Source organism: Dendrobates tinctorius, unplaced genomic scaffold (genome assembly GCF_039654945.1).
Source record: "Dendrobates tinctorius isolate UK_male_01 unplaced genomic scaffold, ASM3965494v1 ptg000028l, whole genome shotgun sequence".
NCBI classification, from domain to species: domain Eukaryota; kingdom Metazoa; phylum Chordata; class Amphibia; order Anura; family Dendrobatidae; genus Dendrobates; species Dendrobates tinctorius.
Genome location: NW_027361696.1, coordinates 59,794,276 through 59,866,364, shown reverse-complemented (window position 1 = coordinate 59,866,364; position 72,089 = coordinate 59,794,276). Strand labels below are relative to the sequence as shown.

Sequence of the window (72,089 nt, the reverse complement as noted above, 5' to 3'; positions counted from 1 at the left end):
CTGCTTATCCATCTGGATCTTAAGGTCCCATAGGATTGTAGCACTTTCATCTACCACTTTCTCTGGGGTCTCCCACCTTGACTTAGAGGGACTTAACCCATATGCTGTGCAGATGTTCCTGTATACAATTTCCGCTACTTGGTTGTGGCATTCGGTATACGCTGTTGCTGATTGCATTTTGCATCCTGCCACTATGTGTTGGACTGTTTCTGAGGTTTCTTTGCATAGTCTTCGCTTTGGGTCTTGTCTTGTGTGGTGATTCCTGTTTTTATGGATCTGGTAGTCCAGCTTTCTCCAGGCATTGGTAGGATTTCTCCATGTCAGCCACCTCCATTATCTGTTGATGGTACATCCCAAGCAGCGGCTTGTCTTGCCATGGCATTTCATGTTCCTATTCTTCCTTCCAGATCTGTTGTTGTTGCTGCCTTAGGCTTTCTCTTAGCATTTCATCTTTTGGTGCCATTTTTGTGATGTATTCCTGGATACTCCTTGTTTCATCCGTGATGGTGGCTTGGATGCTTACCAAGCCTCGACCAACCACCTTTCAGTTGGTATATAATCTTTGCGTGTTAGACTTACGGTGGAGATCTCCATGCATTGTGAGCGGCATTTGTGTTTTTACATCTGCAGCTTCCATCTCTTCTTTTGGCCAGCACACTTTGCCAGCAGGGTATCTGATAACTGGCAGGGCATATGTATTACTGGCATGGATTTTATTCTTCCCATTGAGCTGGCTCTTCAGGATCTGTCTAATCCTTTGATGGTATTTGGATGTTGCTGGTTTCCTTACCTCCTCATCATGGTTCCTGTATCCCTTTGGGATGCCGAGGTACTTTTAGCATGTCTGTATATCTGCTCTGTGCCCTGCTGGTAATTTCACTCCATCAGTCTTGACTATCTTGCCTCTCTTTATTACCAACTGGTTGCACTTCTCCAGTCCGAAGGACTTCCCGATGTCTTCACTGTAGATTTTTGTCAGGTGGATCAGTGAATTTATATTGTATCTTGTTCATTTTTCGCATACAGCTTGATGTCATCCATGTAGAGGAGGCGGCCGATGGTGCTTCCCCTCTAGAACTTGTATCCATAGCTCTGTAATTATCTGACTGAGGGGTTTCAAGCTTATGCAGAACAGCAATGGGGACAGTGCATCACATTGGTATATGCCGTATTTGATGGCCACTTGTACTAGTTGTCTTGAGTTGACTTCCAATATTATTCTCCATAGCCCCATTTAGTTTCTGAGGAAGGTTCTTAATTTCCTGTTGACATTGTAGAGAGCCAAGCATTCACAGATCCATGTGTGTGGCATTGAGTCGAAGGCTTTCCTGTAGTCAATCCAGGCTGTACTGAGATTGGTCTGTCTGGATCTTAAGCGACTGCTCTATCTACTTGGAGATTCTATCTACTGGTGCTTAGAGCCTCTGGTGTCGGTCCCAATGCCTTTCTGATCTGGATTCATGTATTGGTTCATATGGTTCTGTAGCTTGGTGGCTATGATGCCTGACAGGAGTGTTCATGTTGTTGTAAGGCAGGTTATTGGGCGGTAGTTGGATGGAACTGTTCCTTTGTGAGGATACTTCATGATCAGCACTGTTCTTCCTTAGTTGGCTGACTTCCCGATGTTACCTTGATCTTTGTCTCTAGTCTTCTTTGCCAAGGGGGGCACGTACTTCTATTGTTCTTGCTGGTTGTATAGCAAAGCATTTCCATGATAGCTGAGGTAGTAGCATAGATCAGTTTATTAGTTTAAGTTATGGTAGTGGTAGCTATTGATGCAATTGCTCTATTGGCATCTTATAGCATACTGTTTTGTGGTGTTTCTTTGCTGAGCCTTGGCAGTCGATCTCTGGTATTGGTGGTATTTAGTTTATCTAAGATATTCTGTTTCAGATCATCTGTAGTGCTCTCTAGTTGTAGGATTGGATCAGGATTTTCAGGGAGTTGCTCATGTTGTTCTTCCAGGTCTTCATGTGGGGTGAATCTGCAGTGCAGTTGATCCATCTCAAGTTGTGATAATAGCTTTCTCTTTATGACATTGAAACATTGGGTGACTAGTTGTTTCTCAGTCAATAGACATGCAGGTCTTGTAACCATCCAGAGTTTCCTTATACGCTTCATGTATCCTCTCTCATTTGGGCTGCTGTTATAGTAGCATTTCATCAGATCCAGGTTCTCTTGTCTTGTTCATGTATGGTTTGTTCCAGTAGCCCATTTATCATCACATTGTCCAGGTTCCTCGACATCTGACGCGGGCCTTGTTAATCCGGGCGATGTCCCATCTGTCATGATTCTCTTTGTTCATGACACTCTCAAGTTTATTGTGGTAGGCACTATAGTGTTAGTAATCTTACACAAGGACCACAACTGGTATATTATTTCCAACAGCACACAGCCGTGATTTGAACCCCAGTCACCCGCGTTGGTGGTTGTGCACTTTTACCATTATTCTGTAACAGCCATTTGCTATAACAGCCATATATATATATACTAGCTGAAGAGCCTGGCGTTGCCCTGCCATAGTAACTAAATGTGGTTAGTTATAACAAATTATAATGATTATATTGCACATAAAAACATTTCACATCATATATTCAACACTACAGATTTGCAACACAAATTAACTAAACAATTACCAAAGTATTGATAGTATTTTATTTTCAACTCATTCAAGAGCCTTTTGATAAACAACATTTTTGGTTTTTCCTTTCGGTGCAAAGATGGACAGATTTTTGGCAGTTCCATTTTTTGAACAGGCCATGTAAAGTTGACCATGAGAAAAGCATGGAGATTGCAAATCGATCCCTACTACTTCAAAGGACTGTGCCTGAGCATTGTTAATGGACATTGCAAATGCCAGTCCTGTGTGATACTGTCTGCTGAGCTGTGTATCTAATTCTGTCCTGCGTGTTATTGTCTGCCGAGCCGTGTATCTAATTCTGTCCTGCGTGTTATTGTCTGCCGAGCCGTGTATCTAATCCTGTCCTGTGTGATACTGTCTGCTGAGCCATGTATCTAATCTTGTCCTGTGTGATACAGTCTGCTGAGCCGTGTATCTAATCCTATCCTATGTTATACAGTCTGCTGAGCCGTGTATCTAATCCTATCCTATGTTATACAGTCTGCTGAGCCGTGTATCCAATCCTATCCTGTGTGATACAGTCTCCTGAACTGTGTATCTAATCCTATCCTGTGTGATGCTGACTGCTGAGCCGTGTATCTAATCCTTTCCTGTGTGATACTGACTGCTGAGCTGTGTATCTAATCCTATCCTATGTGATACTAACTGCTCAGCTGTGTATCTAATCCTGTCCTGTGTTATTGTCTGCTGAGCCGTGTATCTAATCCTATCCTGTGTGATACAGTCTGCTGAGCCGTGTATCTAATCCTATCCTGTGTTATTCTGTCTGCTGAGCCATGTATCTAATCCTATCCTGTGTTATACTGTCTGCTGAGCCATGTATCTAATCCTGCCCTGTGTGATACTATCTGCTGAGCCATGTATCTAATCCTGTCCTGTGTGATACTGTCTGCTGAGCTGCGTATCTAATCCTATCCTGTGTGATACTGTCTGCTGAGCCTCTTTCTAATCCTATCCTGTGTGATACTGACTGCTGAGCCGTGTATCTAATCTTATCCTGTGTGTTACTGTCTGCTGAGCTGTGTATCTAATCCTATCCTGTGTGATAGTCAGCTGAGCCATGTATCTAATCTTATCCTGTGTGATACTGATTGCTGAGCCTGTATCTAATAATCACCTGTGTGATACAGTCTTCTGAGCCATGTATCTAATCCTCTCCTGTGTGATACTGTCTGCTGAGCCGTGTATCTAATCCTACCTTGGGTGATACTGTCTGCTGAGCCATGTATGTAATCCTCTCCTGTGTGATACTGTCTGCTGAGCTGTGTATCTTATGCTCTCCTGTGTGATACCGACTGCTGAGCTGTGTATCTAATCCTATCCTGTGTGATACTGACTGCTGAGCCGTGTATCTAATCCTCTTCTGTGTGATACTGACTGCTGAGCCGTGTATCTAATCCTCTCCTGTGTGATACTGACTGCTGAGCTGTGTATCTAATCCTATCCTGTGTGATACTGACTGCTGAGCCATATATCTAATCCTCTTCTGTGTGATACTGACTGCTGAGTTGTGTATCTAATCCTATTCTGTGTGATACTGTCTGTTGAGCTGTGTATCAAATCCTGTCCTGTGTGATACTGTTTGCTGATCTGTGTATCTCATCCTATCCTTGTGATACTGTCTTCTGAACCATGTATCTAATCCTATCCTGTGTGATACTGTCTGCTGAACCATGTATCTAATTCTATCCTGTGTGATACTGTCTGCTGACCTGTGTATCTAATCCTGTCCTGTGTGATATTGACTGTTGAACCATGTATCTAAACCTATCCTGTGTGATACTGTCTGCTGAGCCGTGTATCTAATCCTATCCTGTGTGATACTGTCTGCTGACCTGTGTATCTAATCCTATCCTGTGTGATACTGACTGCTGAACCGTGTAGCCAAACCTATCCTGTGTGATACTGTCTGCTGAGCCATGTATCTAATCCTATCCTGTGCGATACTGTGTGCTGAGCTGTGAATCTAATCCTATCCTGTGTGATACTGTCTGCTGAGCCATGTATCTATTTCTATCCTGTGTGATACTGTCTGCTGAGCCGTGTATCTAATCCTGTCCTGTGTGTTACTGTCTGCTGAGCTGTGTATCTAATCCTATCCTTGTGATACAGGCTGCTGAGCTCTGTATCTAATCCTATCCTGTGTGATACTGTCTGCTGAGCTGTGTATCTAATCCTATTCTGTGTGATACTGTCTTCTGAGCCATGTATCTAATCCTATCCTGTGTGATACTATCTCCTGAGCCGTGTATCTATTCCTATCCTGTGTGATACTGACTGCTGAGCCATGTATCTAATCCTCTCCTGTGTTATACTGTTTGCTGAGCCGTTAATCTAATCCTCTCCTGTGTGTTGTCTATTGAACCATGTATGTATTCCTATCCTGTGTGATACTGTCTGCTGAACCGTGTATCTAATCCTATCCTGTGTGATACTGTCTGCTGAACCGTGTATCTAATCCTGTCCTGTGTGATACTGTCTGCTGAACCGTATATCTAATCCTATCCTGTGTGATACTGTCTGCTGAACCATGTATCTAATCCTATCCTGTGTGATAATCTCTGCTGAGCCGTGTATCTAATCCTATCCTGTATGATACAGTCTGCTGAGCTATGTAACCAATCCTATCCTGTGTGATAGTCTGCTGAGCCGTGTATCTAATCCTATCCTGTGTGTTACTGTCTGCTGAGCTGTGTATCTAATCCTGTCCTTGTGATACAGGCTGCTGAGCTGTGTATCTAATCCTATCCTGTGTGATACTGTTTGCTGATCTGTGTATCTCATCCTATCCTTGTGATACTGTCTTCTGAAACATGTATCTAATGCTATCCTGTGTGATACTGTCTGCTGAACCATGTATCTTATCCTATCCTGTGTGATACTGTCAGCTGAACAGTGTATCTAATCCTATCCTGTGTGATACTGTCTGCTGAGCCGTGTATCTAATCCTATCCTGTGTGATACTGTCTGCTGAGCTGTGTATCTAATCCTATTCTTGTGATACAGGCTGCTGAGTTGTGTATCTAATTCTATCCTGTGTGATACTGTCTGCTGAACCCTGTATCTAATCCTATCCTGTGTGATACTGACTGCTGAGCCGTGTATCTAATGCTATCTTGTGTTACTGTCTGCTGAGCCATGTATCTAATATTATCCTGTGTGATACTGACTGCTGAGGCATGTACTGTATCTAATCCTATCCTGCTTGATACTGTCTGCTGAGCCATGTATCTAATCCTATCCTGTGTGATACTGGGCTCCCCCTGCAGTCTGTGTCAGAAGGTTGTCTGTGTCAACACAGTAATCAATTGTGTTATTTCCAGCTTTACAGAAGGGTGATAACACCATAGAAATAAAAAGAATAGGCCTCAGTCACCACAACTGTCTACAAGGAAAACTGTTACTCATAGCAACCAATCACAGCTCAGCTTTAATCTTTTAAACAGCTCTGGTGAAATGAAAGATGCTTAGTGATTGGTTGCTATGTGGAGTGGGCGTGGCTTGATACACACACATACACTCATATATAATTTTATTATTATACATTTATATAGAGCTATTTATTCCATGGCGCTTTACATGTAGACAAGTACAATAAACACGTGCAAGACAAGGAACACACAAGTACATAAGGAGAAAGGACCCTCCCCACGAGGACTCACAGTCTACAGGGATGGGTGAGGATACAGTAGGAGAGGGTAGAGCAGGTCATGCGGTGGTTCAGTAGACCAAGGATCATTGCAGGCTGTAGACTTGTTAGAACAGGTGGGTCTTCAGGTTCTTCTTGAAGGTTTCCGCTGTTGGTGAGTGTCTGATGTGTTGCGGTAGAGAGTTTCAGAGTATGGGGGAAGCACGGGAGAAGTCTTGTATGCGGTTGCGGGAAGAAGAGATAAGGGGGGAGTAGAGAAGGAGATCTTGAGAGTAGAGTTGAGCGAAACTGGTCGGTCAAATTCAAAAGTCGCCGACTTTAGCTAAAGTCGGGTTTCGCCGACCGAAACCCGACCATAGCATGAGGTCGGCCATGAGGTCGCCGATCCGAGCGCCAAAGTTGCGTTTCAAATAATGCTTCCAGCGCCTTTTCTCAGCCAATGATGGAGGACGCACACTGTGGGCAACGCGATGACACGGGCAGCGACCACCACCATCTTAGAGAAGGGCATTGAAGTGATTGGCTGGCTTTGTGTGGTGTCACAGTGGCTATAAAAGGCCGTGACCGCCGACCGCCATCTTACTTCTGCTGATCTTAGAATAGGGAGAGGTGCTGCTGCTGATTCTGAATAGGGAGAGCGTTAGGCAGGGAAGAAGAAAAAAAAATAGCTTCTGCTGACAGCGCTTTTCACTGTACAGTTAGTGTGCAGTGAAAGGGGAGGATTTTTGTTGTGTGCAGCAGCGCTGGTGGTGATTAGGCTGCCTTTTAAGGCTACCTGATAGCTGCATTGCTGTGTGCACACTGCTGTTCAAACTGCTTTTTTCAAAGCTCTCCAACTTTTATTATTTTGTTCTGGTCAGTTACCGAGCGTTCATTTTTTCACACACCACACACTACCATGTACCAGCTGGTATCACGGACAAATACAAGCTATCTGTGTGTGACTCTGGAAAAACAAACCAAGGAGATTTTCCATTTTTCCAGACCTACACAGTATAGAGCTGTCCGCTTTTCAAACAGTTTCGTATATCTGCTGTTTAATTACGGTCAAAACTATACAGAGACAGTTTGTGTCACTCCGTATAAAAATAGACAGAGATTTAAAATTTTCCATACAGGCACCATATAGCAGTGTACGCTCCTCACACACTACCGTGTACTGGCTGGTATCATGGACAAATACAAGCTATCTGTGTGTGACTCTGCAAAAACAAACCAAGGAGATTTTCCATTTTTCCAGACCTACATCGTATAGAGCTGTCCGCTTTCAACAGTTTTGTATATCTGCTGTTTGATCACGGTCAAAACTATACAGAGACAGTGTGTCACTCCGTATAAAAATAGACGGAGATTTAAAATTTTCCATGCAGACACCGTATAGCGGTGTATGCTCCTCACACACTACCGTGTACTGGCTGGTATCATGGACAAATACAAGCTATCTGTGTGTGACTCTGGAAATCAAGCCGAGGAGATTTTCCATTTTTCCAGATCTACACCGTATAGAGCTGTCCGCTTTTCAAACAGTTTCGCATATCTGCTGTTTGATGACGGTCAAAACTATACAGAGACAGCATGTGTCACTCCGTATAAAAGTAGACAGAGATTTACAATTTTCCACACAGACACCGTATAGAGCTGTCCGATTCTCAAAAAGTATTGTATATCTGCCATTCGCATTACGGTCACATCTATACAGAGTCAGCGTTTGTGTGTGACACTCCGTAAATACATATACAGACATTTCCATTTCTCCATACACCGTATTGAGCTGTCCAATTCTCAAACAGTTTTGTATATCTGCTGTTCGCATTACAGTCACATCTATACAGAGTCAGCGTGTGTGTGTGTGAGACACTCCGTAAATACATATACGGACATTTCCATTTCTCTATACACTGTATTGAGCTGTCCGATTCTAAAGCAGTATTTTATATCTGCTGTTCGCATTACAGTCACATCTATACAGAGTCAGCGTGTGTGACACTCCGTAAATACATATACAGAGATTGTTAGTTACACAAAAAAAGCATACAGCTGTACACTTCTGATACAGTACCGTATATCTGCTTGTTGGATTACGGTCAAATACATACTGGGAGAGCGTCTGTGACTAACAAAATATATACGTAGATTTAGATTTTTTAATACACCTTACACAGCTGGACGCTCCTCATACAGTACCATCACTCTGCTGGTCTTTTTGGTACATTTTCCCAAACATGAGGAAGTATGGTGAAAGAGGCAGCGGACGTGGGCAGGGGGGCGTGGCTGGTACTGATGGTGGTGGTGCAACGGCTGGTTTTGGCAAAAGCACAATAGCAGCTAAGATGTGTTGAGCCTGCATCATCGTCTGGCCCAAGAAGGCCTTTAAGGTTCCCTTTTCTCGGAGTAGGAAAACCGCTTTTAAAGCCGGAGCATCAGGAACAGGTTTTGGCGTACATTGCCGAAACAGCCACCAGCTCTATTGCCTCCTCGTTTGAAGGGTCGAAACCTGCAAGTATGGAGTTGTCAGTGCAGGGTTCTGGTCAGGAAAAACACCTTTCCTTATGTCCTTCACCCCACCAAAAGTTAAGGATGCGGCAGCCCACACTTCAGATTACTCTATGGAGCTCTTTTCACATACCATGCCTGGGTTATCCAGTCAAATCCTGAATTCCCCAGTCCAAGATGAATCTGACATGGAGTGCACTGATGCAGAGTCACTGCTAGATGATTCTGCTGGTACATTGACCCAGAGCACTACATTTCCCTCGCAGTCTACTGAGCTAGAATCTGACCCCAATGAAACTCAGGTGCCCCTTCCCACTTACTATACCACCTTACACGGTGACACAGAGGAAGGTAAAGAGGAAGGTGCAGATGACTTTGAAGAGGAGGTGATGGATGACCCAGTTCTTGACCTGGATTGGCATCCATTGGGGGGGAGGGTGGCACTGGCAATAGTTCAGATAAGGAGAAGGATCCGCAGCAGGCATGGACATCGCAGCAGCGGTTATCTGGCAGGCCCGTAGCTGTCCAAAAACGTGGACCAAAAACTAAAAGAGTTGCAGGACAGTTTGGCCAGATGGTCAACTTAGCAAAGCGTGCAAGGCCAGAAAATGTATACCATAGTAGGAAGAGTGCAGTGTGGCACCTCTTTGTCCAAAATCCTACTGATGAGGCAAAGGTTACCTGTAAGAAGTGCGAAAGGACCTTTAGCCAAGGTAAACAATTCATAAATTTGAATACCAGTTGCATGCTTAGACATTTAATCAACATGCACTTGCAAGCGTGGACGAACTACAAAACCTCAGGTAGAACATGTGCACCTGCTCCGACTGAAGGTAGCCGGCAACGCTCCATCGCTTCCACCACTGTAAGACCACCGCCACTGTTAAACACTCCACCAGCACTAAATGTTGAGGTGTCGTCGCAAGGCCAAAGCACTCGGAATCACAATGGTTTTGCAACACAACACTGAATCTAGGCCATCACCACCAATACCATCACCAACCCCCTCTCACTCCGTCCAGTCCACCACTACTTCCCCCATATGCAGCTCTCCAGTCCAGCTCACCCTACCAGACACTCTGAGTAGGACAAGAAAGTACTCATCCTCTCATCCACGTACACTGTGTTTGAAAGCCTACATTGCCAAACTAATCTCATTAGAGATGATACCCTACCGTTTGGTTGAAAGCAAAGCTTTCCGCGAGCTCATGGCCTACGCAGTCCCACGCTATGACCTACCCAGTTGGCACTTCTTTTCTCAAAAAGCCATCCCAGCCCTCCACCTGTGAAAGACCGCATTGTCCATGCACTCAAGCAATCAGTGAGTGGAAAGGTGCACCTCACAACAGATGCATGGTCCAGTAGGCATGGCCAGGGCCGTTACGTGTCCATCACTGCGCACTGGGTTAATGTGGTGGATGCAGGCTCCACAGGGGACAGCGGCGGTGGAACAGTGCTGCCTAGCCCACGGTGTAGGAAACAGTTGGCTGTAGGCTTTCGACCCTCCTCCTCCTTAAGCGAAAGCTGGTCCACATAGCGCAGTCGTACAAGCACTCCATCCGCAGCTGGCAGAGTTGCACACGAGGTATCCCACTATTGAACAGCTAGTGGTAAGCGTCAGCAGGCTGTGTTAAAGATGATGTCTTTGGGCGACAACAGACACACCGCGGAGGTACTGGCCGACTACTTGCAGCGACAAACTGAGTCATGGCTGGGCAGTCTACATCTTGAGCAAGGCAAGGTAGTCAGTGATAACGGCCATAATTTTGTGGCAGCCATAGCCCTTGCAAAACTCACACACATACAGTACCTTGCCTGGCTCACACTTTGAAACTGGTGGTGCAATGCTTCCTTAATAATTATCCGGAGTTAACATCCCTGCTCCATAAGGTGCGAAGACTGTGCTCGCACATCCACCGCTCACCCGTACACTCCAGTCATATGCAGAAGCTGCAGCGATTGCTCCACCTCCCCAAGCACTGCATAATCATAGACGTTGCAACAAGGTGGAACTCCACCCTGCACATGGTTGAGAGTAGAGTTGAGCGAAACGGGTCGAAAAATTTCAAAAGTCGCCGACTTTTGGCAAAGTCGGGTTTCATGAAACGAAACCCGACCCTAGGATGAGGTCGGCCACGAGGTCGGCGACTTACGCGCCAAAGTCGCGTTTCAAAAGTTTGTTTTGCGCTCTTTTTCAGCCAATCAGGATCCACGGACACTGTGGGCAACGTGATGATATAGGCACGGGTCACCACCATCTTTCAGAAGGGCATGCAAGTGATTGGCTTGCTTTGGTGGGCGTCACAAGGGGTATAAAAGGGCGTGCACGCCGACCGCCATCTTACTTCTGCCGATCTTAGCATAGGGAGAGGTTGCTGCTGATTCTGTAGGGAGAGTGTTAGGCAGGGAAGAAGAAAAAAAAACTGCTTCTGCTGCTAGCGATTGTGCCTGTACAACACACCAGTCACTGTGTGTGCAGTGCAAGGGGAGGCTATATTGTGGTGTATCAGTGGTGTTGGTTGTTGGGCTGCCTTCTAAGGCTTCCTGACAGCTGCATTGCTGTTTACCCACTGCTCTGCAAACTGCTTTTTTAAAAGCAATCCCAATTTTTTTTTTTTGTCCTGCTGAGGTATTGAGCTGCAAACTGCTTTTTTAAAAGCAATCCCAATTTTTTTTTTTTGTCCTGCTGAGGTACTGAGCGTGCATTTTTTCACACCATACAGCGGTGTACGCTCCTCACACAGTACCGTGTAACGGCTGTTATCACAGCCTCAGTGAAGCTATCTGTGTCACTCTGTGAGAATAAGTCGAGGACATGTTCCGTTCTTACAGACCTGCACTCTAGGGAGATTCCTACTCTGCCCAATTCTACATACACCTTGTAGTTTGTGATACACTAGCCAATTTCTGCCTGTGACATAGCGCTGTGATATTCAGTGGGCCTCACACAATCCAAAAGTGTCCAGTGTCCACAAGTGTCTGCAGAAATTCAAAATCTCCCTTATCTTCTAGTCACTTTGGTCACAGCTGTGCCATCGAGCCTGTGACATAGCGCTCAGATATTCAGTGGGCCTCACACAATCCAAAAGTGTCCAGTGTCTGCAGAAATTCAAAATCTCACTTATCCTCTAGTCACTTTGGTCACAGCTGTGCCATCGAGCCTGTGACATAGCGCTCAGATATTCAGTGGGCCTCACACAATCCAAAAGTGTCCAGTGTCCACTAGTGTGAGCAGAAATTCAAAATCTCACTTATCCTCTAGTCACTTTGGTCACAGCTGTGCCATCGAGCCTGTGACATAGTGCTCAGATATTCAGTGGGCCTCACACAATCCAAAAGTGTCCAGTGTCCACAAGTGTCTGCAGAAATTCAAAATCTCACTTATCCTCTAGTCACTTTGGTCACAGCTGTGCCATCGAGCCTGTGACATAGCGCTCAGATATTCAGTGGGCCTCACACAATCCAAAAGTGTCCAGTGTCCACAAGTGTCTGCAGAAATTCAAAATCTCACTTATCCTCTAGTCACTTTGGTCACAGCTGTGCCATCGAGCCTGTGACATAGCGCTCAGATATTCAGTGGGCCTCACACAATCCAAAAGTGTCCAGTGTCCACAAGTGTCTGCAGAAATTCAAAATCTCACTTATCCTCTAGTCACTTTGGTCACAGCTGTGCCATCGAGCCTGTGACATAGCGCTCAGATATTCAGTGGGCCTCACACAATCCAAAAGTGTCCAGTGTCCACAAGTGTCTGCAGAAATTCAAAATCTCACTTATCCTCTAGTCACTTTGGTCACAGCTGTGCCATCGAGCCTGTGACATAGCGCTCAGATATTCAGTGGGCCTCACACAATCCAAAAGTGTCCAGTGTCCACAAGTGTCTGCAGAAATTCAAAATCTCACTTATCCTCTAGTCACTTTGGTCACAGCTGTGCCATCGAGCCTGTGACATAGCGCTCAGATATTCAGTGGGCCTCACACAATCCAAAAGTGTCCAGTGTCCACAAGTGTCTGCAGAAATTCAAAATCTCACTTATCCTCTAGTCACTTTGGTCACAGCTGTGCCATCGAGCCTGTGACATAGCGCTCAGATATTCAGTGGGCCTCACACAATCCAAAAGTGTCCAGTGTCCACAAGTGTCTGCAGAAATTCAAAATCTCACTTATCCTCTAGTCACTTTGGTCACAGCTGTGCCATCGAGCCTGTGACATAGCGCTCAGATATTCAGTGGGCCTCACACAATCCAAAAGTGTCCAGTGTCCACAAATGTCTGCAGAAATTCAAAATCTCACTTATCCTCTAGTCACTTTGGTCACAGCTGTGCCATCGAGCCTGTGACATAGCGCTCAGATATTCAGTGGGCCTCACACAATCCAAAAGTGTCCAGTGTCCACTAGTGTGAGCAGAAATTCAAAATCTCACTTATTCTCTAGTCACTTTGGTCACAGCTGTGCCATCGAGCCTGTGACATAGCGCTCAGGTATTCAGTGGGCCTCACACAATCCAAAAGTGTCCAGTGTCCACAAGTGTCTGAGGAAATTCAAAATTTCACTTATCCTCTAGTCACTTTGGTCACAGCTGTGCCATCGAGCCTGTGACATAGCGCTCAGATATTCAGTGGGCCTCACACAATCCAAAAGTGTCCAGTGTCCACAAGTGTCTGCAGAAATTCAAAATCTCACTTATCCTCTAGTCACTTTGGTCACAGCTGTGCCATCGAGCCTGTGACATAGCGCTCAGATATTCAGTGGGCCTCACACAATCCAAAAGTGTCCAGTGTCCACAAGTGTCTGCAGAAATTCAAAATCTCACTTATCCTCTAGTCACTTTGGTCACAGCTGTGCCATCGAGCCTGTGACATAGCGCTCAGATATTCAGTGGGCCTCACACAATCCAAAAGTGTCCAGTGTCCACAAGTGTCTGCAGAAATTCAAAATCTCACTTATCCTCTAGTCACTTTGGTCACAGCTGTGCCATCGAGCCTGTGACATAGCGCTCAGATATTCAGTGGGCCTCACACAATCCAAAAGTGTCCAGTGTCCACAAGTGTCTGCAGAAATTCAAAATCTCACTTATCCTCTAGTCACTTTGGTCACAGCTGTGCCATCGAGCCTGTGACATAGCGCTCAGATATTCAGTGGGCCTCACACAATCCAAAAGTGTCCAGTGTCCACAAGTGTCTGCAGAAATTCAAAATCTCACTTATCCTCTAGTCACTTTGGTCACAGCTGTGCCATCGAGCCTGTGACATAGCGCTCAGATATTCAGTGGGCCTCACACAATCCAAAAGTGTCCAGTGTCCACAAGTGTCTGCAGAAATTCAAAATCTCACTTATCCTCTAGTCACTTTGGTCACAGCTGTGCCATCGAGCCTGTGACATAGCGCTCAGATATTCAGTGGGCCTCACACAATCCAAAAGTGTCCAGTGTCCACAAGTGTCTGCAGAAATTCAAAATCTCACTTATCCTCTAGTCACTTTGGTCACAGCTGTGCCATCGAGCCTGTGACATAGCGCTCAGATATTCAGTGGGCCTCACACAATCCAAAAGTGTCCAGTGTCCACAAGTGTCTGCAGAAATTCAAAATCTCACTTATCCTCTAGTCACTTTGGTCACAGCTGTGCCATCGAGCCTGTCACATAGCGCTCAGATATTCAGTGGGCCTCACACAATCCAAAAGTGTCCAGTGTCCACAAATGTCTGCAGAAATTCAAAATCTCACTTATCCTCTAGTCACTTTGGTCACAGCTGTGCCATCGAGCCTGTGACATAGCGCTCAGATATTCAGTGGGCCTCACACAATCCAAAAGTGTCCAGTGTCCACTAGTGTGAGCAGAAATTCAAAATCTCACTTATTCTCTAGTCACTTTCGTCACAGCTGTGCCATCGAGCCTGTGACATAGCGCTCAGGTATTCAGTGGGCCTCACACAATCCAAAAGTGTCCAGTGTCCACAAGTGTCTGAGGAAATTCAAAATTTCACTTATCCTCTAGTCACTTTGGTCACAGCTGTGCCATCGAGCCTGTGACATAGCGCTCAGATATTCAGTGGGCCTCACACAATCCAAAAGTGTCCAGTGTCCACAAGTGTCTGCAGAAATTCAAAATCTCACTTATCCTCTAGTCACTTTGGTCACAGCTGTGCCATCGAGCCTGTGACATAGCGCTCAGATATTCAGTGGGCCTCACACAATCCAAAAGTGTCCAGTGTCCACAAGTGTCTGCAGAAATTCAAAATCTCACTTATCCTCTAGTCACTTTGGTCACAGCTGTGCCATCGAGCCTGTGACATAGCGCTCAGATATTCAGTGGGCCTCACACAATCCAAAAGTGTCCAGTGTCCACAAGTGTCTGCAGAAATTCAAAATCTCACTTATCCTCTAGTCACTTTGGTCACAGCTGTGCCATCGAGCCTGTGACATAGCGCTCAGATATTCAGTGGGCCTCACACAATCCAAAAGTGTCCAGTGTCCACAAGTGTCTGCAGAAATTCAAAATCTCACTTATCCTCTAGTCACTTTGGTCACAGCTGTGCCATCGAGCCTGTGACATAGCGCTCAGATATTCAGTGGGCCTCACACAATCCAAAAGTGTCCAGTGTCCACAAGTGTCTGCAGAAATTCAAAATCTCACTTATCCTCTAGTCACTTTGGTCACAGCTGTGCCATCGAGCCTGTGACATAGCGCTCAGATATTCAGTGGGCCTCACACAATCCAAAAGTGTCCAGTGTCCACTAGTGTGAGCAGAAATTCAAAATCTCACTTATTCTCTAGTCACTTTCGTCACAGCTGTGCCATCGAGCCTGTGACATAGCGCTCAGGTATTCAGTGGGCCTCACACAATCCAAAAGTGTCCAGTGTCCACAAGTGTCTGAGGAAATTCAAAATTTCACTTATCCTCTAGTCACTTTGGTCACAGCTGTGCCATCGAGCCTGTGACATAGCGCTCAGATATTCAGTGGGCCTCACACAATCCAAAAGTGTCCAGTGTCCACAAGTGTCTGCAGAAATTCAAAATCTCACTTATCCTCTAGTCACTTTGGTCACAGCTGTGCCATCGAGCCTGTGACATAGCGCTCAGATATTCAGTGGGCCTCACACAATCCAAAAGTGTCCAGTGTCCACAAGTGTCTGCAGAAATTCAAAATCTCACTTATCCTCTAGTCACTTTGGTCACAGCTGTGCCATCGAGCCTGTGACATAGCGCTCAGATATTCAGTGGGCCTCACACAATCCAAAAGTGTCCAGTGTCCACAAGTGTCTGCAGAAATTCAAAATCTCACTTATCCTCTAGTCACTTTGGTCACAGCTGTGCCATCGAGCCTGTGACATAGCGCTCAGATATTCAGTGGGCCTCACACAATCCAAAAGTGTCCAGTGTCCACAAGTGTCTGCAGAAATTCAAAATCTCACTTATCCTCTAGTCACTTTGGTCACAGCTGTGCCATCGAGCCTGTGACATAGCGCTCAGATATTCAGTGGGCCTCACACAATCCAAAAGTGTCCAGTGTCCACAAGTGTCTGCAGAAATTCAAAATCTCACTTATCCTCTAGTCACTTTGGTCACAGCTGTGCCATCGAGCCTGTGACATAGCGCTCAGATATTCAGTGGGCCTCACACAATCCAAAAGTGTCCAGTGTCCACAAGTGTCTGCAGAAATTCAAAATCTCACTTATCCTCTAGTCACTTTGGTCACAGCTGTGCCATCGAGCCTGTGACATAGCGCTCAGATATTCAGTGGGCCTCACACAATCCAAAAGTGTCCAGTGTCCACAAGTGTCTGCAGAAATTCAAAATCTCACTTATCCTCTAGTCACTTTGGTCACAGCTGTGCCATCGAGCCTGTGACATAGCGCTCAGATATTCAGTGGGCCTCACACAATCCAAAAGTGTCCAGTGTCCACAAGTGTCTGCAGAAATTCAAAATCTCACTTATCCTCTAGTCACTTTGGTCACAGCTGTGCCATCGAGCCTGTGACATAGCGCTCAGATATTCAGTGGGCCTCACACAATCCAAAAGTGTCCAGTGTCCACAAATGTCTGCAGAAATTCAAAATCTCACTTATCCTCTAGTCACTTTGGTCACAGCTGTGCCATCGAGCCTGTGACATAGCGCTCAGATATTCAGTGGGCCTCACACAATCCAAAAGTGTCCAGTGTCCACTAGTGTGAGCAGAAATTCAAAATCTCACTTATTCTCTAGTCACTTTGGTCACAGCTGTGCCATCGAGCCTGTGACATAGCGCTCAGGTATTCAGTGGGCCTCACACAATCCAAAAGTGTCCAGTGTCCACAAGTGTCTGAGGAAATTCAAAATTTCACTTATCCTCTAGTCACTTTGGTCACAGCTGTGCCATCGAGCCTGTGACATAGCGCTCAGATATTCAGTGGGCCTCACACAATCCAAAAGTGTCCAGTGTCCACAAGTGTCTGCAGAAATTCAAAATCTCACTTATCCTCTAGTCACTTTGGTCACAGCTGTGCCATCGAGCCTGTGACATAGCGCTCAGATATTCAGTGGGCCTCACACAATCCAAAAGTGTCCAGTGTCCACAAGTGTCTGCAGAAATTCAAAATCTCACTTTTCCTCTAGTCACTTTGGTCACAGCTGTGCCATCGAGCCTGTGACATAGCGCTCAGATATTCAGTGGGCCTCACACAATCCAAAAGTGTCCAGTGTCCACAAGTGTCTGCAGAAATTCAAAATCTCACTTATCCTCTAGTCACTTTGGTCACAGCTGTGCCATCGAGCCTGTGACATAGCGCTCACATATTCAGTGGGCCTCACACAATCCAAAAGTGTCCAATGTCCACAAGTGTCTGCAGAAATTCAAAATCTCACTTATCCTCTAGTCACTTTGGTCACAGCTGTGCCATCGAGCCTGTGACATAGCGCTCAGATATTCAGTGGGCCTCACACAATCCAAAAGTGTCCAGTGTCCACAAGTGTCTGCAGAAATTCAAAATCTCACTTATCCTCTAGTCACTTTGGTCACAGCTGTGCCATCGAACCTGTGACATAGCGCTCAGATATTCAGTGGGCCTCACACAATCCAAAAGTGTCCAGTGTCCACAAGTGTCTGCAGAAATTCAAAATCTCACTCATCCTCTAGTCACTTTGGTCACAGCTGTGCCATCGAGCCTGTGACATAGCGCTCAGATATTCAGTGGGCCTCACACAATCCAAAAGTGTCCAGTGTCCACAAGTGTCTGCAGAAATTCAAAATCTCACTTATCCTCTAGTCACTTTGGTCACAGCTGTGCCATCGAGCCTGTGACATAGCGCTCAGATATTCAGTGGGCCTCACACAATCCAAAAGTGTCCAGTGTCCACAAGTGTCTGCAGAAATTCAAAATCTCACTTATCCTCTAGTCACTTTGGTCACAGCTGTGCCATCGAGCCTGTGACATAGCGCTCAGGTATTCAGTGGGCCTCACACAATCCAAAAGTGTCCAGTGTCCACAAGTGTCTGCAGAAATTCAAAATCTCACTTATCCTCTAGTCACTTTGGTCACAGCTGTGCCATCGAGCCTGTGACATAGCGCTCAGATATTCAGTGGGCCTCACACAATCCAAAAGTGTCCAGTGTCCACAAGTGTCTGCAGAAATTCAAAATCTCACTTATCCTCTAGTCACTTTGGTCACAGCTGTGCCATCGAGCCTGTGACATAGCGCTCAGGTATTCAGTGGGCCTCACACAATCCAAAAGTGTCCAGTGTCCACAAGTGTCTGCAGAAATTCAAAATCTCACTTATCCTCTAGTCACTTTGGTCACAGCTGTGCCATCGAGCCTGTGACATAGCGCTCAGATATTCAGTGGGCCTCACACAATCCAAAAGTGTCCAGTGTCCACAAGTGTCAGCAGAAATTCAAAATCTCACTTATCCTCTAGTCACTTTGGTCACAGCTGTGCCATCGAGCCTGTGACATAGCGCTCAGATATTCAGTGGGCCTCACACAATCCAAAAGTGTCCAGTGTCCACAAATGTCTGCAGAAATTCAAAATCTCACTTATCCTCTAGTCACTTTGGTCACAGCTGTGCCATCGAGCCTGTGACATAGCGCTCAGATATTCAGTGGGCCTCACACAATCCAAAAGTGTCCAGTGTCCACTAGTGTGAGCAGAAATTCAAAATCTCACTTATTCTCTAGTCACTTTGGTCACAGCTGTGCCATCGAGCCTGTGACATAGCGCTCAGGTATTCAGTGGGCCTCACACAATCCAAAAGTGTCCAGTGTCCACAAGTGTCTGAGGAAATTCAAAATTTCACTTATCCTCTAGTCACTTTGGTCACAGCTGTGCCATCGAGCCTGTGACATAGCGCTCAGATATTCAGTGGGCCTCACACAATCCAAAAGTGTCCAGTGTCCACAAGTGTCTGCAGAAATTCAAAATCTCACTTATCCTCTAGTCACTTTGGTCACAGCTGTGCCATCGAGCCTGTGACATAGCGCTCAGATAATCAGTGGGACTCACACAATCCAAAAGTGTCCAGTGTCCACAAGTGTCTGCAGAAATTCAAAATCTCACTTATCCTCTAGTCACTTTGGTCACAGCTGTGCCATCGAGCCTGTGACATAGCGCTCAGATATTCAGTGGGCCTCACACAATCCAAAAGTGTCCAGTGTCCACAAGTGTCTGCAGAAATTCAAAATCTCACTTATCCTCTAGTCACTTTGGTCACAGCTGTGCCATCGAGCCTGTGACATAGCGCTCAGATATTCAGTGGGCCTCACACAATCCAAAAGTGTCCAGTGTCCACAAGTGTCTGCAGAAATTCAAAATCTCACTTATCCTCTAGTCACTTTGGTCACAGCTGTGCCATCGAGCCTGTGACATAGCGCTCAGATATTCAGTGGGCCTCACACAATCCAAAAGTGTCCAGTGTCCACAAGTGTCTGCAGAAATTCAAAATCTCACTTATCCTCTAGTCACTTTGGTCACAGCTGTGCCATCGAGCCTGTGACATAGCGCTCAGATATTCAGTGGGCCTCACACAATCCAAAAGTGTCCAGTGTCCACAAGTGTCTGCAGAAATTCAAAATCTCACTTATCCTCTAGTCACTTTGGTCACAGCTGTGCCATCGAGCCTGTGACATAGCGCTCAGATATTCAGTGGGCCTCACACAATCCAAAAGTGTCCAGTGTCCACAAGTGTCTGCAGAAATTCAAAATCTCACTTATCCTCTAGTCACTTTGGTCACAGCTGTGCCATCGAGCCTGTCACATAGCGCTCAGATATTCAGTGGGCCTCACACAATCCAAAAGTGTCCAGTGTCCACAAATGTCTGCAGAAATTCAAAATCTCACTTATCCTCTAGTCACTTTGGTCACAGCTGTGCCATCGAGCCTGTGACATAGCGCTCAGATATTCAGTGGGCCTCACACAATCCAAAAGTTTCCAGTGTCCACTAGTGTGAGCAGAAATTCAAAATCTCACTTATTCTCTAGTCACTTTGGTCACAGCTGTGCCATCGAGCCTGTGACATAGCGCTCAGGTATTCAGTGGGCCTCACACAATCCAAAAGTGTCCAGTGTCCACAAGTGTCTGAGGAAATTCAAAATTTCACTTATCCTCTAGTCACTTTGGTCACAGCTGTGCCATCGAGCCTGTGACATAGCGCTCAGATATTCAGTGGGCCTCACACAATCCAAAAGTGTCCAGTGTCCACAAGTGTCTGCAGAAATTCAAAATCTCACTTATCCTCTAGTCACTTTGGTCACAGCTGTGCCATCGAGCCTGTGACATAGCGCTCAGATATTCAGTGGGCCTCACACAATCCAAAAGTGTCCAGTGTCCACAAGTGTCTGCAGAAATTCAAAATCTCACTTATCCTCTAGTCACTTTGGTCACAGCTGTGCCATCGAGCCTGTGACATAGCGCTCAGATATTCAGTGGGCCTCACACAATCCAAAAGTGTCCAGTGTCCACAAGTGTCTGCAGAAATTCAAAATCTCACTTATCCTCTAGTCACTTTGGTCACAGCTGTGCCATCGAGCCTGTGACATAGCGCTCAGATATTCAGTGGGCCTCACACAATCCAAAAGTGTCCAGTGTCCACAAGTGTCTGCAGAAATTCAAAATCTCACTTATCCTCTAGTCACTTTGGTCACAGCTGTGCCATCGAGCCTGTGACATAGCGCTCAGATATTCAGTGGGCCTCACACAATCCAAAAGTGTCCAGTGTCCACAAGTGTCTGCAGAAATTCAAAATCTCACTTATCCTCTAGTCACTTTGGTCACAGCTGTGCCATCGAGCCTGTGACATAGCGCTCAGATATTCAGTGGGCCTCACACAATCCAAAAGTGTCCAGTGTCCACAAGTGTCTGCAGAAATTCAAAATCTCACTTATCCTCTAGTCACTTTGGTCACAGCTGTGCCATCGAGCCTGTCACATAGCGCTCAGATATTCAGTGGGCCTCACACAATCCAAAAGTGTCCAGTGTCCACTAGTGTGAGCAGAAATTCAAAATCTCCCCTGTCCTATAGACACCTTGTACCTTGTTTTACATTACTATATAGTTTGTTGGATTTTGTCTACATTTCTACCAAAAATGAGGAAGGCTGGTGGAAGAGGCCGTGGAATTGGGCGGGGGTTGGCAGCTGGTAATGATGGTGTTGGTGGTGGATCTGATGGTAGTGGCAAGAGCAAAATAGGACCGAATGCAGGAGGTGTTGAGCCTGCATCATTTTCTGGCTCCATAAGGCTTCGAAGGCTTAGTTTTCTAGGAGTTGGCAAACCGCTTTTAAAGCCAGAGCATCAGGAAAAAGTTTTGTCTTACATTGCTGACTCAGCCTCCAGCTCTATCGCCTCCTCTTCTTCAGTTGTAAAAAGTAAAAGCACTGAGTCGTCATTGGAGGCTCATGTTCATGAACCACACCTTTCCTTGTGTCCTTCACCCCAACCAAGATTGAAGGATGACGCAGGCCATACTACTGATTACTCCATGGAGCTGTTTTCACATACCATGCCTGGATTATCAAGTCAAATGGTGAATTACCCAGGCCAAGATGAATCTGACATGGAGTGCACTGATGCACAGCCGCTGATGGATGATTCTGCTGGTACATTCACTCAGAGCACTACATTGTCCTCGCAGTGTACAGAGCCAGATTCTGACCCTGATGAGACTCAGGTGCCCCTTCCCGCACACTATACCACCATACACGGTGACACAGAGGAAGGTGCACATGACATTGAAGAGGAGGTGATGGATGACCCAGTTGTTGACCCAGATTGGCATCCATTGGGGGAAGAGGGTGCTGCTTCCAATAGCTCAGATGAGGAGCATCCACAGCAGACATCGACATCGCAACAGCTGTTATCTGGCAGGCCCGGAGCACTCCAAAGACAGGTTCCAAAAATCAAAAGAGTTGCTGGACAGCTTGTCCAGAGGGTCAAAAGATCACAGCGTGCTAGGCCGCAAAATGTCTGCCAAAGTAGGAAGAGTGCAGTGTGGCACTTTTTTGAACAAAATCCTCATGATCAGGCCAAGGTTATCTGTAAGAAGTGCGCAAAGACCTTTAGCTGAGGGAAAAATCTGAAAAATTTGAATACCAGCTGCATGCTTAGACATTTAAACACCATGCACTTGCAAGCGTGGACACAACACCAAACCTCAAGTGCCACATGTGCAACTGATCACAACGAAAGTAGTCAGCAACGCTACATTGTTTCCCCCACTGTAAGCCCACCGGTTAGCACAGCAGCAAATGTTGAGGTGTCGTTGCAAGGCCACAGCAGTCAGGGAATCCCACTGTTATATCAACGAAAGACTGATTCTAGGCCATCAGAAAGAACAACAACTCCATCACCATCATCAACCCTCTCTCAGTCCGCCCTGTCCACCGCTACTTCCACCATATGCAGCTCTCAAGTCCAGCTCACCCTCCCAGACACTATGAGTAGGTCAAGAAAGTACTCAGTCTCTCATCCGCGTACACTGGGTTTGAACGCCCACATTGCCAAACTAATCTCGTTTGAGATGATGCCCTTTCGGTTGGTGGAAAGCGCAGCTTTCCGCGAACTCATGGCCTATGCAGTACCACGCTATGACCTACCCAGTCGCCACTTCTTCTCTCGCAAAGCCATCCCAGCCCTCCACCATCATGTGAAAGACCGCATTGTCCATGCACTCAAGCAGTCAGTGAGCGGAAAGGTGCACCTCACAACTGATGCATGGTCCAGTCGGCATGGCCAGGGCTGTTACGTGTCCATCACTGCGCACTGGGTTAATGTGGTGGATGCAGGGTCCACAGGGAACAGCGGTGGTGGGACAGTGCTGCCTAGCCCACGGTATAGGAAACAGTTGGCTGTAGGCGTTCGACCCTCCTCCTCCTCCTCCTCCTCCTCCAGAAGCGAAAGCTCGTCCACAGAGCGCAGTCGTACGAGCACTCCATCTGCAGCTGCCACTGTTGCACACGAGGTGTCCCCCTATCGAGCAGCTAGTGGAAAGCGTCAGCAGGCTGTGTTGCAGATGATGTGTTTGGGCGACAGACACACCGCCGAGGTGCTGGCCGAGTACTTGAAGCGACAAACTGAGTCATGGCTGGGCAGTGTACATCTTGAGGCAGGCAAGGTAGTTAGTGATAACGGCCGTAATTTTGTGGCAGCCATAGCCCTTTCAAAACTCAGCCACATATCTTGCTTGGCTCACACCTTGAACCTGGTGGTGCAGTGCTTCCTCAAAAATTATCCGGAGTTAACAGCCCTGCTCCAGAAGGTGCGAAGACTGTGCGCGCACATCCAACGGTCGCCTGTACACTCCGTTCGTATGCAGAAGCTGCAGCGATTGCTCCACCTTCCCAACCACCGCCTCATTATCGACATTGCAACAAGGTGGAACTCCACCCTGCACATGGTGGAGCGGCTGTGCGAGCAGAGGCAGGCCATAATGCATTTGTGGGAGGATACACGGCCAGGCACTTTGAGAGCAGACATGGAGTTGACAGGTGTGCAGTGGTCGAAGCTGAAAGACCTCTGTAAAGTCCTTCAGTGTTTTGAGGAATGCACACGGCTGGTAAGCGCAGACGACGCCATCCTAAGCATGAGCATCCCACTTATGCGTCTGCTCATGCAAACTTTGACGCACCTTAAGGAGCAGGCTTCTGCAGCCAATGTTGATGAGGAGGAAGAGGAGGAGGGAATCCTTGATGACATTCAGCCATTGTCTGCTCAGGGACCTCTCCTGGATGAGGTGGAGGAAGAAGAGGAGGAGGAGGATGATGGGGATGATTACTTAGGGGAGGAGGATGCATCTCGTGGGGCAAGTGAAAATGTTGGCGTGGCAAGGTCTGGTACAGGGTTTGTGCGTGACTGGAGGGATGTGGATTTGCCAGAAAGTGCTCCTCCAACCAGCACTCGCAGTGCATCATTGACACCGGGAACATTGGCCCACATGTCAGATTATGCTTTGCAGATCCTAAAAAGGGACCCCCGCATTGCCAAAATGATGAACGATGACGACTACTGGTTGGCCAGCTTCCTGGATCCACGCTATAAAGGCAAATTACAAAACATCATGCAACAGGAGAACCTTGACCTAATATTGGCTAATAAACAAGCAACTCTGGTAAATCGGTTGCTTGAGGCATTCCCAGCACACAGCAGCGGTGATGGTTCTCACACGAGCCGTACGGGCCGGGGTCAGCTTGGCAGAGGTGTTCATGGTGCACACAGCAGAAGTGGCGTTGGAGACAGGGGTTTCATGACAATGTTGTGGACTGATTTTTCAAGTACCGCTCACACAACTGGTAATACTGCATCGATGGAAAGTGACAGGAGACAGCAGTTGTCAACTATGGTTACAAACTACTTTTCCTCCCATATCGATGTTCTCCCACACAGGTCATTCCCCTTTGACTATTGGGCCGCTAAACTGGACACCTGGCCTGAATTGGCACAATATGCCTTACAGGAGCTCGCTTGCCCAGCTGCAAGTGTGCTATTGGAAAGAGTCTTCAGTGCAGCTGGATCAATCCTGACAGAAAAAAGGACCCGTCTGTCAACCCAAAATGTGGATGATCTAACCTTCATTAAAATGAACCACGCATGGGTTTCCAAGGATTTTGTCCCACCTTCCCCTGATGACACATAGGGTGACAGAAAAATGGCTTGCTTTGGTCCACCTCTTCCTGGGACTTGACCTATTTCACCTTTTGCATCAGCTGAATGTCCAACATCAACATATGCCACTTTCTAAAACTCCCTAACTGTGCTGCCTCCCCCCCATGGCCGGGGTCACCACCTAGCGCACGACACCGTGCGAGTGCCGTTGCTCTGGACAGGTGGGTAGGCCGACTCTTGGGCGCGGGCACTGGCACAGAGTCCCTCATAGTGCAATCAAGTGTCTCTGACGGTGGTGGTGCACACCCGCCATCAGACACACCGCCGTACTATGAGGGGCCCAGTGCCAGTACCGACGCCCACGAGTGGGCCCCCCTTGCTTGGGCAGGGCCCCAGCATTTGCAATCTTTACCTCTCCCTGCTCCTCCGCTGTGTAGTCTGGGCCGTCAAATCCATACTGTGCCTGACACCGTTTGAGCCTGCCTCCTGATGTATAGACATATATTTTGAATGTGCACGCTAACCATACATGTTATCTGGGGATACGGTACCCTTTCTAACCTTTGTGCAATCACGTGCAATCCATACTGGGCCTAACACCGTCTGAGCCTGCCTCCTGATGTATAGACATATATTTTGAATGTGTACGCTATCCATACATGTTATCTGGGGATACGGTACCCTTTCTAACCTTTGTGCAATCACGTGCAATCCATACTGGGCCTAACACCGTCTGAGCCTGCCTCCTGATGTATAGACATATATTTTGAATGTGTACGCTATCCATACATGTTATCTGGGGATATGGTACCCTTTCTCACCTTTGTGCAATCACGTGTAATCCATACTGGGCGTGAGAACGGCTGGAGAGCTGTTAAGCAAGCTACAGCACCTGTGGTTTGCATACGTAAGTTTTTCATTTTTTCAGGAATGACGGTTAGGCCTAATTCCGGAACTGCGGTTGACCTGCACTTACTGGGAAATCATTGTTCGCGGGTAATAATTGTAATCAGTGATCCCCATCACTAACGTTGTTCAGCGGGTTATCTGCACCTGTAAGTGACAAACGCTGGCCTTTTCAGTGTAGCGCACATGCAGCCACGGACATGTAAGGGCATGACACACCAGTTATTGGCCAATCTCATGTGCCAGAGCCTCACATGTCCCTCTAGTAAGCCGGACTCGGACCGCGGGGCATGACGGAGTCTCGTTCGTTAACGGAATTAAGCTTGCAATGTGTGCATCTGTTCTGTAGCTGGCATGGATGAGGTTTCCCAGGTGGAGTCGAATTTAACCGTAGGCTCCACTCCTGGTGGTGCCCTTCTGGACATTCCTTTAAGGTTCAGCTTTGCAACCATACTGCCCACGTAAAACAAACACTTTGCCTTCATGAACGCTGTTTGGAGGGTTATGACTCGTGGGAATAACGCCGCCCAATCAGTTAACCTGCTAGAGAGATCGTTCGTTGCTCCCAAGCATGACATCACACTCCCTAGGAAGAAGGTAATGCCACTGTGGCGACCGTACTCCTGGGGGCGACACAAGTGCACTGATGCCCAGCCACTGCTCGATGAATCTGCTGGTACATTGACCCAGACCACTACATTCCCCTCGCACGCTACACGGCCTGAATCTGACCCTGATGAAACTCAGGTTACCCTTCCCATATACAGTTCCATCTTACACGGTGACAAAGAGGAAGCTGCAGATAAAAGTGCAGGTCCGGCCCACCCGCCATCAGACACACCACCGTACTATCAGGGGCCCTGTGTCAGTGCCGTCGCCAACGAGTGGGCCCCCCCTGCTTGCTCAGGATCACAGCACTTGCGAAGTTGAAATACTGTGCAGTGAGATGGAAGATGGGGACGACGAGGAGTCCAGACAAGTACAGGGATTCCCTAGCGAGGAGACTTATTTGATTGTTTTCAATGTTGGGACAGCAATTTTTGGGGAGCACTATACTCTGGAGAATGATAGATGGGGCCCACCATACACTGGAACATTCCAAAGGTGGACATCAGACACTGGAGCAGCATTTACAGGGCCCATTATACACTAGAGCATTAGAAATGGGGCCCATTATGTTTGGAGCATTATTTGGGCCCATAAGACAGTGGAACTTCCTCCATGGGGACCAACATATACTGTAGCATTATGTGGAGCTCATCATATACTGTTTCAAACATTATATGGGACCAATGATTCTGTATGGAGAAATAGATGGGCCTCGTCATGAGATGTAAAAAGTGAAGTATTTTTCATTGTACTATACCGCTATTTCTCTGCCGTATCGGAGCATGATGAGTTGTGGTATGTGTTAAAGGGGCGCTCTTTCGCCCAGAGCACATGAAAACCTGGAGCCAGCCCTCCCCCCCCCACAACTGTAGCCAAATAACCCAAATTTTTCAGTGCGTAACTTGTATTATGAAGTTAATTAAGGTTGACAAGCTTAAGTAAGAAGAATTGATGCTTTTGGCATTCAAATGGGCACTGTTGGTGTGTTTCCTGTCCTCTCACTGCCGACTTTTATTCCCCATTGACTTACATTGGGTTTCGTGTTTCGGTACGACCCCGACTTTTCCCTATAATCGGACGATCTTGCTCGACCCGACTTTTGGAAAAGTCGGGTTTCACGAAACGAAAAGCGACCCTAAAAAACCAAAAGTCGCTCAACTCTAGTTGAGAGGCTTTGTGAACAGAGGCAGGCTGTAATGCATTTGTGGGAGGATACACGGGCAGGCAGTTTGAGGGAAGACATGGATACTGTACCCTTTTTCAACTTTTTATTTTATTGTGTAATCCATATTGAGCCTGTGAGCGTCTGTGTATGACTCATGCAATATATATGGAGATTTACTGCTATCCCTAGACTGTATAGAGCTCTACGCTTCTGATACAGGACCATATATCTACTGGTATTTTGGGCCCATTTTCCAAAACATGAGGAAGTATGGTGGAAGAGAACACGGACATGGGTGTGGGGGGCCATCTGGTACTGATGGTGGTGGTGGTGCATCTGCCGGTAGTGCCAAAAACACAATAGCAGCTAAGGCAGGAGGTGTTGAGCCTGCGTCATGGTGTAGCTCCGGAAGGCCTGTAAGGCTTCCTTTTCTGGGAGAAGTTAGACTGCTTTTAAAACCAGAGCATCAGGAACTAATTTTGGCTTACATTGCTGAAACAGCCTCCAGCTCTATCGCCTCCTCTTCTGAAGTTTCAAAAAATGCAAGCACTGAGTCGTCAGTGCAGGCTTCTGGTCAGGAGCAACCCCTTTCCTTGTGTCCTTCACCCACACCAAAAGTGAAGGATGCGGCAGCACACACTTCAGATTACTCCATGGAGCTCTTTTCACATACCATGCCTGGTTTCATTAAAAATGGGGCCCATCATATACTGGAGCATTCCCAATGGGGACATCAGACACTGGAGCAGCAAATATGGGGCCCATTATACACTGGAGCATTAGAAATGGAGCCCATTATATATGGAGGATTATTAGGGCCCATCATACACTGGAGCATCATCCATGAGGCCCATCGTATACTGGAGCAATCCAAATGGGGGACATCAGACACTGGAGCAGCATTTACGGGGCCCATTATACACTGGACCATTAGAAATGGAGCCCTATATATGGAGCATTATTTGGGCCCATAAGACACTGGAGCATCATCCATGGGGCCCATCATATACTGGAGCATTCTAAATGGGGGACATCAGACACTGGAGCAGCATTTACGGGGCCCATTAAACACTGGACCATTAGAAATAGAGCCCATTATATATGGAGCATTATTTGGGCCCATAACACACTGGAGCATCATCCATGGGGACCATCATATACTGTAGCATTATGTGGAGCTCATCATATACTGTATGGAACATTATATGTGACCAATTATTCTGTATTGAGAAATATATGGGGCTCATTATTCTGTATGGCACACAATGTGGTGGCCATACTGTATGGAGTAATATACTGTCCTTTTTTTGAGCTATTGTACAATTTATAATAGATCAGTCATGTCATGTAAGCAGTGAAGTATTTGTCATTGTACTATACCAATATTTCTGTGCCGTATCGGAGCATCATGAGTTGTGGTATGTGTTAAAGGGGCGCACTGACACTATTTGGCCAAGGACACACGAAAACCTAGAGCCAGCCCTACCCCCCACAACTTTAGCCAAATAACCCCCAGTTTTCAATGCGTAACTATTATTATGAAGTAAATTAAGGTTGACAAGCTTCTGTAATAGGAATTGATGTTTTTGGCATTGAAATGGGCACTGTAGGTGTGTTTACTGTCCTCCACTCCCTGCCGACTTTTTTTTCCCCATTGACTTGCATTGGGTTTCGTGTTTCAGTCGGCCTCCGACTTTTCCCTATAGTCGGCCGATTTCGTTTTTGCGGAAGTCTGGTTTCATGAAACCCGACTCGACCCTAAAAAAGGCAAAGTCGCTCATCTCTACTTGAGAGGATCGAAAGTTGCGTGCGGGTAGGTACCGGGAGACCATGTTACAGATGTATGGAGGAGAGAGGTTGTGGATGTCATGGTTAGGGTTTTGAAATATATAATTATATTTTTCCCCCAATATATATTGTAACGAATGGAAGCAGAGGCAGAGATGGTGAAGTTCACATTCGTTTTTATTTTTTAAGTGGAACCTCGGGACCACGGTCCGGGGGGCTCCGAAGGGGGCATGACGAGTGAGCCCCAGGTACCCGTAGTAAGGCCCCTCAGGCAGGGCCAGAATGGAATACCCAGAGGACTCAGGTGCCACCTCCAGTTAGACCCCAAACACGTGGCAGCTGTCCCAGCGGGACCAAAAAGGATAACAAAAGTTACAGCAGAGTCCCTAAAGCGCTGGGTCCTGGATCCTGTTAGTTGGTAAGGAGTCGGTTCCAGTGACCTTCACACAGTCCTTGGACTCGGATGGCTGTAGGCGGAACAGGATGGCTTAGGCCCAGATGGTTGCTGATATAACCAGGTAACACAGGATACTGATATGCTGTGGAAACAGAGAGCATTAGACAATGCACAGAGACTGCATATGCAGCACAGACAGGTTAGCATGAGAATCGGATGTAGCAATGATAGATACTCGTTGCACCGACGCTCTCCCTATGGAGGAGAGGCCAGAAATAGCAGCCAGTGCGCTGCCATTGGTTGATTGCATTTTTTGAATAATGCACGCCACCCCTTTAAGAAGGCAAGAGAGCGGGCAGGCGTGCCTTAATAGTCTTAGCTACAGATCTCCTCACAGGATGCCAGGAGGAGGCAGGAGGGAGGACAGAACGCTGAGCAGCAGCATGAGAGGCTCGAGGTGAGTGCCCAGAACTGAGAGCAGCGGCAGACCTGGATGCAGCACCAGGACGGGGGCCAGATGTAATAGTATCCACCTCTTTACACACCCTCTTCTTCAAACCTGCGTAGAACTGTTTAAGGAGAAGAGGAGCCTGGATGTTCTCCCTAGGCTCCCAAGATCTCTGCTCAGGACCAAAACCCTTCCAGTCCACCAGGTAGTAGGTCTTACCCTTTACTTTTTTTTTTACGGCCAGGATATGTTTTACCTCAAAAACATCATCCTTCAAGACAGGGTCAGGAGTGGTACCCGGATCCTTAAAGAAGGGACTCAAAACAACTGGCTTGAGAAGATAAACATGAAAGGAGTTAGGCACACGTAGGGAACTGGGCAACTTCAGCTTGTACGAGACTGGATTGATCTGTCTCAAGATCTCAAATGGTCCAATGAACCGGGGACCAAATTTGTAGGATGGCATCTTTAACCGGATGTACTTAGAAGAGAGCCATACCTTGTCTCCGGGGCGAAAGATAGGTGCATCCAAACGTCTCTTGTCCGCATGCCTTTTCATACACTGGGAGGCTTTCTCCAGAGCAGTTTTGGTATCCCTCTAGACCTTAGAAAAATGTTCGGAGAAAGTATCGGCAGCTGGAACGCCAGATGATCCGGAGATGGGAAGAGGTATTCCGGGTTGCAATCTGAAGACAATCTGAAAGGGAGACTTTCCAGAAGATTCACTTACTTGATTGTTGTAAGAAAATTCGGCCCAGGACAGTAAGTCTACCCAGTAATCATGATGGGCATTGACAAAGTGACGCAGGAATCCAGCCAGGATTTGATTTGTCCTCTCCACTTGTCCATTGGAGTAGGGATGGTATGCTGAGGAGAAATCCAGTTCAGTTCTTACCAGTTTACAAACTGCTCTCCAGAATCTTGAAGTGAACTGGACTCCTCTGTCGGACATGATGTGGAGAGGGAAACCATGGAGACGGAAGATGTGCTGGATGAACAGGTCCGCCAACTCAGTAGCAGTTGGAAGACCGGGTAGTGGAACAAAGTGAGCCATTTTAGAGAAGCGATCCACCACTACCCACACCACAGAACAGCCAGATGAGATCGGGAGATCTGTGAGGAAGTCCATCGCAATATGTTGCCAGGGAGCAGACGGAATTGGAAGAGGCTGAAGCCTACCTGCGGGTAGATGTTTGGCTGTCTTGTTACGAGCACAGGAAGAACAGGCTGTGACGTCCAGAATGTCCTTAGCCATGGCAGGCCACCAGTAGTACCGGGAGATGAGTTGCAGAGTCTCTCTGGCCGGCGTGACCTGCCAACTTGGACGAGTGACCCCACCGAAGGACACGAGTATGCTCAGAAGCTGACACAAAAGTCTTCCCGGGAGGCAGCCGGGCAAGATCAGTAGAAGCAACCGCGACTAACCTTGAGGGTTCAATGATGTGCTGCGGTTCTTCTTCTTGATCAGGAGGTAGAACGGCTCTGGAAAGTGCGTCTGCTTTGACATTTTTGTCAGCTGGGCGAAAATGAAGAACAAAACGAGCAAAATACAAAGCCCAACGGGCTTGACGAGGATTCAGCCTTTGTGCAGTTTGGAGGCAAGCAAGGTTTTTGTGATCGGTGTATGCGACAACCTGATGAAGAGCTCCTTCTAGAAGATGCCTCTACTCCTGCAGAGCCAATTTGATAGCCAACAATTCCCGATCTCCAACAGAATAATTCCTCTCTGCGGAAGAAAAAACCTTGGAAAAAAAAACACAGGAATGCATTCGCCCGGAGGACAATTTCTGGGTTAGTACAGCTCCCGCACCTACTGAAGAGGCATCAACCTCATGAAAAAAATTGTTCATTGGAGTTAGGACGATGAAGAACAGGTGCGACAGCAAAGGCCTTTTTGAGAGAAACAAAGGCCTCCTCAGCCTCAGGAGGCCAATCCTTCGGATTTGTACCTTTCCAGGTTAGAGCTGAGATGGGCGCCACTCGGGTGGAGAAGTTAGGAATGAATTGCCTGTAGTAGTTGGCGAAGCCCAGGAATCGCTGTATGGCCTTCAACCCAGACGGACGAGGCCACTTGAGTACAGCCGATAACTTCTCTGGATCCATCTTTAATCCTGTGGAGGAAACAATGTAACCGAGGAAAGGCAAAGAGGATTGTTCAAAGAGGCACTTTTCAAACTTGGCGTACAGTCTGTTCTTCCTGAGCCTCTGTAAGACCAGGCGCACTTGTCTGCGATGCGAGACCAAGTCAGTAGAAAAAAATAAGAATGTCGTCCAGGTAGACAACAACAAAGGAGTAAAACAGATCCCTGAAAATGCCATTGACGAACTCTAGGAAAACAGCGGGAGCATTGCTTAGACCAAACGGCATTACCAGGTACTCGTAGTTACCATCACGGGTGTTGAAGGCTGTTTTCCATTCGTCTCCATCTCTGATTCGGATCAAATTGTAAGCCCCTATGAGATCCAGCTTGGTGAAGATCCTGGCCCCTCGGAGACGGTCAAACAGTTCTGAAATTAGAGGCAAAGGGTACCTGTTTTTTACCGTGATCTGGTTCAGTCCTCAGTAGTCAATACAGGGCCGCAGGGATCCGTCCTTTTTCTTTACAAAGAAGAAGCCTGCTCCTGCTGGTGACGATGATTTTCGGATAAACCCTCTGGCCAAGTTCTCCTGGATGTAGTCCGACATAGCCTGAGTCTCTACCTGGGAAAGAGGGTAAACTCTCCCGCGGGGAGGAGATGTTCCAGGAAGAAGGTCTATTGGACAGTCATACGACCTGTGGGGAGGAAGTTTTTCAGCCTCCTTTTTCCTAAAGACATCCGAGAAGGACCAATAAGCGGATGGTAATCCAGGCAGGGTAGCAGGTTGGACTGGGGGTGAAGCTGGTTCAATCCAGGTTAAGCAACGGTCAGAGCAGGAATCGCCCCAACGTAGAATTTCGCCTGTTCTCCAATTAAGGACTGGTTCATGTTTCTGAAACCAAGGCAAACCTAGAAGCAAGGGGTGAGACAAACCAGGGTACACATAAAAATGGATTCTTTCAGAATGCATAAGACCTACCTGGAGTTCCACTGGCTCAGTCTGGAATTGGACGGGTTTGGTCAGAGGCTGGCCATCGACAGCAGTTACCCGCAGCGTGTTGGGAAGAGCCTGAACTGGTAGTGATCCACAAGCGTCTGCTGGATAAAACTTCCGGCGGCTCCGGAGTCCAACAGACAGAGTCCAGAAAATTTTATTGCTCCGCAGGTCACGGTGACTGAGATCTGTAACAAAGGAGAGGAACGTTCTCTATCTAGGGTGGCCTCTCCTACCGAGCCTAGGCACAGGAGTTTTCCGACTTCTTTGGACAGGAGCGGATCAGGTGTTCGGAACTACAACAGTACAGACAGCTTCCGTTTTTGCGACGCGCCTCCTGGCGGCGGCTGGCCAGACTTACTCGATCTACCTCCATAGCTTCGGGAGAAGAGGATGAGGTAGATGTCTTGGAAGAATTAGAGTCCAGGTGGTAGGACCTCCTGTCACGCTTAATCTCCATGAACGCTCCTGAAAACGCAGGTCAATCCGGGTCGCCAAGGAAATCAGGTCATCAAAGATGGTAGGCCTGTCCTGTCCCGCCAGCTCATCCTTAATTTTTCCAGATAGGCCCTCCCAGAAGGTAGCCAGTAAGGCCTCATTGTTCCAGGATAACTCAGACGAGAGGGTGCGGAACTGAACAGCATACTGAGCCACCATGAGGGTTCCTTGGCGCAAGCGAAGCAGGGCAGAAGCGGTCGACGTGACCCGGCCAGGTTCATCAAAAGTCCTGCGAAAAGTTTCTAGGAAAGATTGAAGATCATTAACCAGCGGGTCTCCTCTCCCATAACGGATTCAGCCAGGCGAGAGCCTCTCCTGCTAGATGTGACATAATGAAGCACTTTGGCACGGTCAGAAGCAAACATATGCCCCAAGATTTCGAAGTGTAGGGTACACTGATTGAGAAAACCCCGACACTGAGTGGGATCACCATGGAAGCAGGTAGGAGCCGCCAGGCGGGGGCCCTTGCTTGTCATGACGGCAGGTACCTGGGTGTTGCTAGGTGAATCAGGAGCAGCCGGGTTCTGCAGAGAATCCATGCAGGTGGACAGGTTACGTAGATACGTTGTGATCTTATCCTGTTGATCTCTTAAACAGGTCCATGGCAGGAGCAATCTGTAACGAATGGCAGCGGAGGCAGAGATGGTGAAGTTCACATTCGGTTTTATTTTTTAAGTGGAACCTCAGGACCACGGTCCGGGGGGCGTGACTAGTGAGCCCCGGGTAACCGTAGTAAAGCCCCTCAGGCAGGGCCAGGATGGAATACCCGGAGGACACAGGTGCCATCTCCAGTTAGACCCCAAACACGTGGCAGCTGTCCCAGCGGGAGCAAAAGGGATAACAAAAGTTACAGCAGAGTCCGTAATGTGCTGGGTCCTGGATCCTGTTAGTTGGTAAGGAGTCGGTTCCAGTGACCGTCACACAAGTCCTTGGACTCGGATAACTGTAGGCGGAACGGTATGGCTTAGGCCGGTTTCACATTTGCGCTTTATAGAGCAGCGACAGCCTGCGCATGGCCGCCGCTAAGCCCCACCCCCTCCGGCTCCCTGCCGGCCCCATCCGGTCATCGCCGCCTACTAGCGCACATGGACGCTTGCGATCTGAGCACGCTATCTTTAGCATAGGGTGCGCAGATCATGCGCTGGCCGTGCGCGAGCAGGATTTTGCCGTGCGCTGCACACTTTTGAAGGTGCGCCGTGCGCGCCGAAATGCAACATGCTGTGTTCGGCGCACACGGGCGCACCTTCAAAAGTGCACAGCACATGGCAAAATCCTGCTAGCGCACGATCTGTGCACCCTATGCTAAAGATAGGGTGCACAGATCGCAAGCGTCCATGTGCGCTAGTTGGCGGCGATGACCGGATGGGGCGGGCAGGGAGCCGGGAGGGGGCGGGGCTTAGCGGCGGCCATGTGCAGGCCGTCGCTGCGCTATAAAGCGCAAATGTGAAACCGGCCTTAGGCCCAGATGGTTGCTGATATAACCTGGTAGCACAGGATACTGATATGCTGTGGAAACAGAGAGCATTAGACAATGCACAGAGACTGCAGATGCAGTGCAGACAGGTTAGCATGAGAACCGGATGTAGCAATGATAGATACTCGTTGCACCGGCGCTCTCCCTATGGAGGAGAGGCCAGAAATAGCAGCCAGTGCGCTGCCATTGGTTGATTGCATTTTAATGAATAATGCACGCCGCCCCTTTAAGAAGGCAAGAGAGCGGGCGGGCGTGCCCTAATAGTCTTAGCTACAGATCTCCTCACAGGAGGCCAGGAGGAGGCAGGAGGGAGGACAGAACGCTGAGCAGCAGCATGAGAGGCTCAAGGTGAGTGCCCAGAAGGGAGAGCAGCAGCAGACCAGAACGCAGCGCCAGGACGGGGACCAGGTGTAGCATATATTATCCAATAAAAATCCAGACTAAAGAAGCTATTTTGCATTATACAATATGTTCATTTACAGTATTCATAGTTATAAAAAAAATTATAAAGAAAAAAATAAACTAAATAACTGAAAACTAAATAGTAGCCAAAAACTAATATATTACATATACAGGAGTAGAAATGATAGATAGATAATAGATTATAGATAGATAATGGATAAATAGATAGATAGACAGATAGATGATAGATAAATAGAAAAGACAGACAGAAGCAGAAACTTGAGCAGATTTTGGATGCAATACTTCCTGAGTAATGCGGTTGTCCAACGCAAAATATAAATTGAAAAAAATCAGCAGGCAGCACTCCAGTTCAAAGAAAAATTGTGGACTACAATCCAGCACCAAGTGGGGCAACGTTTCGACCTCACAGCACGGTCTTTGTCAAGCACTGTGCTACCATAGAATAGTGCACTTTTTATACATATCTCTTCAATTTACCAATATACAAAAATTAGCATACATTAAATATAAATCATAATCAAAGTGTATAAAAAATTACATTGCAGTAAATATAAGCGCCATCATAGTGTTTACATACATAAGGTGCACGTTAGAGTGCAAAAAATGATATCTAACCTTACCTACAATCATTGATACAGCTAGATTAACAATAATTAAAAGATGGGAAACACCTATGTGATATTTAAAATGCATAAGCATTATAAATCACCTGGAACACTCAGACCCATACATCATGTTGTAGTTCCACCATAACAGCACAACTGAACATGTCAGTAATCAGATACTCCCGATTGGCCACTCGGCAGTGATGTCAGCGATGATGTCAACGCACACACTCACTAGGCATTTCCACGCCCCACTCCACCACTACAAGTGCTATGCCCACATAGTATTTCATAAGCGAAAACAGCATTTCCTCATAAAAGAGATAAATCTCAATACTTAAATGGAATGGAGCACTTGTAGTGATCGTATTAAGTGATGAACCGGACACCCAAAACATTCAAACCAATGGCTGTGCATAAGCCACAAGCACTACGCCACATGTCCCCTAGAGAACAGAGGCGGAGAACCAGCACACAGACAGCAACCACAGAGGGGATTAACCCCTATGTCACCACTATGCACTATGGGCTAAATGCACATGCCAGCAAACATTCACCATATAAACTGGGTGCCAGATGTCACTAGCAAAATTCGGGCCTTGGGATTAAATTTATCTCATATACTTTATACGATATACAGAAAGGACACACAACAATTATTGGGAAGAGTTTCTATCCAGGGATTCAATCTTTAAAAACAAAAAAACAGTATTTAGCAATTAATACTTTTGTGTTTGTATTCGTATTTATTTGAGACAAATTTGGTTCATTATCCTTTGATTTTTTTATTATTTGCTAAATACTGTTATTTTCTTTTTTTGTTTTTAAAGGTTGAATCCCTGGATAGAAACTCTTCCCAATAAGGCCTCTTTCACACATTGTGTGTTAAAACGGATCCGTTTTTTTTTACCGCCGGATGCGTTTTTTTCTCATAGATCATAACATGCGCCGGATCGTGCCGCATGTGCCAGCATTTGTTCCGTTTTTTGCCGGATCCGGCAAAAACATGGTGTCCGGCGGCCGGACAGAATGCATGCTGTAACGTTTTTTTATCTGGCGTAAAAAGCCGGACAAGCGTTGATGCGGCGCTCCCGGCACTGTGTCACAATGAAAGCGAATGAGGACTTTCCTGCCGCCGGATCAGTCTTTCGCCTGATCCGGCCACCGCTTTCCGGCATTTTCCCTCTGCGCATGCTCGGATCATGCCCATACAGAGCGCCGGAACTTCAGACGCATCTCTCTCCGATGCATCCGTTCTGGGACGCTTACGGCACTCCGGCTTTTCGCCGCACGCCGCCGGAATAGCAAAAACGGATGTGTGAAAGTAACCTAATTGCTGCAATGTAATTTTTTATACAATTTGATTATGCTTTATATTTCATGTATGCTAATTTTTGCATATTGGTAAATTGAAGAGAAATGTATAAAAAGTGCACTATTCTATGGTAACACTGTGCTTGACAAAGACCCTGCTGTGAGGTCGAAACATTTCACCACTTGGTGCTGGATTAAAGCCTACAATTTTTCTTTGAACTAGAGAGAGAGAGAGAGAGAGAGAGAGAGAGTTAATGGTCCCATGTATTCCTTATAATATATAATATTACTTATTACCTATAATTATAAGTGTAATATCCAGACTTTTTCCATCCTGTGTCCTCTTTCCTTCCACAGGAGCCACCCGACATTTACAACAAACCCATGAATGAAAAAACAGAAAAAGAGAAAAACAAGCATAATATATTGTCAAGGATTAAAGAAAAGAAGAATGCTAAGAAAGTAGAAAACTTGAAAAAGGAGCTAGAGATTGTAAGTGATGGCGAATTAAAACTGATATAGAATAAAATACAGATATTGGGAGGTTTGGTAATGACCATATCGTCTTTTTTTCTAGACCGAACACAAGCTGAGCATCGATGAACTACAGAGGAAATACTCAGTAGATATCAAACAGGTCAGTTTTAAAGGTGGTTTCTTCATTTAGAAAGCCCATTTCCAAAATCTGCTTTTAGGTCATTCTGAGTTAGAAGAAAGCGCTCCATTATCTTAGACTCTTAACTAGTAGTTGGAGCTAATGGAGTAGGTACAAAGCCTGCCCTTCTCTCTGGGGGACCTGTTATATCTATTTATTACATGGAAAGTCTAGATGGAGCCAAGAGAGTTGATACAAAATCTGTCTTTCACTCTGGAAGATCTGCCATATCCATTTATTACATGGACAGCCTATTCATTTCATTGGAAGCTGTGTAATATTTCATTTCACCTGTGGTGGCGCTGCAGACGAATTAGAAACCTACTGCCTTGTTCTGTCACAGATCAGTGAGGGATTCCAGGAGTGGACATATCTCTAACACAATGATGAAAACTTATTTTGTGATTTCATGTATCGATCCTACTCTCAGTACAGTAAAATATAAAAGGGTGTACAATATTTTATCAATTGTGTTTTTCTTTTTCAAGGGTTTGAGTACAGCAGCTGGTCAGGAATTTTTAGCCCGAGATGGACCTAACAAGCTCTCACCTCCAAAAGGAACCCCTGAAATTGTTAAGTTTTTGATGCTAATGGGTGGAGGATTTGCCATTGTCTTCTGGATATCGTCTGCATTGTGCTTTCTGGCATATGGCCTTCAAGCTGCCCAAGACCCTACAGTTTCTAAAGACAATGTAAGAAAACCAATAGATTTTGATTTACAAGATCATAGGTTGAGTATTCTGAATGCTGTGGTTCTATTCTGTATGTATTTTTTGACTTATGATTCCTCCACGTCTTTAGCTCTGGTTGGCAATCATCCTGATCGCAGTTGTTGTGATGACGGCCCTCTTCGCATATTATCAAGAAGCTAAAAGTACCAACATTATGGCTGGCTTTAAGAACATGGTGCCTCAGGTAAGAAGCGCTACTGGGAATTTGTAGAATGATAAGAGCCTATTGTACCCTAAATAGTAACACGGAGGACTGTAAAGACTAAGAACCGAAAAGGCAAAGAAGGATCCTAAAAAATGCAAAATAGTGTCTAAAAAGTATTGATTTTTATTAAATAATTATGTTTAAAAAGTTGCACCCCTTCTGAGGAAGAACCGCCGAAACATGTGTTAATGGGGTCCACTGTTGCAGGTTGAAGCTCTGGTCTGTATGCCTATACTGAGTGTTGCTTAGATATCTGCTTAGTAAACCATATTTGTATTGCCCCCGGTCTCTCTACTACCAGATGGTTTGGGATCATGCTATTATAACCTTATTTCTAATATCCAAGTTGTTTGGTTTGCACCACACACATGGGACAGTCACCAGCATCACGTACATGTATTAAGCACTCAGGACTTTGCTTCTTGAATATTAATCCTTACTGTCTTGAATGTTCACTATGATGTATATGTAGGGTTGCTAGGCCGGGCTGGGGTGTGGTCCCTCTGTATACCGCGCAGAGACGTACAGACACAAGCTGGAGGCAAATTTCGGGTGCAACAGGTCCAAGTTTATTCTCTCTCTCGCCGTCCGCCAGACGGCCTCACAGCACACCGCACTTCTCTTCACAGCTCTCCGGTTATAGAACACATTGCGACACCGTACTTTCTCCGGTGACGTATATGTACGTACCTTCCCCTTTACACTCTGCGACGCTTCTGACAGCTCCATCACTGTGGCCGCCGTAGGCCTGTGCACCAACAGTAATTTTACTGGTTAAACGTCGTTCCAAATACGGTGTCCTACACCTGGAACCTCGTCTATACTGCGGTACTTTATGTCAGGACCACCCCCCTGACTTCCTTTCTCCTCAGCCCCCCTGGTTGGGTTTTCCTCACAGTGCAGCAACTGTCACAGTCTCTTCGTCACTTGAGCTCCCCCTGGGGACTGGAACTTTCTGGAACCCTCCTGTCAAATTTATAACTTTCCCGGTTCCTTATAACTCCGCACCCATGACCAACGGTTTCTTAGCCCTAAGCTGATGTCAAGTCCTATGCTCACACTCCTCCCTGCCCTCTAATGTCAGTTCAAGGTACTGCACGTCACCTACACTTTCCTAGCTGTTTTCACTTTTTAAATCTGACCAGTAAGTCCGTCCGTCAGGTCACCTTCCCTACATATATTGCATTTCTAGTGTGATTAGGACTGCAACAAATATTTCCATCATCAATATTAGGTGTCACAGGCACTAACCGGTGATGTGCACACAGCACGGATCTGGTTAAGCCTGAGACAAGCGGGGCCAGGTTGCACCCTGCAGGCTACTGGGAGTGAGCGTACCCACAGGATCACAGGACCTGCGGCATGTGACCGCAGGGAGCGGGACTGGGGTGGAGTCCGCCGCAACACTCACCGGGGAGACATCCGAGAGTGCTGGCAGGAAAAGGTCAGCCAAGCCGAGGAAGGGACTGAGAGGGCAGCAACGATACCAAAGTGAGTATAACAGAAGAGGAGTCAGATGCAGGCCAGGGGTCAGAACCGTGAAGGGCGGTCAAGGTACAAGAGGGATAGACGAAGCGGGCAGTCAGAGCGGAGCAGGGGTCAAGTACCAGGCAGGCAGCAAATAGTACAGAATCACTAGACACAAACCAAGACTGGAGGATGGACCGGATCAGCAACAGGGAATCAAACACGGAGCAGGCACAAGGCACAAGCACACAAGGGTCAAACTACTCAGCCGAGGGCAAAAGTATAACTGATAGAGTTTGGAGCTTCTCAGGGCTATAAGAAGACCTCCCTGATACAAAGAGAGGCCACAACCATTAACCCCTGACATGCAGGTCTAAATCCTGCACTAGGATCATTACATTAGGTACTTACTAGTTTACATGCTCTATATGTATAAACCCCTATAAATGGAGTGATTCTTACTATAACCTCTGCACAGTGTATTTTCTGTTTGTATGGTTTACCATCTCCTTTCTTTTAATTCTGTGCTTTTTTAAAATAATTGTTTAATAAAAATCAATACTATTTGCGTTTGGAAGATCCTTCTTTTCCTTATCACTTTGTAGAATGATTGTTGATGAGATATATTTCTAGTGCATTTCTTTCTTGATTTAGCAAGCTTTGGTTCTTCGGGATGGTAAACGTGTCGAGATGGTAGCAGAGAACCTTGTTACTGGGGACATCGTTTTTATTAAAGGAGGTGATAAAATCCCGGCTGATATACGAATACTTGAGAGTCATGGTTGTAAGGTGAGAAAAGAAAATTAGACAATTTTGAATTCTGTATGAATCATGCTAAGGAGATGAAATCTCAGAAACCATTGAGTCATGAGAATGACCTGTAACTTTTAATGTTTAGGTTGACAACTCATCCCTCACCGGTGAATCAGAAGCACAACCTCGTGGCATGGAGTGTACCGATGATAACCCTCTAGAGACTAGAAATTTGGGCTTCTATTCTACAACCTGCTTGGAAGGTGAGCTGAAAATCATGATTTGAAGTTTCTCTAGTTCATACCCTTTACTTTATGTTCAGAGAAGAGGCACTAAATCTGGTCTACTATTTCATGCTTGCTTTACAGGGGCAGCATCTGGTATAGTAATTAACACAGGAGACCGTACAGTCATTGGGCGTATTGCATCACTAGCCTCACAAGTCGGGAACCAGAAGACACCCATTGCCTTGGAGATCGAGCATTTTGTGCACTTGATCAGTGGTCTTGCAGTAGGCGTTGGCATAGTTTTCTTCATTATTTCCGTTGCCATGGGATATAGTGCCCTCAATGCTGTAATATTCTGCATTGGAATCGTGGTAGCCTATGTGCCTGAAGGACTAATAGCAACTGTAACGGTGAGTAGTACATGTTAATTTATCCATTACAATCTTATCTTTCATGCAAACTTCTTTTGAAACTATATGACCTTCCTAATTAAATGTGTACCCTACAGGTTTGTCTATCCTTGACTGCAAAGCGTATGGCAAAGAAGAATTGCCTTGTGAAGAATCTGGAAGCTGTGGAGACTCTGGGGTCCACCTCAGTCATTTGCTCTGACAAAACTGGGACCCTCACCCAGAATCGGATGACTGTCTCACATATGTGGTTTGATAATTTCATCCACAATGCAGATACCAGTGAAGAGCAGACAGGTAAGAGAAAAATAATCTTTTGACATTTACAAGGTAGATAATGGGATTCCCCACGGCACACCAAACATCTTTTGAGGAATATAAAGGTAACCCTTGATAATTGTATGTCTGTTCAGGTGAAATGTTTGATCAAAGCTCTCCGACTTGGCAATCACTTGCTAGAATTGCCACCCTGTGTAACCGAGCTGAATTCTGTGCTGATCAAGAAGGAGTCAAAATCAACAAGGTACATATTCATTTATATACATCCCACCTATATGTAATTGAACTGTGGTGCTGTCTCACAAAGACAGCCAGTCCATATGTTCTAGTAGGGGATGTCATTATGGTTGTTCCCTCTTTGACCGCTTACAATCTTGCTTCCAGCCGCATCACACCACTGAAACTGCCCTAACTAGTGTCACCAATGACCTATTAACCACCATAGCCAAGAGACAATACTGTGTCCTATTGGACCAGTCCTCTACCTTTGACACAGTGGACCATTCCCTATTACTACAGACCCTCTCATCTCGTTGCATCACTGACTTGACCCTATCTTGGATCTCATCTTACCTAAACACCTAACAGACCGGACATTCAGCGTCTCCCACTAACACACCACCTCCTCATCTCGCCCCCTATCTGTCGGAGTCTCGCAGGGTTCAGTCCTAGGGCCCCTGCTCTTCTCCGTTTACACCTTCAGCCTGAGTCACACGACCAGCCCAGCGGACCTATCCATTAAAGTAAATGGCTGCTCTCTCTTCCCAGTCCCACACGCTCGCTGACTCGGGGTAATCCTTGACATTGATTTCTCCTTCAAACCACATATCCAAGCCAACTTTAACTTAAAAATATTTATCGGATCCGTACATTCCTCCTACCAAGAATGTGCAAAAACCCTAGTCCATACCCTCACCATCTCCCGTCTTGACTACTGCAACCTCCTGCTCTGTGGCCTCCCCTCTTAACACTCTCGCACCCCTCCAATATATTCTAAACTCTGCTGCCCGACTAATCCACCTGTCCACCAGCTATTCCCCGGCCTCTCCCCTTTGTCAATCCCTGCAATGGCTCCCCATTTCCCAAAGACTCCAGTTCAAAACCCTATGTCATGCAAAGCCATCCACAACCTGTGTCCTCCAAACATCTGTGACCTCGTCTCCTGGTACTTACCTGCACGCAACCTCCGATCCTCACAAGATCTCCTTCTCTACTCCCCTCGTATCTCCTCTTCCCACAATCGCATACAAGATTTCTCCCACGGATCACCCCTACTCTGGAGCTCTCTACCACAACATATCAGTCTCTCGCCTACCATCGAAACTTTCAAAAATAACCTGAAGACCTACCTCTTCCAAAAGCCTACAACCTGCAGTAACCACCGATCCACCAAAGCACTGCACGAACAGCTCTGCCCTCGCCTATTGTATCCTCACCCATCCCTTGCAGATTATGAGCTCTCGCGGGCAGGGTCCTCTCTCATTCTGTACCAGTCGTGACTTGTATTGTTTAAGATTATTGTATGTTTTATTATGTATACCCCTCCTCACATATAAAATGCCATAGAATAAATAGCGCTAAAATAGTAATAATAAGTTACTCTTCTTTATAAGAGGAACTTCTCTTCTGGAGGACCTGGCCAATTCAAGTATTACATACTTTCCTAGGGAATGTGAGGATTAGGTTAGCAAGACCTTCCTTCGATCAGTTGATCCCATTTGCAAATGGGTTACCTTCATAAAACATATCTTTGAGGGTCATTTTAGCATATCCCAACATAAAAAAGTTGAAATCTTATCTGCTTTTTATTGTGTGCAGAGGTCAGTCAATGGAGATGCCTCAGAAGCAGCTTTATTGAAATTTACAGAGAATGTTCTTGGAAAAGTCATGGATATTAGGGAACAAAATGAGAAAGTGTTGGAAATCCCATTCAATTCCAGCAACAAGTACCAGGTAATTGATGAACCTGGTTGTACCTCAATGCCGAAGCTCTCTATGGGGTTATAAGTTATTGGCAATTGACTTTTTTTTCTTACTTTTTAGGTCTCTATTCATATACCAGAGGATCCTGCTGAGAATGGTTACTTGTTAGTGATGAAAGGTGCCCCAGAACGAATCTTGGATAGATGTAGTACCATTATGATTGGAGGACAGGAATTGCCAATGGACGATGAAATGAAGGAGTATTTTCAACAAGCTTACATTGTGCTGGGGAGTATGGGAGAGAGAGTTCTTGGTAGGTATATGCAACTTCTCACTGACAATCTGGGGATTTCTTCAAAACCTAGATTGAGACCAAGAATCTTCATATTTTCAAGATTTTAAATATGTTCTGTTTCTTCTACAGGTTTTTGTCAACTAATGCTTCCTGCCTCCATATATGGCCCTGGTTACCCATTTGATGCTGAAAGTGGAAATTTCCCTCTAGATAATTTATGCTTTGTTGGCCTCATTTCCATGATTGACCCACCTCGTGCCACTGTTCCTGATGCAGTCATAAAGTGTCGTAGTTCCGGCATTAAGGTTAGTATCTCCAAATATTGATCATGGTAATATCTGGAGTTAGTAATCTCTAAATATATCTAATAACCTATATTGTTTATGGCAGGTTATTATGGTCACTGGAGATCATCCAATCACGGCCAAAGCAATTGCAAAAAGTGTTGGCATTATCTCAAGTTCTGGCGAGACAGTAGAGGATATTTCCAAAAGACTAGGAATCCCTATCGAAAGCGTTAATCCTAGGTCAGTACATTATGGATTTTTCGACTTTCCAAGCATGCTGTCAAGCAACTGGGAGGTATTGTTTAGCATCGAAAAACACAACTCTCATACAGATGTGGTTGTTTTTGGAAAATCATCTTTGTAATTTTGTGTTACCCCTTTTCTTAGCATATTGACCAGTTTATTTTAATTACAGAGATGCTTGCACCATTGTGGTGACTGGAGGTGAACTCAATGACTTGAGCTCTGATGAACTGGATGACATCTTAAGATATCACAAAGAAATTGTGTTTGCCCGGACCTCACCCCAACAAAAACTTCTCATTGTCGAAGGATGTCAGAGATTGGTAAGTTGCATCACAGTTTTTTAAAGATAAACAATTGATGCTTAAGTATGTATGCAACCAGAATATATTATATCTATTATATTCAGGGTAACATTGTGGCAGTGACTGGGGATGGTGTTAATGACTCCCCTGCATTGAAGAAAGCCGATATTGGTGTTGCAATGGGAATTGCTGGCTCTGATGCTGCTAAACACGCCGCCGACATGATTCTTTTGGATGATAACTTTGCTTCTATTGTGACCGGAGTGGAAGAAGGTAAAATAGTCACTTTGGGAATAGAAACTTCTCAATCATTTGAGTAGCTCTAGAAAGTTCCTTTATTTCTTCTGCAATTTGTGCATTAATAAATTGGTTTTAAACTAAGAAGTAGGTTTACACTATATTTAATATTATGTTGAGCCAGAGAATAGGGGAGGATAATGTCAATGAGAAGGGACTTGGAAGTGGTACATTTCAAAACTTTGCTTCTCCTATTGATCCAAAAAAAGTAGCAAATTAGATATAATGCATAAGTTATTATGCTGTAAGAAGGAAACCTCTGATCCATTTTCCAAAATAATATTGAACAAATCTTGCAGAGGAGAGAGCCTGTGTTATATCCAGTTGCCTTACAGCAAGATCATACGTTTCTGAGGAGTGGAGATTATTATTCTTCTAAAACTCTGATTTTATTTTCGATGTATTTGCCAAATTTTTTCCATTTATTTTCCCAATCGCTAGTGAATGTGATTTTCCGCAGGACGCTTGATATTTGAAAACCTGAAGAAGTCCATTTCATACACAGTGACCAAGAATATTCCGGAGATGATTCCTTTTATGGTCTACGTGATCATCAGTTGCCCTTTGCCCATCGGAACCATCACCATTCTCTTCATAGAATTGGGAACCGACATTGTAAGTTGACTTTTTGGAACATATGTGTATTTTTCTTACACTGATATATACAAGTCTTCATTGGAAAGAAAATTTAATACACACGTGGTTAAAATTGTTGGCACCCCTCGTTTAATGACAGAAAAACCCACAATGATAACAGAAATAACTTGAATCTGACAAAAGTAATAACAAATTAAAAATCTATGAAAATGAACAAATGAAAGTCAGTTGTTTTTCAACTATGTTTCCACAGAATTTAAAAAAAAAAAAAAAAAAATAAAACTCATGAAATAGGCCTGGACGGACAGAAATGATGGTACCCCTGAAAATAATGTGACAAAAGGGACATGTTAAATCAACGTGTGTCCACTAATTAGCATCACATGTGTCTACAATCTTGGAATCAGTGAGTAGGCCTGTATATAGGGCTACAGATACTCACTGTGCTGTTTGGTGACATGGTGTGTATCACACTCAACATGGATCAGAGGAAGGGAGTCTCAGAGTTGTGTCAAGAGATTAGAAAGAAAATTATAGACAAACAGGTTAAAGGTAAAAGCTATAAGACCATCTCCAAGCAGCTTGATGTTCCTGTGACTCAGAAATTTAAGCTCCATAGGTCTGTAGCCAACCTCCCTGGACGTGGCCGCAGGAGGAAAATTGATGACAAATCAAAGAGACGGATAATACGAATGGTAACAAAAGAGCCCAGAAAAACTTCTAAACAGATTAAAAGTGAACTTCAAGCTCAAGGAACATCAGTGTCAGATCACACTATCCATCGTTGTATGAGCCAAAGTAGACTTCATGGGAGACGACCAAGGAGGACATTGTTGAAAAAATAAAAAAAAAGCCAGACTGGAATTTGCCAAACTACATTTTGACAAGCCACAAAGCCTCTGGGAGAATGTCCTATGGACATATCAGACAAAAATTTAACTTTTGGGCAAGGCACATTAGCTCTATATTCACAGACGGAAAAATGAAGCATATCAAGAAAAGAACACTGTCCCTACTGTGAAACATGGATGAGGCTCTGCTATGTTCTGGGGCTCCTTTGCTGCATCTGGCACAGGGTGTCTAAAATCTGTGCAGGGTACAATGAAATCTCAAGACTATCAAGGGATTCTAGAGAGAAATCTGCTGCCCATTGTCAGAAAGCTTGGTCTCAGTCGCAGGTCATGGGTCTTGCAACAGGATAATGACCCAAAGCACATAGCTTAAAACACCCAAGAATGGCTAAGAGGAAAACATTGGAATATTCTGAAGTGGCCTTCTATGAACCCTGACCTAAATCCTATTGAGCATATTTGGAAAGAGCTGAAACATGCCGTCTGGAAAAGGCAACGATCAAACACAAGACAACTGGAGCAGTTTGCTCTTGAGGAGTGGGCCAAAATACCTGTCGAGAGGTGCAGAAGTCTCATTGACAGTTACAGGAATCGTTTGATTGCAGTGATTGCCTCAAAAGGTTGTGCAACAAAATATTAAGTTAAGTGTACCATCATTTCTGTCCAGGCCTATTTCATGAGTTTTATTTATTTTTTTTAATTCTGTGGAAGCATGGTTGAGAAGCAATGTCTGACTTTCATTTGTTCATTTTCATAGATTTTTTATTTACTATTTCTTTTGTCAGATTCAAGTTATTTCTGTGACCATTGTGGGTTTTTCTGTCATTAAATGAGGAGTACCCACAATTTTGACCACGTATGTAAATACCAAGATGTCATCTTTTTAACCTAAGGATAAATAATTTGCTCAAAGTTCGGAACATTTCCTAATGACCCCAATTTTATTTCCCTCACTCAGATCCCTTCCATAGCGTTAGCATATGAGAAAGCTGAAAATGATATCATGTGCAGAAAGCCACGTAACCCACTCAAAGACCGACTGGTGAACATGCAGTTACTGTCATATTCCTACTTTAACATAGGTAAGAATTTTCATTTTATCGAAAACTGGATTTTTTTTATTGTTATGTTAAATGGCTACACAAGAAAAAGTCCCATACTAAGAGGCTTACTTATATAGTTATTATGTGCCCCACAGCTGCAATGGAAACATATTCTGGTTTTGTGAACTATTTCACTGTCTTGGCTGAACAAGGTTTCCTACCAGCTACTGTACTTGGACTCCGAGTCAACTGGGAAGACAAAACCATCAATGAGCTGGAGGACAGTTATGGGCAGGAATGGGTAAGCATGAGGAACCAAACACCAAGGGAACTTTTATGGTTAAACTGTATAATTGTGGAAAACGGAAATGTGAATAAATAGTTAATTGCTTTGCGACAGCAATATATTGTTAAGGGCTCTCAAATAGCTCCTATTCAGTAGGACTGTCACTAGTGGGCTATCAACAACCCTGTTGCAGACTTAAAGCTGCGGTGAGCTTGCCTGCTGGAGCGCAGGACCTGAAGCATGTGACCACCGAGGGAGTGGCCGGAGGCGGAGTAGCGATGATGCCGGAGAGTAGTCAGAACGTGCCAAAGTTAAGCCGGGAGGTTATTGTAGTGCCGAGGGGTGAGACGCAAAGAGTGGGCAGGACGTAGTAAAGGGTCAGGAAGCCGAAGATAGCAATGCAGTACAAACGGGGCAGGCAGGTGGGAAGTAGAAATAATCAAGCGATAGGTCAGAGCCGAAAACAGACAATCAGAACAGAGATACAAGGCAATGCACAGAACGAGAAAACAGACCGGGTCATACACTTAGATGCAATCGTTCAAAACAGTATGCAAGCACACCAGGGGGTCAGCCACACAGCCAAGAACGAATGTATCACTGACAAGGATCCCCAGGTGGAAGCGGGTACATATAGCCCTCCCCAAACCAAAAGGAGGCTATCACAAATTAACCCTGCGAGGACAGGGAAGGGAACCCTGTCCACAACCATGACAAGGGCTTTCTGGTGGATCATGTGCCTTAAGTGATGGGTGTCAGGAGCCACAATTAAGCTACCTTTCTATACCCAGGCAGCATATTGAACCTTTACCCTGCATGCATGACACTAACTCAAGGTATCTGGACCTTTATTAAAGTGGATTTCCATCCAAATTCTAAAATTGGCTGAATATCAGTAAATCAGATGTTGTAAAGCTAGCCAAAGTTTGGTCAGTAAGTTAAATTTACTACCAGTGATATTACTATTTTTCAGTTTTTTTGTGTTAGTCCTTTTAAATAGCTAGCAACAGGAAGTGCAGCTATTTGCTTGAACTAATACACCAATAAAATGTCTTGTTGATTTTTAGTGAACTACATCAACCGTTTAACCATTTATCATCTGTTTCTGAGAAGCTAATACAAAGGTGACAACAACCGATATGACTCCTCTTCCTAATGCAAAATAGAGACCTCAAAAAAATAGAGAAATGTGATTATCTCTTGAGGCAAATACAACATAATGCCAAAATTTTGCCTACAGTTCTATTTTTTATTTACTAATATATGGCTAACTATCAATTTTGCACGGAAACCACATTTAAAGTTTGCTATAGTATTTACGGTAATTTTTCCTACCCTTTATTGTATGAGAAATATATACGGCCCTTTCCTTTTTATGATAAATACTTGTTTCCATACACATCTCAAAACTCCGTGGTCCAATTTATCTGCACTTGATTTCACACAGTCACATAAACTAGACCTTGCAAATTTAAAGGGTGCCATTATTAAAACATTACTTATTGCTTTTGCCCAGTACAGGCTATCATACCTAGCTTCAGATCATTACATTAGTACTTTACATGGCAAAATAGTTTTTTTTACAAAAAGTAACATGCATGATCTCATCTCTGTTTTGTAGACCTACGTCCAGCGTCTCAACCAGGAGTGGTACTGCTACTCTGCTTTCTTTATCAGCATTGTCGTCTGCCAGATGATGAACACACTTATCCGAAAAACAAGGCGGAACACACTGATTACTCCTAGGTTCTTCAAGTGAGTGACGGATTTTGGCTGTGTATAGCGCATGACTGTTTACACTTCAATGTCACGTTACATCCATTTATAACTATGTTTAAAGTGATACTTCACCCTTGGACTGAAAAGTTTCTCTATATTTCTCATGTATAGACTTCCTACCTGGTTTCCTCTATTTGCCTCCATCGACGATCCGTTTCTCCTGCTTCCTTTTCCAAACAATTTTATTAACAATTTATAACAGAGCATACATAAATGCAATATCATGAGGCATTCATGACACATGAAAGAAAAAATAAAAAACAACCAGATTATAAATAATAATAAAAAAAACTCATGGAAATATTTCCAGCCAGCGAGACCATTACTTTAAAAAGGAAGGAAGACAGCCATTCAGCAACGCCAATTTTTGCTCATATGACTTATGTAAAGTCAGCTTTGCAATAATATCGAAAGAAGAGGGCATTCGAGTGGATTTACAATAAAACGCAATTTCATTTTTAGAAACCAAAAGTAAATGAATAACCAATTTCCTAACAGGAGGATTCAAACAACTTGCATTCAACGAGAGCAGGGTGAACTGAGGAGTCAGTGAAAAATCTGATTGATTTAAAATATGAGAAAAAAGAGAGGAGATGTCGTCCCAAAAATGCCGAAGACGTGGACAAAACCAAAATAAATGGGAAAGGCTACCATGATGCCCGCAATCCCTCCAACAGAGAGGGGAGGTGGAAGGGTTGATAAAAGCTAGACGAGATGGCGAATAGTACCATCTCGATATGATTTTAAAGTAGGACTCATGGAGAGCCATAGACATGGTAGGAGAATAGGTTAGAGACATGGTCTGTTCCCAAACATCTGGATTAACAGAAAAATTCAAAACCGATTCCCATTTTTTCATATATGGGGATTTTATAAATGCAGAATCGTTGTTGAACCACTGGTAGACATAACGAGTGGACCAAAAAATATTATGGCCTGAGCTGCATAAAATATTGACCGCTGGCTCCGATAGCGGAGGGCAACGAGTCACCAGTGGAGTCAAAAATTCTTTCAACATAGTAAAGTGAAGAAAAGCAGAGGAGGGAACCCTAAACCTATTCTTAAGAAGAGAAAATGATATAAATTTATGACAATCAAAGATGTCATTTAATCTAGAAATATCCCAGTCAGCCCAAGTAGAATGCAAATCGAATGAATAAACAGAGGCCAGAAAAGAGAGAGGAAGCCTCAACAGGAGTTGTATCTTAGAAAAACCACTTTCAAATTTAAAAAACTTCCTCCAAGCCACAATAGCAGCCATAAAAATCGGATGATCAGACTGAGATAAATGCTTAGATGTCAATAAATTCAAAATAAGAGAACAAGGAGGGGAGTTTTTATTAAAATAAAATTCCAAATTCGCCCATGAAGGTATATGGCCAGTTGACCACCAACATAGACTTTGCATAATAAGATTAAAGTAATAATAAGCTGAGATGTTAGGCAGTCCCATACCTCCACGTAACTTATGTTTGTATAACTGATTTGAAGCAATACGGGCCTTTTTATTTCCCCAAATAAATAAATTAAGGCGTGTCTGCAGACTAGTTAAATAAGAAGTGGAAATAAGCAGGGGAAGGGATCTGAAAACATAAAGGATTTTGGGAAGGAATATTGATTTAGCTACTAGACATTTTCCCCACCAGGACAATTCTTTGTCCTCTTAAAAATTAAGGTCTTTAGAAATGGAAGCGATTAGGGAATCTAGATTAGTGGAAATCAGAGATCCAAGGTTTCTAGAAAACCGCAGACCTAAATAAACAATTTCCCTCTCCGCCCAACCCCTCTTAGGTTCTTCAAGTGAGTGACAGATTATGGTTGTGTATAGTGTGTGACTTTTTACACTTCAATGCCACGTTACGTCCATTTACAAATATGTTCAAACATATACTTCATCCTGGGACTGAATATTATCTATATATTTCTCATGTTATGTACAGTCACCCTACCTGGTGCCCTCCATTTGCCTCATACTCCTGCTTCCAAGATAGCTACCTCAGTGGCATGGGGAGTGCAGTGCGATGTCTAAACCAGTGGTAGACATAGACAGAAAATGACTCGTGTGCAAGAATAATACAAGGGCCCCTTATGTGTCTGTATCTGAAGCTGCATGCTTCTTTGAAGGAGTAAGCGGGTCCCTTTATGTCTTGGGTCCTTGTGCGGCTGAACAGGTTTCCCAATGGTCTGTCCGCCCCTAATCTAAACTATGCTATATCTTCCTTTCCTATTCTGTAGGATAGGAAAAGCAGGGGAGGCACAGTTTAGACTTACCACTTCATTTCCCATTCCACTGCAGTGGGAAACTTGGAAGCAGGAGGAAAAGAACACTAATCTGAGTAGAGGAGGCAGCGGGAAGCAAACAGAGGACAGGATGACTATAAAGAAAAATGTATAGTTACTTCTCAGTCCCACTGTGGAAGGTCACTTTGAGGAAGCGGTGAAGACCGAGAAGCCAACACAGCTAAATTAAAATGGAGAAACTTCTCCAGTTACTGCATCTTGTATCCAGATATAGAGCAAGACATTGATGCCATTACTAGTGCAGAAGCAAGAGGGGCTTCACCATAATAATAGTGCAGAAAAGCAACCTGGTATATCCTAATTTTACACTTCTTATATTTTTCTACAGGAACAAGATCATCTTCGTGGGCTTACTCTCACAAATTGTCATTGGAGTACTTCTCTGTTATGTCCCTGGATTAAATGAAGCCTTACACTTTATGCCCATTCGGTAAGAATCAGTGTATGGAAAGTGGTAGATACCATTACGCAGCAATAATTATCCTAATCATAAACTACTGCTGCAGCTATGTCACCTTATGACGGTGCAGCAGAGGTTGGTTGCTCTCAAGCTGCATCAGGTTGTCACTGATACGATGAAATTATAGAATTGGAAGCTGCCTTTCAGCTAGATGTTGACATTAAAGTATCTGTATAGTCATAAGTTTAATGTGGTACTCCCCTAATTCCAGATCTGGCTATGTCTCTCGTACATATCTCACGTTATACGCCATATTTTTCTTAATCTGGACTGATTATTTGATATCTGTTTCATTATTTTTCACAGAATTCAATACTGGTTTGTAGGAATCGAGTACACAGTTCTTATCTTAGTTTATGACGAAATCCGAAAACTTCTTATAAGAAAATTTCCTGGCAGTAAGTATCTGTTGTGTGAAAGGTTGGTGTAATATCATTGTTGTCAGATACAGATACATGATGTCTATATAACTGCACAGAACATTGGCTTTATACATCTGGATACAATGGTGTTGATGGCCTCATTGCAGCATGTAGATCATGAATGACAATCTGCTCTTATATATGACATTGACAATCATTGTCCAACATCATCATAGCAGATGCTCACTAACAAGAAATGTATGTCTCCTTATTTTGTCCATCTATGTGAATTCGTACCATCCACTGAATGGACACCTGGTTTTGGTCAAAATACGATCTAAATGTGTTTTCATATCTATTCATGACCATCCCTTCTTACAGAATTAGATTGGACATGGTTTTGACTTTTGACTAGAGATGAGCAAATTTGTTTGGATTTTGGCCCAAAATCTGATTTTGACATATTCGGGCCATATAAGAACACTATTCATGCCGAATGTCTTATGATCGGTTCCGAACATATTTGGTAATTTCTACACCCTTTGACTCCAATGATGTTCCGCCGTGTTCGACGAATATTGAAAACAATATTCGATTCCGATCATATTCGAAACCGAATCCAAACAAATTTGCTCATCTCTACTCTTGACCTCTAAATAATGGCTAGTTCTTAATGATATAGATTAGATATTTTCTCAACCTCTAACTGATGGACATTCAATATAGATTGTACATGGTCACAATTTCTAAATGTTCACTAGTTCTTACCAATATACAAATAGATTGCTATTCTTTGCAATATAGATTGAACATGGTGTCAACTTTAAAATTAATTATTAACTCTTATAGATATAGATTAGACTTGTTCCCGAGTTCTGATTGATGACTAGTTCTTATTGATAAAGATTGGACATAGACCCAACCTTTGACAAGTTCTTATTTATATACAATGGACATGGTCTCAACCTCTAATTGCTTACTAGTATCTATTAATATAGACTAAACATGGTCACTGCCTCCAGTTGTTGACTATTTCTTATCAATATAGATTGGACATATTCTCAAACTCTAAATGATGACTAGCTCTAATCGATATAGATTATACATGCATGGCCTCGACCCCTAATTGATGACTATTTCTTATCTATATAGATTGGACATGGTCTTGACCACTGATTGATGACTAGCTTTTATCGATATAGATTGAACATGGTCTCTGCCTCCAATTGATGACTAGTTCTTATCAACATAGACTGGCCACGGACCCGATCTCTTATTGATGATTTGTTCTTATCTATATGGATTGGACATGGTCTCAACCTCTAAATAGTGACTAGCTCTTATTGATATAGATTGGACATGGTCTCGACCTCTAATTAGTGACTAGCTCTTATTGATAGAGATTGGACATGGTCTCGACCTTTAATTGACATCCTCTCGATATAACTTGGACATAGTCTCAGCCTCTAATTGTTGAATAGTTCTTAACTATATAGATTGGACATAGTCTCCAACTTTAACTAATGATTAGTAGAGATGAGCGAATATTTCAATGTTTGGTTCAGCTCACGATTGTTGAATTTGCAATATTCGCCGATTTAATCGCTAAATACAGCCGAACACGCACAGCACAAAAGCCGGTGTTTCCTGAGCTGTGTCAGCATGGGAAACACCAGCTTAGTGCTTCTGTTTGGCGGTGAAATCATCCCCGCCGGCCCGAGAGCCACGGTTTCCGAGTTGTAAGAAGACAACTACAGTTCCCATCAGCTAAAACTTGCTGCCACTAATTACAGTGAGAGCAGGAGCGACAGATGGGAGTATGCATCAGCCGTTCCTGCGCTGTAAATAAATAATTTTTTTAAAAAACTGTGTTGGTTCCCCTGTATTTTTGATAACCAGCCAGGCAAAACTCACAGCTGGGGTCCCCCCAAAAGCTAGCAATTCATGTGCCGCGTTCAGCAAATTCACAGCATGACAGGTTAGAATAGAATAGATATATACACATAGAATACATAGATATATATAGATGTCAGTGACATATATATATATATATATATATATATATATATATGTAATATTACATAGAAGAAAAGCCAGCAATTCAGCAACCACGGTAGTGTAAAATCACAGCAGGAGCCGACAGGATAGAAGAGATGGATTACATATAGTAAATACAATTAGAATAGGTAGATGTATAGATGTCATTGATACATACAATTAGTACAGTGTGTGTGCAAATTACTGGACATGTATTTAATTAATAAAAGATTATTTTTCTGAAAAAAAATGGCGTGGACTCCCGCGTAATTTTCATAACCAGCAGAGGGAAAGCCGATAGCTGGGGGCTGTTGGTTATAGCCGGGGAAGAGGGTAATACCCATGGAGCTTCCCAGGCTGTTAATATTAGCTCACAGCTGTATACCTATCCTTTACTGGCTATTAAAATGGGGGAGCCTAAAAAAATGACATGGGGTTCCCCTATAAATAACAACCAGCAAAGGCTATGCAGACAGCTATGGGCTGACATTAATAGCCAAAGAAGGGGCCATGGATACTGGCCCCCCAGGCTAAAAACATCAGCTCTCAGCTGCCCCAGATAAAGAGCATCTCTAAGATGCACCAATTCTGGTATTAGCCTCGTTCTTCCCACTTGCCCTGTAGCGGTGGCAAGTGGGGTGATAGTTGGGGGGATTGATGTCACCTTTGTATTGTCAGGTGACATCAAGCCCCGTGGTTAGTAATGGAGAGGCATCAATAAGACGCCCCCATTACTAACCTCATAGCCACATTGTATAAACACACACACATCAAGAATAAAGTCCTTTAATTGAAAAATGACACAGACTTCTTTAATAATATTAATTAAACCATACTTATAAACTCGCCTAATTCCACCAAAGCCCTTGTTCTCCTGTAATAAACCAAAAATAGTAAAATAACAATATACCATACCTGTCCATCATTCTGTCCCATGCCGTAATCCATTTTTGGAGGAGAAATAGTCTTCAACCTGGACAGTGCCAAGATGCGACCGTCCAGGCTGAGAACCACTGTTGACTGTACTGCTGCAAGCGCAGCCTCAGTGACTAGCGGTGACATCACTGATGCTGCATTCCCAGAAGGGCTGAACTGCGGTGACCTCAGTGAGATCCCCGCTAGCAGCGTGAGAAAGTCGCATGGTGCAGAGGCGAGTTCACCGCAGTTGAAATTTGCCGCAGTGAAATTCTCCCGGTGAACTCGCCTCTGTACAAAAAATGCATGAAAAAACCCGCACCAAAACTGCAAAAAAAGCACCAAAAATGAACCAGAAACATACGTTTTTACCGCAGCTTTTTTCCTGCCAAGAAGTTAGGTTTTGCTGCGGTTTTTATGCTAATTTTCAGCTGTTTTTTTACTGTGAGAAAGTTGCACAGTGCAGAGGCCGAGTTCACTGCAGTTGAAATTCACCCGATGAACTTGCCTCTGCACCGAGTGACTTTTTCATTGTGCTAGTGGGTGTCTCACTGAGGTCAGCCCGGCTGGGAATGCAGCCACAGTGATGTCACCACTAGTTACTGAGGCTGCGCTCGCAGCAGTTCAGTCACCAGTGGTTCTCAGCCTGGAAGCTTGCATCTTGGCACCGCCCAGGTTGAAAACTATTTCTCCTCCAAAAATGGATTACGGCATGGGACAGAATGAAGGACAGGTATGGTATATTGTTGCTTTTTTATTTTAACTTTATTACAGGAGAATGAGGGCTTCAGTGGAATTAGGCGAGGTTGCAAGTATGGTTTAATTAATAAAGGATTAATAAAGGAGTCTGTGTCATTTTTTTCAATTACAGGACTTTATTCTTGGTGTGTGTTTATACGGTGTGACTATGGGGTTAGTAATGGGGCGTCTTATTGACACCTCTCCATTACTAACCTCGGGACTTGATGTCATCTGATAATACAAAGGTGACATCAACCCCCCCAACTATCACTCCACTTGCCACTGCAACAGGGCAAGTGGGAAGAGCAAGGCTAAGTGCCAGAATTGGTGCATCTTAGACATGCGCTTTTTCTGGGGTGGCTGAGAGCTGATGGTTTTAGCCTGAGGGGCCAGTATCCATTTCCCCTTCTTTGGCTATTAGGGTATGTTTTCATGGTCAGGAATGGCTCAGTATTTGCTCAGGATTTGACACAGGTGAAATCTGCACCAAATCTGCATCTGAGGTCACTGGCAGGTAACCTGCGTTTTTAATGCATTTTTTGCATGGGTTTTGGATGCTTTTTTTAATTGCATGCGCTTTTTTGTGACTTGAAATAAAGCTATTTGAAAGTTGGCTTCTTGGGAAGGAAAAAAAGTGATTTCCTGTTTGTAAATATATTGGGGTACAGTATATTCCCACGGTCAGTAAACGCTGCGGGTTGGACGCTGTGTACATCTGCAGCGTCAAACCCACAGCGTCCAGCTGCTACAGCATAGTGGATGGGATTTAAAGAAATCCCATGCCCACTATGCTTTCAGAGATGTCTGTAGCACATCTGCAGAGATGGACTACAGCATGTCCCCTGGATGAATTTGCACCTCCTATACACAGAACACCACAACACAGATGGCGACAACCCTGGCACACCCTGCAAACACGTTTCCTGCAGTGGTGCTCCAGGTGCGCCAAACGTCTGTGGAGAAAATCCAATATACACAAAGATTTCATCCATTTTAAGTTTATGCTTAGAGCATACAACACTGCCCTTCACCTCTCAAAACAAACCTATTTCAACACCCTCATCACCTCACTGTCCAATAACCCTAAACGTCTCTTTGACACTTTTCATTCTCTACTCAATCCAAGAGTACAGGCCCCAACCACGGAGCTTCGAGCTGACGATCTGGCCAATTACTTCAAAGAAAAAATTGACCAGATCTTACAGGAAATTATCTCCCAATCACCTCATACCATGCACTGTACTCCCACCCCCACTGCATCTAGCTCACTCTCTGATTTTGAACCAGTCACAGAAGAAGAAGTAATCAGGCTCTTTGCATCATCTCGCCCAACCACTTGCACCTGTGACCCATTTCCGTCACATCTCCTCCAGTCCCTTTCCCCTGCTGTCACCACTCACCTAACTAAAATATTTAACCTCTCTCTCTCTTCTAGTATCTTTCCCTCCTCATTTAAGCATACCATCATATATCCACTACTTAAAAAACCATCCCACCAAAACTGTGGCGCTAACTATAGACCTGTCTCTAATCTTCCCTTCATCTCTAAACTCCTGGAACGCCTGGTCCACTCCCGTCTTATCCGCTATCTCTTTGATAACTCTCTTCTCGACCCTCTTCAATCCGGTTTCCGCTCTTTATATACTCTACTGAAACTGCCCTCACTAAAGTCTCTTATGATCTACTAACAGCTAAATCAAATGGTCATTACTCCTTGCTAATTCTCTTGGATCTCTCTGCAGCATTCGACACTGTGGATCATCAGCTCCTCCTCACTATGCTCTGTTCCATTGGCCTCAAGGACACAGTTCTCTCCTGGTTCTCCTCCTATCTCTCTGACCGCTCCTTTACTGGATCTTTTGCTGGTTCCTCCTCCTCTCATCTTCCCCTTACTGTTGAGGTTCCTCAAGGATCAGTCCTAGGCCCCCTCCTCTTCTTATTGTAAACAGCCCCTATTGGTCAAACAATCAGTAGATTTGGTTTCCAGTACCATCTCTATGCTGATGACACCCAATTATACGCTTCTCCTGACATCACACCTGCCTTTCTAGAAAACGTCAGCGATTGTCTAAATGCTGTGTCTAACATCATGTCCTCACTATATCTGAAACTAAACCTGCCAAAGACTGAACTCCTTGTGTTTCCTCCCGCTACTAATGTACCTATACCCGACATTTCCGTGTGTGGTTTCACTTTTACTCCCCAGCAACATGCCTTCTGTCTTGGGGTCATACTTGACTCTGAGGTTTCCTTTGCCCCCCACATCCGATCACTGGCTCGCTCTTGTTATCTGCACCTCAAAAATATTTCTAGAATTCGACCTTTCCTTACTTTTGACTCCTCAAAAACTATTACTGTTTCTCTTATTCATTCTCGTCTCGACTACTGTAACTCTCTTCTAATCGGTCTCCCTCTTACCGAACTCTGCCCCCTCCAATCTTTCTAGAATGCTGCAGCCAGGATCATATTCCTCGCCAATCGTTACACTGATGCCTCTACCTTGTGCCAGTCATTACACTGGCTACCCATCCACTCCAGAATCCACTGCAAACTTATTACCCTCACCCACAAAGCTCTTCATGGCTCAGCACCACCCTACATCTCCTCCCTTGTTTCAGTATACCATCCTACCCGCACCCTCCGTTCTGCTGATGACCTTAGGTTAGCATCCTCAATAATCAGAACCTCCCACTTCCGTCTCCAAGACTATACACGCGCTGCGCCAATTCTTTGGAATGCACTTCCCAGGTCAATACGATTAGTCCCCAATCCCTACAATTTTAAATGTGCCCTGAAAACCCATTTATTCAGACTGGCCTACCGCCTCAACACATTAACCTAATCTATCCCTGTGTGGCACAGTCAAAAGTTTTTCCATAATCAGGGTCCCCGCATCATGTTCCCACATGCTTTATGCATCTATTAGCCCTCTGTGTCTATACTGTTACACACTTAACGTTGGCTGGTCCATACAATCAGGGCAATTGTTACCACCCACCTTTCGTGTCTACCTTTTTCCTCATAGATTGTAAGCTTGCGAGCAGGGCCCTCATTCCTCTTGGTATCTGTTATAATCTATGTGATTATTGTTATGCTGTAATGTCTATTGTCTGTACAAGTCCCATCTGAAATGTAAAATGCTGCGGAATATGTTGGCGCTATAGAAATAAAATTTATTACTATTATTACTCTGTCAATTTATGTAGTGGAGATGCTCCGTCTCCGCTGTGTAAATTACCCATAGACTTTCATTAGATGCGGTAAAACCGCATTATCTTCCTAGTCACATGCGTATTAAGTGAGGGAACGCAGCTTGCCATGCATGTGTACTAATTTACATAACGATAAATCTTGCGACACAGCCAGAAGTACATGACACAGAAAGTGGAGGAAAGCACAGAGAGGTCCCCTCGTTTTTAATAAATAATAATTTAAAAAAATGGCGTGGGGTCCCCCTATATATGTTAACTAGCCAGAGTAAAGCAGACTACTGGGACTCGTATTTCAGGCTGGTAAGGAACCAATGAAGTCACCAAGATGTGAACACTTAATCTAAAGAGTAGATTAACTACATAGAAATAAGGTCCCCATAAAAGGATGTTAATCAATAGTACAAAATTTATTAGAAAAATACTTACGGTATATTTAATAAAAGATCATTACAATAATTGTGAGGGCTGATACATAATATGAGACAACATAACAGAAACAACTGGGACTACAAAATAGGAGCATGAACCTACTGGGGTTCAATAGAAAAACAGTGCAATATGACTGGTTTGCTAATACACAATTCCATATGATAAAACAACCAGATCAAATCCCCCAGACATCAATCCTGTCCCAAAAATTTTTTATGATGCCAGAAAAATACAGCACATTGGATGGATAGTCAGGTTAAATGGTAATATGGTTACCACAAAAATTTTATGTGAAACAATTAGCCTACTCTCATTTAATAAGTGGTAACCTATGCTATAATGCAAAAAACCCCTTTTACAAAAGGGGAAAAGGTATACCTGAAGTCAAGGTGTTAGCAGGTGAAGGTAGATGCCCCTACTGGAGTCCTACTCAGCAGCCTCGACGTACGTTTCGCCAAAAGCAGCTTCGTCAGGAGGCGAAGTAAGGAACCAATATCCATGAACCTTACCAGCCTGATAATACCAGGCTGCAGCAGTCTGCTTAATTTGGATGGTTAGCAAAAATAGTGGGATCCCCGCAAAAAAATTGTGTGGGGTCCTCCTATATTTGTTAACCAGCCAAGGATAAAGCAGACAGCTGTTGCCTGGCATTCTCAGGCTGGCGAGGCCCATGGATTTTGGCCCTCACCAAAAATAGCAGCCCGTAGCCGCCCCACAATAGGCGCATCCAAAGATGCGCCAATTGTGGCACTTTAACCGGCTCGTCCCACTTTCCCTGTAGCAGTGGCAAGTGGGGTAATATTTGTGGGGTTGATGTCACCTTTCAGTTGACATCAAGCCCATGGTTTAGTAATGGAGAAGCGTCTATAAGACACCTATACATTACTAAACCTATAGTCACATTGTAATAAAACATAGACACTCTGAGTCTAAGAGCATTTGTGCTCGAAACGCGTACAGAGATCTGGAGAATATCCCCATGCGGTGAACTTTGTTGCCGTTACTTGATCACAAGCAGCCATGAATGTATTTTAAACATGATACAATAAAAATCCTGGATTTTAAATTTCTGGAGCTGGACCTTTCTTCCTTTTCTAACAGTATACTATACCTGTCCGCAGAGAGGATATACATCCTGTCCCATGTTGAGTCCAGCTCTGCTACATCTGGATGCCTTTGGCTGAACAGTGGCATTATGCCACAACTCAGCATGACATCCAGACACAGCAGAACTTGTAGCTCGGTCTCTGGTGCTCACTGCAGTTCTCACGATAAGCTGATCAGCTGACCGTGAGAACTTGCCTAGTGACCACAAGGTCAGACGACGCTGGAAGCACGTGGGGTCCCACGTGATCAAGCGCCAGGTACATCACGGAAGCAGAAGCCGACAGAGGCAGCAGTACCAGGCGGTGCATGCACACAGAAGAAAAAAATTGATCTATGTAATACATATACGGTATATATATATATGCCACTGACAGAATATATATATATATGTATATATCTTTTCTGTCTATTCTAACCTGTCACGCTGTGATTTTACTAAACGAGGCACATGAATTGCTGGCCTTTATTCTATCTTTTACAGAATGTTACCGACTTTTTCCGATTTTAAGAAAAATGCTCGTGTTACCGATCACGAATCTGAATGTATCATATTCGTGCCAAATTTGTTTGTCGATCATTTTCCTTACATATTCGCTCATCTCTAATTATTAGTTCTTATCAACATGGATGGGATAATGTTCCGGTCTCCATTAGATGACTTCTTATCGATTGAGATTGGACATGGTCTCGACTTGTAAATGATTAAAAGTTCAGTAGAAAGCAGGTAGACAAAGAGTTAAGGACAATTTATGAGTCTGATAATTAATTTTCAATTCATTTTTTTTACAGGTTGGGTGGATAAAGAGCTTTATTACTAAAGATCCATCACACTTGCCTTGAAGTTTCCTAATTATTGTACAAATTTTTGACTCCCCTTCCCTATCTTGTATATATGCATAAAGTTATATAATGTAAATGGAAATACATTTCTAAAAAAAAGTCCTGATATATTGTCTTTATTCTATTTTTATTTTACAAAGACGATCAACGACACACACATGGTAATACAGTGGGGAAAAAAAGTATTTAGTCAGTCAGCAATAGTGCAAGTTCCACCACTTAAAAAGATGAGAGGCGTCTGTAATTTACATCATAGGTAGACCTCAACTATGGGAGACAAACTGAGAAAAAAAAATCCAGAAAATCACATTGTCTGTTTTTTTTTTCATTTTATTTGCATATTATGGTGGAAAATAAGTATTTGGTCAGAAACAAGCAATCAAGATTTCTGGCTCTCACAGACCTGTAACTTCTTCTTTAAGAGTCTCCTCTTTCCTCCACTCATTACCTGTAGTAATGGCACCTGTTTAAACTTGTTATCAGTATAAAAAGACACCTGTGCACACCCTCAAACAGTCTGACTCCAAACTCCACTATGGTGAAGACCAAAGAGCTGTCAAAGGACACCAGAAACAAAACTGTAGCCCTGCACCAGGCTGGGAAGACTGAATCTGCAATAGCCAACCAGCTTGGAGTGAAGAAATCAACTGTTGGAGCAGTAATTAGAAAATGGAAGACATACAAGACCACTGATAATCTCCCTCGATCTGGTGCTCCACGCAAAATCCCACCCCGTGGGGTCAGAATGATCACAAGAACGGTGAGCAAAAATCCCAGAACCACGCGGGGGGACCTAGCGAATGAACTGCAGAGAGCTGGGACCAATGTAACAAGGCCTACCATAAGTAACACACTACGCCACCATGGACTCAGATCCTGCAGTGCCAGACGTGTCCCACTGCTTAAGCCTGTAGATGTCCGGGCCCGTCTGAAGTTTGCTAGAGAGCATTTGGATGATCTAGAGGCGTTTTGGGAGAATGTCCTATGGTCTGATGAAACCAAACTGGAACTGTTTGGTAAAAACACAACTTGTCGTGTTTGGAGGAAAAAGAATACTGAGTTGCATCCATCAAACACCATACCTACTGTAAAGCATGGTGGTGGAAACATCATGCTTTGGGGCTGTTTCTCTGCAAAGGGGCCAGGACGACTGATCCGGGTACATGAAAGAATGAATGGGGCCATGTATCGTGAGATTTTGAGTGCAAACCTCCTTCCATCAGCAAGGGCATTGAAGATGAAACGTGGCTGGGTCTTTCAACATGACAATGATCCAAAGCACACCGCCAGGGCAACGAAGGAGTGGCTTCGTAAGAAGCATTTCAAGGTCCTGGAGTGGCCTAGCCAGTCTCCAGATCTCAACCCTATAGAAAACCTTTGGAGGGAGTTGAAAGTCCGTGTTGCCAAGCGAAAAGCCAAAAACATCACTGCTCTAGAGGAGATCTGCATGGAGGAATGGGCCAACATACCAACAACAGTGTGTGGCAACCTTGTGAAGACTTACAGAAAACGTTTGACCTCTGTCATTGCCAACAAAGGATATATCACAAAGTATTGAGATGAAATTTTGTTTCTGACCAAATACTTATTTTCCAACATAATATGCAAATAAAATGAAAAAAAAACCAGACAATGTGATTTTCTGGATTTTTTTTTCTCAGTTTGTCTCCCATAGTTGAGGTCTACCTATGATGTAAATTACAGACGCCTCTCATCTTTTTAAGTGGTGGAACTTGCACTATTGCTGACTGACTAAATACTTTTTTTCCCCACTGTACTATCGCAGATAAAGAAATCAATTAAGAATGTGATCAGAGAGCAGGAGTTAGCATTAGTAACATGTAATAAAGTGTAATATAAAGTTACTCACAAAGTTACAAGAGGAAATAATGTTTCTGAATGGCAATGGAGCATTGGTATAAAAGGCTAGAGGATCATCATGGAGCAGCCAACAAATACGTTGTGTGTGAATATAACCATGAAAGAACTAGGAGTGACGCTAATCACAACCCACGACTAGGCCGTGAATCAGCGCAGTCAGACGTCCCGAGGTCAATACCAAAAGATCACGTAGTAAAACAAGGGAAAATATGAAGTCGCAAGTCAGGTCACATGCCAGGGTCAGAATGCCAGAGAAATAGCTGATAAGTAAAGGGGAAATAACAAAGGGGTAGTCTGAACACAGTCCAAACATCTGTAGCAGAATATCAGATGCTAAGGGGCAATAACAAGAGAGTAGTCTGAACACGGTCCAAAGGTCAGCAACGGAATATCAGATGCAAAGGGGCAATAACAATCAGTTAGTCTGAACACAGTCCAAAGGTCAGTAGCAGAAGAAGATCAGAACTTACAGCACAGGTCACCTGAACTGTCAATCAAAGCACCAACAGCTCAACATGCCCCAGCACAGGATAGGATGACAGAGCTGTCCCAGACACTCTGAGCAGAGGAATCATGACACTAGGCTCATCAAATCAGCATCTGGCATGAAGATCTTAGGATGCTGGTGCTCTGCTTCTTCATCCCATATTCCTGTGATACTAGTGTTAAATTCTAATGATTAATGTACCTCCATTTATGTAGCCACTAGAGGATTCTAGTGTACACCACTAGTATAGACTCTCCCTGAAATTTTGAATTGATGTTGAGTCTTTGCTTGAGGGAAAATCTCCTACCAACTGGAAAAAACCAGTCCATGAATGGATGACACTGAGGCTGCTCAGAAAAAACTCTGGATGCAGCAGCAGACTATTGTGATGTTGTAGGTAATGTCCGTTTTTCAGTGGTCTCCTTATGGCCGATGATCTGCCAGCAGCAAGGAACTCCACAGCCGTGGAGTTTCCGGGATGTCTGGTGATCCCTGGGCCACGAGTGTCCTTTGTGCCCGAGGCCCAGGAATCCTCCTCCCTTTTTCGTGCAGCAGCGCCTAGACCTCCCGCTCTTTGGCCTTCTTCTGCAAGATGACGTCAGCGATCCAGACAGAAGGCCTTGGAGCCTGACGAGTGGGGCAGAGGTGTCCCCGGGTACCAGTGAGTAGACCACAGCCAGGGCCGAGGGCGGAGCAGAGGTGGCCACGAGTATCAGTGAGCAGGCCGCAATCAGAGCCAAGGACAGGGCAGAGGCTGCCACATGCACCGGCAAGTAGGCCGCAGCCGAGGCTGAGAGTGAAACAGAGGTGGCCGCGGATACTGGTGAGTAGGCCGCAGAGCCTGGTGGCCCGGTGTAGGCCACGGAGCCTGGCGGCCTGGCTGCCACGGCGGTTGGGAGCAGGGCCGAAGTGGCAGCGGGCCTCGATGGATAGGCTCGCCGCCGGGATGTGGAGAGTGGCGGGGGTAACCGCGGGCCTTGGTGGACAGAGCCACTCCCATTCTTGGGTGGGGCATTGGTCGGACCCTTGACCCATCTTTCAGTGTCCAGTGAGAGGGGGCGGCTGTCTCTAGATGCACACCGCTCCCCCCCCAGGGGCGGGTTCGGCACAACCCCTGATAGTCCAATATGACAGCAAACTCCTGCGATTCTTTCAGGTGCTTGTATGCCACAGCCATCCTGCAAAGTCCTTTTCCACTTTGGATCCTTCTGATTAAAGCCAACAATCCCGAACACAGTCCAAATTTGTAATCCACAAGGGTAAATCTTCAACCTGTTCAGCTTGGGTCCTTTGGATTTTGGATTACCGCTGAAGTTGGTGTATTGGCGGTGATGATCCTGCCGACTACGCCGAGTGTAGGTATGTGTGCCGACTGGGGGGTGGTCTCTTTTTCCCCGCGAACAGACTGGAGACAGAAACCGATGTGCGTTCAACAGGTCCTCTTTATTGGCCGTCCTCCCGACAACCACAGCAACGCAACAGCAGCAAGACAGCTTCTATGCACAGGTCTGGGTACCTTTCACCTTCTTCTCTTTTCCTCTACAGTGACGTCCCTCACGGTTCTTTAACTGTGGCTGCCATTAGGCCCACGGCCACAGTGCTTCCCCTGTCCGAGTCCGTCCGTCTGGTACCCCCGAGCTTCCTCTGTCCTGCGGCTCTCCTGTCAGGGCCACCCCCCTGACCGTCTCTCTCCTCAGTCCCTAACGGAGCTTCTTCTTCTGTCCGTCTCTCCCTTCTGTCTCCTCTTCTCCTGAGCTCCTCCTCCTGGACTGGCTTTCTTCTGGAACTCTCTCTGCCTATTTATTCCCCTCCCCGGGAATTTCCCTCTAGAGCTCCTGTAACTCCGCCCACCATTACTCTGCGGTTTCGTAGCCTTAGGGTGCTGTAAAGCCCTTTCCTCACTGCTCTCTGCTTCCATCTTGTGGCCAAACTTTAGTACTGCATCGTCTCATTTTTCTGCTGTTCTTTGTCTCCCCCTAGTGGCCAAACCCAGTACTTTACCATGCCACAATCACGCCTATCCTTAAAAAGCCAACTCTCGACCCAACAGCCATGTCCAGCTATCGCCTAATATCGCTGCTCCCATTCGCTTCTAAACTCCTGGAACAGCATGTCCACGCTGACCTTTCCTCCCTCCTCTCATCTAACTTTCTCTTTGACAATCTACAATCTGGTTTCCGTCCCCATCATTCCATTGAGACAGCCCTGACCAAAATTACGAATGACCTACTTACAGCCAAAGCTAATGGACAATACTCTATACTCCTCCTTTTAGACCTGTCCTCTGCTTTCAACACAGTTGACCACTGCCTCCTACTACAGATCCTCTCCTCCTTTGGCATCATAGACCTCACCCTATCCTGGATTTCCTCATAACTTTCCAACTTCACATTCAGCGTCTCCCACTCCCACACTACCTCCTCCTCCCACCCTCTCTCTGTTAGAGTCCCCCAAGGCTCTGTTCTCTGCTACTCTTCTCAATCTATACACTTGGCCTGGGGCAACTCATAAAGTCCTATGGATTCCAGTACCACCTTTATGCCGATGATACTCAGATCTACCTCTCTGGCCCAGACGTCGCCTCTCTGCTGTCCAGAATCCCAGAGTGTCTATCAGCCATATCCTCCTTCTTCTCCTCTCGCTTCCTCAAACACAATGTAGACAAATCTGAACTGATCATCTTTCCCCCATCTCACAGATCTTCCTTACCCGACTTATCTATAACAATTGACGACATCACGCCTTCCCCCCGTACCGGTGGTCCGCTGCCTTGGAGTAACCCTTGACTCTGCCCTGTCCTTCAAACCGCACATCCAAGCTCTCTCCACCTCCTGTCACCTCCAGCTCAAAAATATTTCCAGAATCCGTCCCTTCCTCAACCCTCATTCTACTAAAATGCTTGTACATGCCCTCATCATCTCCCACCTCGACTATTGCAGCATCCTTTTCTGTGGCCTCCCTGCTAACACCCTCGCACCTCTCCAGTCCATCATTAACTCTGCCGCCCGACTAATTCATCTTTCTCCTCGCTACTCCTCCACTTCTCCCCTCTGTAAATCTCTTCACTGGCTCCCATTCCCTCAGCGTATCCAATTCAAATTACTAATACTGTCCTACAAGGACACCTATATTCTGTCTCCCCCATATGTCTCTGAACTAATCTCCCTATACCTTCCCTCACGTAATCTCCAGTCTTCTCAAGACCTCCTTCTCTCCTCCACACTTATTCGCTCCTCACCCAACCGCCTCCAAGACTTCTCCCGAATAGCCCCCATCCTCTGGAATTCTTTGCCCCAACACGTCCGATTATCAACCACAATCGGATCCTTCAGACGGAACCTGAAAACCCATCCCTTCAGGAAAGCTTACAGCCTGCAATGATCCCCGCTGCCTCCTCACCACTACTGGAGCTGCCGCCTCACCATCACTGGAGCTGCTGCAACACCCCACCATCCTGTAGAATGTAAGCCCGAAAGGGCAGGGTCCTCTCTCCCCTCTATATCAGTCTGTGATTGTTAGTTTGTAAACTGTAAGTGATATCAGTAATTTGTATGTAACCCCTTCTACTGTACAACACCCTGGAATCAATGGTGCTATATAAATAAATAATAATAATAATAATAATAATAATAATAAAAAAATCTTCCAGTCTTTCTAGCTGTCTCCCCACATACATACAGTATACAGCAGTCTACGTCAAGTACTTTTACTGCACATTTTGCATTCACCTTCCTGCTGCAGACAGGTCCATAGGTCAGTTCACTTCCCTACAATGTCACAGCATTATATACCCTAGTAGTAGTGCCCACATCTCTGCCTGCAGTCCCTCTCTCCCTGCAGATACATCAGCGTAATCACCGCTGTTGTAGCTGTTTTTGTTTTGACCCAAAGTCAGATATGGCTGATCACCAGTGAGGACAAATTAAAAGATTGGGCCCTCAGATAACAAGCGCTCGGAGGAAAGACTGCACACTAATTGTGAACAAGTCAGTTTCCTGTTTATTCAATAAAAGATGCAGTATTTTATACCATTTACAGCAATGTAACTCAATGCAACTCATGTAGCCCCCCCCCCCCCCCCCGCTACCCAGGTCATGATGACCTTCATTTACCATATACCCAAAACATGTTTTTTGCAGACTCTTGGAAATATTTCATATGAGATAAGAAGTATAAAATCCTTGAATCGGAGACTTTAAGGCTACAACAATATAAGAACAAATTCTGGTACAATAAGGAAAAACATTAACAACTCTATATCAATTTCCCCCTTTTGTAAATAGTATAAGCTTTTCCACAGGGTCACTTGGTGTCCACAAAGGAGCTACTGTCTCATGGGTGTAGTACCCATAAAGGGGCTTCCTACCTGCCTCGCCCATCCACCCTCAGTGTGGACACCCACTTCCCCCATCAGCAGTGGTTATCTGGGGTCAATAATACACTAAGGAAGGTTCAGCCTTAGATTCTTTTTTTTCACATACATTATTCAATAGCTAAGGTAATACATATATCAGCGCTTTTACGGCTAAGTAGAGCAATAAACAAAACCATAAAATCTGCATGCAAGTCTGTACAGTACTAGGAATCCATCCCACTAGGCTACTAAACCAGTTGGCTGGATTTAAAAACACATTTGTGCTATGATATTGGCATACTACTGAATATTTTATTTGTCATCCCCATTTCTACTAAATGTGGCCTACCATTTGGATGGGGCTTATTGTAGGCAGCACTTCTATACAAGGTGTGAATTGGGACAGCTGCTGTGCCTATTTTACTCTGAGGAACTATGAAAATGACTGGTGTTAGTTTGGCAAGAGTGCAAACCCCTCTTATGTCTGGGCTCATCCACCTGTAGGCACGATGTCCACACACTAAGAATACTCCTTCTGGGAGAACACAAATGTGACCAGGGGTATGTATACATTGATATAAACTCAATAGTCCCAACATGGCTTTATGGACGCACCAAGTATTATTCATTTGTTTTCCATTTATATCAAATGTACATTTACCCCTTTCTTTCCTTACTATTTTACTGGTAGATGTTTTTCATGCCTTTAACATCATCTTGGTACACTGTCTCATTAACCTGGGTTTGATCATGCGTGTATATACGAAAGCAATTTTTGTCGTCACTACAGGTATTTGCTCCAGTGTGTTGAAGACTGAACCACAATCCATTGTTGGGAATGGGGTCTGAAAGAGGGATCTTAGTTCTCCTCTTGGTGATCACATTTCCAACTTCTGAATCATACTCCCGCCACCACACTTGTACCTTAGGTCGCGTTATATTAAACTGGAACCAAGGATTAGCGGTCCATCTGATTATGGTCTATGAGGCAAATATATCACGAGTCATAACTTTTCCCCCAAACTTAGATTGAGTCCAGGTCTCATTGTGTATGCAGTCTGGTGTTAATACCTTCCATGGCTCCATAGGTAAGGATAAGTACGACATAGTCCTGGCAGACACTGGGTTGTGTGTACAGATCTGTTGGAATATGTTTGGTACAACAACACCACTCCTGTTGGAGTGTTCAGTTGCTAGATTTTTATGCTGTTTATAAATTTAAAAAAAACTCCCAGAGGCTCACACAGGGAGAGCATGTGACTGTATTTCCTGTTTTTCCTGTGTCTGTGTATGAGAGAAGCAGCCTGCTGTAGATGCTGCACAGAGACAAACAAATGATTTATTCCTGATCTATAAAGCTTAGCATATATTGTTCCTGATTGTTCCTGAATAAAGAAGCTCTGTTGAAACATGTTTGCAGAGTATCCTGAATAGTCCGCTGCCAACAGGTTATGGGCCCAGAGTGACACAGAACTCCAGAGTAACACAGCAGCAGAAGACCAAAGCAAAAGCAGCGCAGAGCAACAGAGAAGATGTCCACTAGCAGCAATCCTGTCAAGTTCTCAGTGCCAAGCCTCACTAACCAGAACTACCAGTCCTGGAAATTCAAGGTGAAGATGCTGCTCATAAGAGACGGTACATAGAAATATACTCAGGAACAAGTGCCTCATCCATTACCAGATAATTGGCTAGAGAAGGATCAGAAAGCACCAAGCACAATCTCCCTCAGTGTAGATGATAATCAAATTGTGCATATATGCAAATGTGCGACTGCAAAGGAGATGGATGAGTTACAGAAAGTGCATGAAAGATCAAACCTCAGCAATAAGCTTTATCTCATGAGAAAGCTGTATCAGTCTAAGCTAAGTGATGGACAGAATATGCAGGACTATATAAGAAACACCCTAGAAATTGTGGAGAATCTCAGGGGTATTGGAGAAGAAATTAAAGATTTTCATGTTGCTGCACTTCTATTAAGTGGTCTTCCAGAAAGTTATGACACACTCGTGACTACACTAGATGCATGGCCAGATGATGAACTGACACTAGAGTATGTTAAAACGCAGCATGTAAGCAGCAGTAATAAATCTAGAGCAGAAACAGCATTACAGACACACGAGTTCCCTAAATATAAGAGCAATCTAAGGGAAACTCATTGATGTTTTGTCTGTAAAAAGCCCAGCCACTTTAAAGCAGACTGCAGAATTTGGAAAGCATGAATGAGTCAGCTTAAAAAGCAGAACAATCATCAAAGGGTTAAAACAGCTGTAAAGGAAGATTCTGCATGTGTTGAAGCTAGAGAAAGAAAGATCACTCCAGCTGCATAAAACTCTTCTTTATTGAATGTGGATAAAATGACACATAATGAAACTCTCCATATAAGCACACCAGAGCAGGATGAAGCAAAGGCTACGCGTTTCGACCTACATGGTCTTTGTCAAAGCCATAGCCAGTCTCTATCCCAACTCGACTATATATAAGAGACTGACCAATAAAAATGCATACAACTAATCACATGATACCTGAATCAGGTCCTGTGTATGAAAAACATCACATGTAACAATACAATAATAAAATCATTAGTAGTAGTGCAGCATCAGATCATGTCTTTTGTTTAGACCAATTGGATGTCTGGTATTTAAATGAGAGATCCAAAATGACTCTCGGGTAAGAAGACGCCGCCTGGCATCCCCCCCCCCGAGCTGACAAATTAACCTGTTCTATCCCTTGTATTTTAAAATGGGACGTGCTTCTAGCATGACATTCTATAAAATGTTT

General features: G+C 44.8%; 1 protein-coding gene across 1 annotated transcript; it reads left to right on the top strand.

The window, feature by feature from the left end:
• Nucleotides 1-37,922: 37,922 nt before the first annotated feature.
• On the top strand, nucleotides 37,923-62,567 carry LOC141084932 (potassium-transporting ATPase alpha chain 2-like). The gene is made up of 22 exons (XM_073569879.1): nucleotides 37,923-38,044; nucleotides 38,130-38,189; nucleotides 38,696-38,899; nucleotides 39,009-39,122; nucleotides 41,265-41,399; nucleotides 41,509-41,626; nucleotides 41,732-42,000; nucleotides 42,099-42,297; nucleotides 42,414-42,523; nucleotides 44,098-44,232; nucleotides 44,323-44,515; nucleotides 44,627-44,802; nucleotides 44,888-45,024; nucleotides 45,200-45,350; nucleotides 45,437-45,605; nucleotides 46,090-46,244; nucleotides 48,036-48,159; nucleotides 48,276-48,421; nucleotides 50,028-50,161; nucleotides 52,815-52,916; nucleotides 53,253-53,344; nucleotides 62,539-62,567. The coding sequence occupies exons 1-22, from the start codon at nucleotides 37,937-37,939 to the stop codon at nucleotides 62,565-62,567; spliced, it is 3,060 nt and encodes a 1,019-aa protein (XP_073425980.1). The 5' UTR covers nucleotides 37,923-37,936.
• The last annotated feature ends 9,522 nt before the right edge of the window (nucleotides 62,568-72,089 follow it).

What these genes read in the sequence shown, in the direction of transcription:
- LOC141084932 (XM_073569879.1), top strand. Translation starts at nt 37,937, where the DNA reads ATGAATGAAAAAACAGAAAAAGAGAAAAACAAGCATAATATATTGTCA. An exon ending in TACCAGTGAAGAGCAGACAG is followed by an intron (nt 42,298 to 42,413) that starts GTAAGAGAAAAA and finishes ATGTCTGTTCAG; the next exon opens with GTGAAATGTTTGATCAAAGC. An exon ending in TCGAAGGATGTCAGAGATTG is followed by an intron (nt 45,351 to 45,436) that starts GTAAGTTGCATC and finishes TATTATATTCAG; the next exon opens with GGTAACATTGTGGCAGTGAC.